Raw genomic sequence first — 57,089 nt, 5'->3', positions numbered from 1 at the left:
CGTTAACTATAAACGTCACCATTTCGGGGTCTTGTAGAAATGTCACTGGCTGCTTTAGTCATCCCTGTCTCCCTGGCATCCAGTGAGTGACAGGCAAACAATGGGACTGTGACTGGGGGCACTGTCACAGGGCGGCTGCTCTATGGTGAAGAGTTCCTCAGTCTCGCACTACTTCCCTTCCTTAGCTAACTGCACCGATTTAAAATAACTACAAGTGGACATGGCCTCCTTTGGACGATGGCTAGAAACCCCGCCCCTTACTCCAGCAAAGCACTCTTGCACGCATCTCTAGCTCCCCTACAGGTCACACTGGACTACTAGTCAGTTACAAACCCCCTAGTCCACCTAAGAAGCTGGCATGAACCACATCCCTTTACCTTTTGGGGCCATTTTTTACTAGTGCTAGTGTCCTGGCCACTACCAACTTTCTGTTGGTGGCTTCAGAAACCCATTAAGACTCTTGAAGGCCGGGCATGGTGGCACACGTCTTTAATTCCAGCACTTAGGAGACAGAGGCAGGTGGATCTCTTGAGTTCAAGGCCAGCCTGGACTACAGAGTGAGATCCAGGACAGCCAGAACTTTACAGGAAAACCCTTTCTCGAAAAAGGCTCTTGGAAAACCACAGCTTTCCTTTCTGTCACGAAATGACTTAGACAAAACAACAGACCCCAATAAAACAGGGTGACAGGCACTGGAGGATCCTACACCCAAGTAGGTTCACAAGACCCTCTTCACTAACCCAACGCCCTCTGCTACCGTTCTAGGCAGGTTCCACCCAACTTTCTCTGCCATGCAACAATCCATTTTCCTTATCCAAAGCTCATGGATAGGTTTGTTGTTGTGTGTGTCTTTTGGGAGTGGGGTGGAGAGGTCGTTTCTCCGCCCCCAAGACAGGGCTTACTCTGAGTAAGAGTCCTGGCTGTCCTGGCACTCACTTTTGTAGACCAGGCTGGCCCCAAACTCAAGAGATCCGCCTGCCTCTGCTTCCCAAGCACTGGCATCAAAGGCGTGCACCACCACCACCCAGCAACAATTACTTTTTGACAGAGTCTTATATAGCCCAGGCTGCCCTAAACTTGCTATAAAAATGAGGCTAGCCTTGAACTCGTGATCCTTTTGCCTGCACCTTAGAGGTGGCAGCTATCAGATTACTTCTGCTGAGACAGTGAGTTTATGGACAGAAACCTTATTCTTTTTTGCCACACCAGTTTCAAAGGGACAAACCACAGGCTTCACCCTCAACATCAACAGGAGTATGCTGGGGTCAGGAAGAGGGCAGCATTGAAAACACTCAGATGACTCTTAGAAACTACACATGAAACACCTCTGCGTGATTCTTCAGCAGAGACGAGCAGCCACACTCCTTTACTGACCAGGCCTTAACATGGGGTTGAACACCGCTTTTGTCAATACGAAAGGCCAAGCCCCAAGCCCTGGCTCATGGGGCTGGAAAAAGAGTTTTCAAGAAAGAGGACAGTCACCATCTAAACACGGCTGCACCGTCCTCAGGCATCCTGAGAGCCTACCTGGGTGCCCATGGTCATCCTCGGTTCACTTGGCCCTTGGCACAGTGAAGAGCGTGAGCCGGAGAGGACCAGGGCAGTCATCCTGTCACCAGGATGATTCCGATTCATGTCCCAGAGCTCCTTGCGGGTTTAAAATAGTTTGCTACACAGTTCTCCCAAGCGCCTTCTATTTTCTGTACGCTGACAAAATGACTTCCCTTCTATCTTTACCACGCTTAACAGGATGCCCTCATGTACTGTTTTCAGAAGCAACCCTCCAATCCAAAAAGAAATGAAAACCAAACCACACAGTTGGAAATCAAGTTTTGTTTTTATATGAACAGAAGTAGACCATCTAGAAATATTTCAGTTTATTTAAATTGTTAAGTATGAAACCGAATTTGTAGCTAGTACCAGAGAATGGACTGAACTGTTGGTGTTTGATGAGAACAGCGTCTACACAAGATCCCAAGAGACTTACAGAAAGGGGACAAAGCCCTAAGAGTAAGCAAAGAAAACTCAGGTTTCAAACAGATTATACAAAAGTTGATTTATACTCCATTTCCCTTTTTTTTTTTTTTGATATTCAGAAAGTGCAGATTTAACAAAAGGTAGCCATATCCTTTCTCTGTACAATGCCGATTATAATTATGCAAACAAAACTGTCAGTCTGTTAGCCAAAATCCCAGTGTGTAGCTCCAAACCTTAAGTCACTGAATCAAGAATTAAAGAGGTTTAAAGTGAAGCGGCAACTGCCACATTCCAGAGAGAGGGAAGAACACAAACAGCGAGGACCAAAGACAGCAGGTTTAACCTACAACTTCAAAAGCGTAGACATTGCATTCTTCAGAGTGGAAAATCCGGGATTATTTGGCAATGTTGCTTTTTACTAGTAAACAATGATAAAGTCAAGTGAGGGAGGAAAAAAAACTAAGAGCCACCAGTGAGGCATATAAAATTGTCTTTAGGGCACTATCTGAAAAATGCATGGGTTCTCTTAGCAGATATGTCCCTATATTGTTTGTGTGAGCCAAGAGGTCATTAAAATGCGTGTCACAGAAATCTTTTCAATGGAAGCTGCTGTCCTAAACTCAGCCTCTGCTCGAAATGAATCATGCTATTCACAATTATTTCCACAAAGGTATCATCTTAGGATGCCAGCAGCATAGGGGACTTACTTAGCCTACCCTGTCCTAATGAGAAGCAATGAAGCCGGACTAGAAAGAGGAAGAGGGGCGAGGGTCAGAACGCCAGAGATCTCAGCTTTACAGGAGAAGTCTTTCGCTGTCCTTTGTATTCTTTAAAAATCCAGGGTAATACAAGTTTTCCAAGAGGATGTAAAGATGGGACATTAATAATATTATAATGTATTTCTAAATCTTACAGTAAAGACAACTTAACGCTGAAGTGTTCTTCAGAGGCCAAATCTCAATACATTTGGCAAACGTCACTAAGATCCACTCCTCCTTCGTGTTCTTTACGTTTATTTCAGAACCAGTCTTTCCTGGGCTACCAAACTGCCTGCCGGAGGAGTTGTCAGAGTGGAGACTACTCAAATTCAGGTTAAGAAGTTTATTCTAGGAAAGTGAATAGGATATATACCTAATTAGAAAGACAAACCACAACACCCTCCAAACACTAGTGCATGCAATTAACTCTTCCATTTCATAAACTCAATGGACAGACAGGGAGGGCAAGGGGGAGGGGAGGAACAGAAGGCAGACAGCGGGACAGGTTTCAGGAGGGTAAATGAGGGCCGACACCGATTAACTGACATCTGATAGTAGGCAGTTAGAATTTATCTTTCCGTTTACTTAGCAAGGTAAATCAGTGCTGTATGTTCAACTCGACAAACCTTTCATCTTTAAATAACTCAGACCAGGAGCAGTGGGCAAACAAAGCAGCATGCAGAAAGATGAGACGCAGGGACAGAGTGGCCGAGGGACCTGGTGGCAGGAATCGGTTTCAATGTCAAGGCCACTGGAAACGAGACTGCAAATCAAGTATCACTTCTGCCTCACCCTTTGTCCTCAGTTAACTACTGTGAAAGTTACAGCCGAGCAAACCGCGAGCATCTGAACGGGCTGATGTTGGATGAAATGTCTCCTGCACATGCTTCCAAACAAAAAAAGAAGAACCGAAGAAGTTCCTTTCCACATAAGGCACAGGACAAAATTAACCCCACGGACAGATTCAAGGCGAAAATGAGTGCTTCCTGGCTTTTGTTTCTTTGCTATCACATCTTATAGATTATAGGGACTCAAGCACATTATTCATGACAGAAAATCCCACTGTTGTACAAAATAAAATTGTTAATTCTAACTTTTATTCTTATACAATTTTGCAGAATAGAGTTGAAATGATTGCTCTAGTTGAATGTTGATAAGAACTGGACTATAATACAACCGAAGTGCAGTGGTGAGCTGAGCAATACATCTGAAAAGGAAGTCACAGACATGATTTTCTATACATTTTTTTTTTGTTTGAAGAAAATTATAATAGTCCGCAAGCAGTCACAGATGAAAGAACAAATAAAATAGGTGGACTGAATAGTTAAGATGAGGAACAAAAAGATCTGTTTAGAGTTAAAAATGGACAGAGTGTTTTATTTTGCAGCAAGAGGAGAAACGGATGGTGGATGGCGACAGATGGACAGGAGAGAGCTCAGCAGCATTTGCTCTTCCAGCCCGTCACGCCTCCTCCACTGCTGATGTCTACGTTTTCACTGTTGGGTTCTTTTACAGGGGTCTGCAACAACACAAGGAGGCAACCGTGAGGAACCACTGGCATGGACGACAGACTCCACGGGAGAATCATCAATGTCAGCTATACAACAAAAGGCAGGCACGGTCACAGGAGGGGCTCGCCGCCCTCCCCCACCCACCCAGAGTCTCCACTTGGAAACTGTTTCTGGTTGTCCTTTAGGTGGCGTGTGACAGACATCTCCTGGCAACACTTACTAAAGCGTCTCAAACCATCCCTGCCTAACTCTTCTGAGCGGGTTTGTCACGGGAGTACTTAGTACTTAGCATCATTAAGCCAGGCGTGGTAGCACATGCTGGTAATCCCAGAAGACAGAAAATGAAGAATTCTAGGTCAGCCTGGACTACACAACAAGACCTGTGTTTTTGTTGTTGTTTTCTGAGACCGGGTTTCTCTGTGTAGCTTTCCTGGATCTCGCTCTGTACACCAGGCTGGCCTCAAACTCACAGAGATCCACTTGGCTCAGCCTCCCGAGTGCTGGGATTAAAGGCGTGCACCACTACCGCCTGGCCTGTGTTTTGTTTTGTCTTGGAAGGCAGGTGTTTCTAAGCCTGATGACTGAGTTTACTCTTTGGGACCATACAATAGGATAGAGCTGACTCCTACATGTTGTCTCTGAGCTCCACAATGCGCTGTAGATCTCATGCAAATCCTGTCCCCTCCATATAAAAAATATTTACAACTCACAAAAAGCAATGCTAGGTCATGTCTAACATTAGAGACACCAAGAGCCTTTTTCTGTTCAGTTGTTTGCCTTTTCAGACAGGTCTGCATTAACTGGTGCTTTAAAAGAGGTAACCTTTGTGGGCCGGTGGTGGTGCACATGCCTTTAATCCCAGCACTCAGGAGGCAGAGGCAGGTGGATCTTTGAGTTCGAAGCCAGCCTGGTCTTCAGAGCAAGTTCCAGGAAAGTCAGGGCTACACAGAGAAACCTGTTTCAAAAAGCAACCAAACAAAAAGGCAATCTCAATCCTGAGTAAGTGGAAGGGAGGGGACGAAATGCAGTTACACAGTTTGGGTGGACAAGACTTAGAAGAAGCTCCAAGGACACACCAAAATGTTAACGGTCTAACTCTTAGGGGTGGGCTTTCTCCTTTCTATTATTCTGCATTTCTCCAACATCCTGCACATGTTTCTTAGAGTATCACTATAGAACTTTAAAAGCTAAGGTGTGCCTGAGAACTCAGCTTCATGGAACAACTTAAAAGGGAGATAGACAGAAAGTAGAGAGGCGGCTCAGATAGGCCCACACCAAGGAAACACAGCTGAGTAGGAGTCCCTCCCTTTCTCTGGGGACTTGTGGCTCCCCGGGGTAAGTGGGACTGAGGTTTACTCACTACAGCTCACAGTCAGGCTTTCTCTAACTTAATGAGATTTGTGTAGATCTCGACAAAGGAGCGTCTCTTGGTAAAACGCTGGAGAGTCACAATATGAATTCAGTTTATGAAGCAGACTTTAACCTGGCACTAACCAAGAGAAGAGTTAACAAGAAATTCTTTAAACGTGGGGAGATGATGATGATTTTGAGACAGGGTCTCACTATGTGTGTAGTCCTGGCTTGCCCTGTAGACCAGGTTGGCCTTTCACTGATCCACCTGCCTCTGCCTCCCAAGTACTGGGATTAAAAGCGTGCGCCGTTATGCTCAGCACTTTTTTGATTTTTGTTTTTAGGAAAGGATCTCACTGTGATATACAGGCTAGATTTGAACTCACTATGAAATTCTGCCTCAGTTACCCAAATGCACTTGGCTTTCAAACATTCTCTTTCATCTTTTAAACAGATTAGCTTACAAAGTAGGTTTCCATGGCATTTCCATGTATGAAAGAGCTGTAATTTTCTTTCTCTTATGAGATAGGATATCTTACTGCCTATCTCTGGCTGGCCTGGACTATGCAAACTTAGACAGCACAGGACCCTGAGCCTCGAGCATGCCAAAGATGTGCTCTGACACTGAGCTGTTTTCCAGGCCAAACAATCAATGCTTAAGAAACAAAACAAAAGCAGCACTTTAAAACGTTTGCGTAATTTAAAGAATTTTCTTGGGGCTGGAGAGATGGCTCAGAGGTTAAGAACACTGACTGCTCTTCCAGAGGTCCTGAGTTCAATTCCCAGCAACCACATGGCTCACAACCATCATAATGAGATCTGGCGTCCTCTTCTGGTCATACATGCTATATACAAAATAAATAAATCTTTTTTTTTTTTTTTTTTAAAAAAAAAAAAGGATTTTCTTAAAAACCTACCTTTTCAGATCTTCCTTTGATATATGTAACCTTTGCTATATGAAATACATCTATCTGTTTGGTATCATATAATCTTTTTTTTTTAGTCTCATCTCATTTTTATCAAGTATTACACAACATGCTGCATAGAATATAATATACTGCATATTCTCCTAGCAGAAGTAGTGTATCATATAATCTTTTAAAATGAAACCATTATCTTTCATTTGATTTTTTTTTAAAAAAAATTTGAGACAGGATCCGTCTTTATAGCCCAGGCTGGCCTCAACATGTGATCAACTTGCTTCATCTTCCTGGGATTAGACAGGTGCCATTGCGCTTGGCTCTAACCTGCTTTCCACCACTCAATACACTATGAATAGCCTTCGTATACTTACCTACACTCATCTTCTCTCACTCTCTGAATACCAGAGACTGAACTTAGGGCCTCCCACATACTAGGCAATCAATCATTCTACAAATGATCTACACTCATGCTTCTCAATCTTCCTAACGCTGCGACCCTTTAAAACAGTTCCTCATGCTGTGGTGACCCCAACCATAAAATCCTTTTTTCTTATTTATTTATTTATTTATTTATTTGTTTGTTTGTTTATTTATTTATTTATTGCCGAATGCTGTTTATTGAAGGAGGGAAGAGGTCTTAAATACAGGCTTACTGCACAATGGGAGAACCCTGGAGGGCAGAGAAGTTCGCTACTGATGTTTTACAGTCTTGCATCTAAGCTGTTAACGCCCATTATGCAGGATACACAAACAAGGAACTTCCCTTAAGCATTCAGGAGGGTGGAACTGGCAGGGAATTATCATAGGGAGGATATCAAGGTCAAGGTCAGCAAGCAAGGCAACAGTTACCCAAAATGGGGGCCAGGGCCCTACAGGTCCCCCTTTTACTAAAAAATGAGCTTCTGACTTAGATCGCGTGGGACGTCAGCAGGTCACCTTACCCGTCATGGAGACGTCTGCCCAGGCCAAATTCTTTTCATTGCTACTTCACAACTGCAGTTTTGCTACTATTATGAATTGTAATGTAAATATTTTTGGACAGAGGGTTCCCAAAGGGGTCATGACCCACAGGTTGAGAACCACTGATCTACACCCTCAGCCCCAATTCCCCTTCTTTTTGCAGGGCTCATCACCAACATCACACACCAGACACAAGGAGTTTCAGGGGAGCAGACAGTGGACACCAACAGCTACCACTGACTACCTCCTTCAGGTTCCACGGGTTTTCTAGACATCTAGCTCCAAGTTCCTTCATTCTGGAGGATGAGATATTGATACTGGGTGATCTTTTAGGAATTACAGCACCCAAACCCACACCTTCTATGTGAACACAGTATGTAGGAGACAAAGAACAGGAGGTTGTGGAGTGACCCCAGCATCCAGAAGGCTAAGACAGGAGAAACAAGAGCCGCAGGATCCTGGCACAAACAAAAACAAGAACAAAAAAGACTCCTACCACCACCAAGACAAAATAATTCAAAAGTGTCACTGCATAAGGGAACTTACCTTTCGGAGGATGTCTTCAGCTAATGTAAGGAACGCCTTTTCGATGTTTATATTTGCTTTTGCACTAGTCTCAAAAAACCTAATACCATGCTCCCTTGCGATCTAAAATAGAAGCAAAATAATGTTATGCAACTGCCAAATATGGGCTGCCAACTGGTGGCACTAACATGTCAGAGGGAATAATCATTTCCTCTGAAGGTAGTGGTGTCAACTAGAACACACAACCCTGATCATTTTAACAGGTCAAGACCTTAACAAGAGAGGTAGATAATGAAACAACCCTCTCCACCGCAAGAGTTCATTTCAGATAGTCTGAATCAGGTACGGTGTCCTTACATTAAGAGCTCGGTGTGATATACCCAATTTCTGCCTGCCATGGTCTTTTAGTTATCAAACCCAGAATCTTAATAACTGACACGTTTCGTTACGTTCTCAGATGCAAACAACAACCCAGTCACTGATGTGCTCTTCCTTCCGGACAGCTCTCGGAGCTGAGACACTGGAGGCACGGATGGGGCTCTGCCCCCATGTTACCCGTGCAGTGGAAAGGATGCTCACGGGGTAAGTGACCGCTGCTTCCAAAGAGCCCTTTCTGGAAGACCCGGGGGAGCCACCCAGTGCACGGCGGCACCACAACCACGGCAGAGGAGCGCCATCCCCTCCACAGTTCCTCTTACCTGCTCTCCTTTGCCTTTAGGTACAACTCTCTTATCGTCCATGTCACACTTGTTTCCTAGTAACATTCTCTCCACATCTTCGTTGGCATGCTGAAACGGGATAAAATTGTGACGTGAATTATGACTTACTATTCTCTGAACATGACTGTATGTTTCTTAAACTCATGTCCTTTTCCACGTGTCTGTGCGTGTGGCATGCATGTAAGTGCAAGGACACAGATCCATGCATGGGAAAGAGAGAGCCTGTGCCTGCTGTGCGCTTGTATGCTACAGAAATGAACAACAGTGGCAATACCTAGCAGGGACACACTGCTTAGTTAGTAAACATATTCCTATCGGTGTGGGAAACCTTTGCAGTTATTGACCTCAGCTCAGGCCTCCTTCCTTCCTAACTACCATCCCTCTTAGAAGAAGAATTATCTATAGCAAAGCTAAGAAGAAAAGTACCTAAAAAATTGCTGACACTCACTTCTCAGCAATACCCCCCCCCATTTTTACAAATCAAATGGTATAAAAAATTCTTCATTCAGGCTGGAGAGATGGCTCAGAGGTTAAGAGCACTGACTGCTCTTCCAGAGGTTCTGAGTTCAATTCTCAGCACCCACAGGGTGGCTCACAACCACCTATAATGAGATCTGGTGCCCTCTTCTGGCATGCAGGCAGGACACTGCATACTTAAAAAATTTTAAAAATTCTTCACTCATTAAATTAAATCTAAGTCAGGGTAGGAGAGCTGGCTCAGCAGTCAAGAGCACTGTTGCTCTTGCGGAGGAGCCAGGTTGATTCCCAGCATTCACATGGTGGCACACACACACACACACACACACACACACACACACACACACACACCTGTAACTCTAGGGCCAGGATACCTGAGGGCCTCTGTTGACTTCCACGGCACCAGGCACGCAAACGGCACACATACAAATGTGTAGGCAAAACATGCATACACCTAAGTCTAAAAAAAAAGAATGGTGGAGTATGCCTGTAATCCTAGCACTTGGGAGGCAGAGATGAAAGAATCAAGGATTTAAGGTCACAGAGTTGAGGCTAGCCTAGGCTATGTGAGACCCTGACTTAAAAACTCAAATCAAAACCAAACAATCAAAAACCTAAACCAAAACTTTCGTGCAACCAAGTGGCAGCATTAATTTCACTGCGGTAAAGAATTTCAGCATAACCTGGCAAAAGAGCTTCTCTCATCTTTGGGCTGGAGAGGGGGTTCAGCAGCTAAGAGCACTTGATGTTCTTCCTGAGAACACAAGTTCCGTTCCCAGCACCCACACCAGCTCAGTCACAACAACCACCTGTAACTCTAGCTTCAGGGTATCTGATAATCTCTTCTGGAGTCAGTGGGTACCCACACATGGTATTTACTCATACAGGTGCATTCCTATAAGTAAAAATCATTGTTTAAAAATAGAGAATCCCAGGACAAGTCAGTGTGAAACAGCTGAAGTTACTAAGAGATTGTGAGCATACACTGAGGCACAGAAGTTAGTAGAAAATGAGGCACTTGGGGAAGGAACTGTGCATAGCCAACTGTGGACATGATTTCAAGAGTCACATCTAACAACCACTAGACATTTGATTTGTGGCTTAAAAAAAAACAAAGTCTCACTGTGTAGCTTTGGGAGCCTCAAACTCACAGATCTGCCTGCTTCTGCTTCCCAAGTGCTGGGATTAAAGGCATGCATCACCATGCCTGGGGTTTTTTGATGGTTTTTAAATTACTTTGTTCTAAGGGACCTGCCACCTGTTTCCACCCCCTTTTTCTGTAAATGGCATCACAGGGTGACTTCTGAGACACACTGGATAGGAGGATTACAGACTGGTAAGGTAAAACCACAGCACTAACAGGGAACTAAGACACATTTTCATTGTAAAGGAAGTTTAAGTCATAAAATTTCCAGAAAATGACAAGCTAGTATCTAGGAAAGGAGGAAGGCCATACTTGACATCTCACATATGCCAAGACTTTAAGCACAGGTCACTACCATTTTAAAACCCTTATTGGAATGTCTTTATACAGAAGAGTCTCTCTCTGTAGGGAACCCACACAGTAAACTATGTTGGCAGTCACTTGGCAGAACTTCAACCAGACTGGGATATGGGGCAGCTTTCTCAAACCATGTCCCATTAGGTGACCTCACTTTTCTTTCCTGCCTTACAAGGATGCAGAAGAGTGAAAAGGACTGGGTAGCTCAGTTGGTAGACTGCTTGCCTGCCACACAGGAAGCTGCAAGAGGCAGGAGGATTAAAAGTTCGAGACCAGTCTGAGATGAGTCAAAAGACACTGACAAGACCATCCACAAAACAGACAATACTCGTAAATCACACACAGAGCTTCAAGCCAATGAGATGATTCAATGAATCAAGATGCTTGCTGTGAGCTGGGCAGTGGTGGCGCACGCCTTTAATCCCAGTACTTGGGAAGTAGAGGCAAGTGGATCTTTGAGTTCCAGGACAGCCAAGGTTACACAGAGATAGCCAGTCTCGAAAAACTAAAAAAAGACAAAAGACAAAAGAAAAGAATCGAAGCTTGCTGTGTCAGCCTGTTACCATGAACCGGGTCCCTGAGAGCCGTGTAAAGGTGAAGAAGGTTGTCTTCTGACCCTACCTGTGTGCCCTGACAAGCATAGCCCCGTCTATACCAAACATTCATCTACACACCTCACACAAATATCTCCGTGTTTTAGAGAAGTAACATGAGATCAAGCCTCCAAGAACTGGGCTAAGGGTAACTAACATCTTTAGTCTAAAGCGCCCTTCCCTGAGTATTTTTATAGCCAAGTAGTTACTCTGCTTCATGTATCCCTCCAAAGTCCTAGTAAAATGTAAATGTTAGAGGACAGCAATATGGCATGAATAACAATTCCAACAGGAAGTCTCAAAGCTGTAGCAATGAAATAGATGAGCTTTGATATATAAGTTCAGCTTACAAAAAACTGTTAACTTCACATGCATTTAGTACTACTTCCTTTTGGCTAGATTTACTGTCTTTATATGTAAACATGTCAAAATGTCAAGAACCAATATAACGTTTCCATAACTTAAAATTTTTAAATCATTCAATTCAATTTAGTGAAAAACAATTACCACCGGTAGTTCTTATTATCTACAGAACTACTGAACGAAGTTTGAAGATCAACTACTCAGCTGGCGAAGGAGGGAAGGTTTAGCACTTCCCAGGTCTTACCTCATCTATGTTTCTAAGCCACTTGCTGATGTTCTCAAAACTTTTGCCATTGGTGATGTCATACACTAGCATGATGCCCATTGCTCCTCTGTAGTAGGAGGTTGTGATGGTGTGAAATCGCTCTTGGCCTGCTGTGTCCCTGAAACAAACAGTCAAGAATTGATTGAAGCATCTTAATATCACTACACTTCAAATAAAGGACAAACCTGAATAGTAGCAAAAGTACAGATTGAAATTCACTATTGACCACAAAGGGGGAAACAGAACAAGCACTCATTGAACTCTTTGAGACAGACCGGCCTCAGCCTCCAACGTGCTGGCAGCCTGGGAATGGCCAGCTCCACACTTCATAGTTGGAGGTAATTTGTGGTGGTATTGTGTTCCCCAAAATATTGTGCACGCTAATAAACTTATCTGGGGTCAGAGAACAGAGCAGCCACAATATTAAACATAGAGGATAGGCAGTGGTAGTACATGCCTTTAATCCTAGCATTCCAAGAGGCAGAGATCTACCTGGATCTCTGTGTGTTCAAGGATACAGCCAAGCATGGTGACTCATGCCTTTAATCCCAGAAAGTGAACCTTTAATCCCAGGGAGTGGTGGCAGAAAGCAGAAAGATATATAAGGTGTGAAGACTAGAAACTAGAAGCATTTGGCTAGTTAAGTTCTTAGGCTTTGGAGCAGCACAGTTCATCTGAAAGGCATCCAGTCTGAGGAAACAGGATCAGCTGAGGAATTGGCAAAGTGAGGAAGCTGTGGCTTGTTCTGCCTTTCTGATCTTCCAGCATTCACCCCAATAACTGGCCTCAGGTTTGATTTTATTAATAAGGACTTTTGAGATTCGTGCTACAGTAATTAATGACCTACTCATACTGAGCTGAAAGGAAGAAAACAGTAGCAAGTGACAAAAAATGTTTTGAAATTCTTTAAATACCCACCAGCCATATAAAAACTCCTGGATCCATTGTACTCAGTATCTTACTCCCATAATAAACACGAAAGCATGTGAAATTCTTAGATCATTAAAGACCACTGTTTGTTAGTTTACTCACTCACTCACTGCAGCCTGGCCAGGGTCTTGCACACGCTAGTAATCCACCACTATACTACATCCCCACCTCCACGTTTTTCCACCTCATTGTATGAATTTTTAAAAATTATTTCTATTTCTCTGTGTGTGAGTGTTTTGCCTGCATGTATGTCTGTGTACCACATATGTGCCTTGTGCCCATGGAAGCCAGAAGAGGGCATCAGATCTCCTTGGCCTAGAGTTACAGTTAGTTGTGAGCTGCCACAAGGATGCTGGGACTTGAACCTGGGTCCTCCAAAGAGCAGCCAGTGTTCTCCATCACTGAGCCATCTCTCCAGCCCCCTCTCTTTAACTGTGCATCTTAATTTCTTATGTAAATGTTTAAGGGTTTTGCTTGCATGAGTGCATACTCATTACATGCTTGCCTGGTGCCTTTCAGAAACCAGAAGAGGGCATCAGATCCAAAGACTACCTTTGTTTTTGGGTTTTTTTTTTTTTTTGTTTTTTTGAGACAGGGTTTCCCTGTGTAGCTTTGCACCTTTCCTGGAGCTCACTTGGTAGCCCAGGCTGGCCTCAAACTCACAGAGATCCGCCTGGCTCTGCCTCCCGAGTGCTGGGATTAAAGGCATGCGCCACCACCGCCCGGCTTTTGTTTGTTTTTTAAGACAGGGTTTCTCTGTGTAGTTTTGCACCTTTCCTGGAACTCACTCTGTAGCCCAGGTTGGCCTTGAACTCACAGAGATCCTCCTGCCTCTGCCTCCTGAGTGCTGGGATTAAAGGTGTGCACAGCCACCAACACCACCACCGCCCAGCAAGTTTTTTTGTAAAAGTAATTTTAAAAATTAGTTTTATCTTATGCATTTGAATGTTTTGTTGGCCTGCATGTATATGCAACGTGTGCATGCCTGGCACGTGTAGAAGCCAGAAGAGGGAACCAGATCCCCTGGAACTGGAATTGAGGACAGTTGTAAGCCATGTGGGTGCTAAGAATTGAACCTGGGTCGTCCTCTGGAAGAGCAGCCAGTGCTCTTAAACAGCAGAGCTGTCTGCCTGCTATTACCTCATCCCTCTCTAAAACAAGGCTTCACTACTTAGCCCTGGCTGGCCTTGACCTTGCTACATAGACTAGGTTGGCCTCAAACTCAAGAGATTCTCCGGCCTCTGCCTTCCAATTACTGGGATTAAAGGTATGCACCACCATGCCTTGCCCATAAAGTAACCCAAAGGTATCTGTAGTGTAGTAGCAAAACTATAACTTGACATTAGTATTATCTAAGACAGAATTCAGATTTCATTCTTGCCTTTCACTTACTTGTATATGTATAAATACTTCTCTGCACACTAACTACATGTCGGGGCTGGTGATATGGGTCAGCAGTTAAGAGGACTTGTTCCTCTTGCAGGACACAGGTTCTGTTCCCAGCCCACATCAGATGGCTCACAACCACTTGTAACTCCAGTTCTAGGAGATCTGACACCTTCTTCTACAGGCACCAGGCATGCACATGGTATACATATATACATGAGGACAAAAAAAATTAAATTATATTTACTTATTGGACATATATATATATAGAAGGGCATGTGTACACCATGGTATATGTGTAGAGGTCACAGGACAACTTTCAGGGCAGGATACTCTCTTTCCACCCTGTGGGTCATGGGATCAAACTCAGTTGTAATTGATGGCAAGTACCTTTATTCACTGAACCAGCTTCCTGGCTCCCTTTATTCTGTTTTAATAGTCTATGTGTCTATGTCTTCCCTTTTTACCATACTGTCTTGCTCTACTGCTGCTAAATAAAATACTTTAAAAATCATTGGGCAAGCCAGGTGTGGTGGCCCATGCTTTTAATCCTAGCATTCAGGAGGCGGGGCAGGCTAGCCTGGTCTACAGAGTGAGTTCCAGGACAGCCAGAGCTGCTACACAGAGAAACCCTGTGTGTGTGTGTGTGGGGGGCGACCTTTAAAAATCATATGACTGATTCTTCTTAGTGCACTTTGTTAAAACTGTTTAGCTATACTAGTCTATGTAATTTTAGAAGATGCTTGTCTATGTTTAAAACAAAACAAAACCTCCTAGCAAACTTTTTTTTTAGTGTTAAAAACCGAACTCATGGCTTAAGTATGTCTAACAAGAGATCCACCATTGAGACACATCCCACCCACTCCTCTCCTCAGCAAGCATCTATAGAGACTATCTGCAGTTGCTGTGCTCTTCCATATACCTTTGTCAGTTAATTCATGGGAGGGGGCAGGGTATGTTTGCTGGTGTGACATGCAAGCAGACAAAGCACCATATACATAAAATACACAAATAAATTTAAAAAATAAGCAAAATATATAAATGCATTTTTACACAAATATAAGCTTACATGGTCAATAAATATTTAAGAGGTCCAACATCATCATCATCAAGCAGAAATGAAAAGTAAACCAAAACCACAATGATACCACTTCAACTTCTCTAGGATGATTATAACAAAAAAGGCATGTTGGCAAGGACCTACAGAAACTGGAACCCTCACCTGTTACTGGTAAATTATCCAGATATTTTAGCTAAGCCTGGCCTTTGCTCCAAGCATGAAACACGGGACTGGAGAACTGCTTCGGCAGTTAAGAGTTTGTGCTGCTCTTTCAAAGGACTCAAGTTCAGTTCCCAGCACCTACATCAGGTGACTCTCAAGTGGTGGTCTATAACTCCACCTCCAGAGGATCCGATGCCTTCTTCTCCCTCCTTGGGCAACACAGACACACACAGACTGATACACACACACACGCACACGCACACGCACACAGAGTCACAAACCTAAGGTCAGTTCCTGTGGTGTGGCTCGAAACCACCTGCAACTCCAGGTACGGGGACTGATGCCTTTTACCTCTGCCAGCACAGCACATACCCACACACAGACATACACCTAGTTTAAAATGTAAACCACAAGACATGCTAGAGAATGACTGGAAAAAAAAAAAAAAAAAAAAAAGAAGGGCCAGGGAGACTGGGGCTCTCCCAAGGGAGGAGTCAGCAGCAGTGACTGGCTACAGAACTTACAGAGATAAGACCAAGACCAAGGCTATCAAGGCCCTGGAGGAGATGGATCCCTTCTCCTTATCCCTCAAGAAGCCCCTTCAGTTCTTCCTGAGGGCATGGGGATGTCTTCAAGAGTCAGGGGTTCTTGTTTTCTTTTTTTTTTTTTTTTTTCTTTCTTTCTTTTCCCATTTCCGTGTGTCTATGGTGTGCATGTATGTGTGTGGAGGCCCAGGGTTGATATCAGGTATCAGTCTTGATTGTTATTCCATATGATTCATCAAGACAGGGTCACTCAAGCAACCCCAGAGCTTGCCAATATGGCTAGTCTCCAGAGCCAGCTTGCTGAAGACCTCTTCTCTACCTTTCCAGACTGGAATGGCAGGCCAGTGCTGCCACCCACTCAGTAGGTAAGTGGGTTCTGGGATCTGAACTCTGGTCCTCCTATCTGTACAGTAAAATCTTAACCATTGAGCCAGCTCCTCGGCGCCTAGGTTTGCCAGTGCAGGAACAGACTCGTGATGGCAAGCAGACCAGGTTCAAGGCTTTTTTTCCCACGAGGGCTGCAACAATGATGTTGTTCAGGGTGTTGAATGCTCCATCAGCCACTGTCAGCCATACAAACATTGTCCTGATCAACATTTCCATCATCCTGAGGACTCTAGAGTCCTTTGCAAGGTATTTGGTCACTGCAACTCTGCTCTGGCCCGGCCTCATCTCAGCCTGTTAATTTCCTGTATTTAGTTATAAAGTCCTTCTAATCACGTCTAACACACACAGTAGGGAAAAGGAAGCAGTGCTGAAATGAGGCCACTCACTGTCTCTGGGTAAAGGATAAAGTCATCAGTACAGAGTACACAGAAGACTTTAGGATCCTCAGGATGATAGAGTTGCTGGCCAGGAAAATGACTAGTGGCTAACAGTTGTCTGTCTGTCTGTCTGTCTGTGTTTGTTTGTTTGTTTGTTTGTTTGTTTGTTTGTTTGAGACAGAGTTCCTCTGTGCAGCCCTGGCTGTCCTGGAGCTTGATCTGTAGACCAGATTGGCCTCGAATTTACAGAAATTTGCCTGCTTCTGCCTCCTGAGCGAGTGCTGGGATTAAGGGCATGTGCCACCATGCCTGGCTGATTTGTTTAAAACATTTATTTTCCTATTTTTTGAGGAGAGGCAAATCTATGCCAACACATACATGTGGAGACGAGAGGACAACTTGGGGGGGGGGGCAGGTGTTGCCTTCCACCGTGCGGGTTCTGAGGGTCAAATGCGGGTTTTAAGTTTGGTGGGCCACCTTTCCCTATGGAGCCATCTCACTGAGCCTGTTTGTTTGATTTTTTTAAATTTATATTATTTTTATTTTATGTACATTGGTGTTTCATCTGCATGTATATCTGGGTGAAGGTGTCGGGTCCTCTGGAACTCGAGTTACAGACAGCTGTGAGCTGTCACATGGGTGCTGGGAATTGAACCTGGGTCCTTTGGAAGGGCAGTCAATGCTCTTAAACACTGAACCATCTCTCCAGCCCCCACTGTGCCTGTTTTTAAAAAGTTGTCTTCATTTTTCAGAAACACAACACTTAATTATTACCTCCCATTTCTGTTAGAATAACCCAAGTTATTAATCTTTTAAAGTTTTCTGTGTCCCATTAATTTGCATACTTCATACATTTACACTTTTCAATGACTGTACCTTAACCAAATGACCTTGTTTGTTTTTTAAATGTGGTAGCATGTAGCCAGGGCTCTCCTGGAACCTAGTATGTAGCCTTGAGTGCCTAACCCTCCTGTCTCCACTTCTCCCAAACTGGGACTACAGACACCATGCTGGGCTCAATCTGGTTTTCTCCACCCATCCTTTCCTGAGTTTCACACATGGATTCTCATTACAATGCCCAGCCTCTGCAGACTGACAATGAGCGGTGTATTTTTATTTTACTTTATTTTCATTAGTGTGTGTGTGTGTGTGTGTGTATGTGCGAGTGTGTGTGTGTGTGTGTGTGTGTGTGTGTGTGTGTGTGTATGTGCGCGCACGTACCTGCAGAGGCCAAAGGTATCAAAATTCCCCAGAGCTGGAGTTATAGGTAGTCTGTGAACTGCCTGATGTAGCTGCTGGGAATTGAACTTGAGTCCTCTGCAGAAGTTCATGTTTTAACCACTGAGCCATCTCTCAAACAACACACTTCAAACCAAGAGAAAAGGCTTCTTGTTCTTGCCTCACTACCTCTGGACTAACTGGCAACTAACAACCCCTTTGCTCAGGGCTAGAGCTGCCTATTTGCTGGTGAAGTTATTTTTAAAACTTCTCACACAAGTCCAAGTCTAATCCAGTGCTCTAGAATAATAAACATATCTTTGTTCCTGCAATGCTGTAAGACGGCACTTCCCAAAGATGCTCTGTGTACAGAGTGGCGGCTGTCAGCAGAACCACGGCTCCACCCAACACACTTAAACCCAGTAAGCAAAACTGATGTTAAACATCTGAATTGTCATCTTTACCAGTCTAGTTAGTATAGTATGGTCAGGTTTCTAAAATTATGAGCCAGTAGCAGAACTTTCCGACATTAAATAAAAGATGCACAGTGGAGAGAATGTTGTAAACACTATTATTCCCAGTGACACGCCATAAAAGGAGTGCTACAAGGCAGCTTCTTCCCTCTCGGCCTCTCACGTGGGGTTGGCGGAGCTGTGTGCTCAGGGCACTATGGAGTCACACGGTCCAGGCACAGACACTGTGGAGTCACACAGTCCAGGCACAGGCATTGTGGAGTCACACAGTCCAGGCACAGACACTGTGGAGTCACACAGTCCAGACACAGACACTGTGGAGTCACACAGTCCAGGCACAGACACTGTGGAGTCACACAGTCCAGGCACAGACACTGTGGAGTCACACAGTTCAGGCACAGACACTATGGAGTCACACAGTCCAGCACAGACACTGTGGAGCACACAGTCCAGCACAGACACTGTGGAGTCACACAGTCCAGGCACAGACACTGTGGAGTCACACAGTCCAGGCACAGACACTGTGGAGTCACACAGTCCAGGCACAGACACTGTGGAGTCACACAGTCCAGGCACAGACACTGTGGAGTCACACAGTCCAGGCACAGACACTGTGGAGTCACACAGTCCAGGCACAGACACTGTGGAGTCACACAGTCCAGCACAGACACTGTGGAGTCACACAGTCCAGGCACAGACACTGTGGAGTCACACAGTCCAGGCACAGACACTATGGAGTCACACAGTCCAGCACAGACACTGTGGAGTCACACAGTCCAGGCACAGACACTGTGGAGTCACACAGTCCAGACACAGACACTATGGAGTCATACAGTCCAGGCACAGACACTGTGGAGTCACACAGTCCAGGCACAGACACTGTGGAGTCACACAGTCCAGGCACAGACACTGTGGAGTCACACAGTCCAGACACAGACACTGTGGAGTCACACAGTCCAGGCACAGACACTGTGGAGTCACACAGTCCAGACACAGACACTATGGAGTCATACAGTCCAGGCACAGACACTGTGGAGTCACACACCAGTCCCAGGCACAGACACTATGGAGTCATACAGTCCAGACACAGACACTATGGAGTCACACAGTCCAGGCACAGGCATTGTGGAGTCACACAGTCCAGGCACAGGCACTGTGGAGTCATACAGTCCAGGCACAGACACTGTGGAGTCACACAGTCCAGGCACAGACACTGTGGAGTCACACAGTCCAGGCACAGACACTGTGGAGTCACACAGTCCAGACACAGACACTATGGAGTCACACAGTCCAGGCACAGGCATTGTGGAGTCACACAGTCCAGGCACAGGCATTGTGGAGTCACACAGTCCAGACACAGACACTGTGGAGTCACACAGTCCAGGCACAGACAGTGCATGGGTCTCAAGTCAACAGCAGTGTTTTCCTTCCTGGAAGCCACTGTTGCTTGCTTCAGGAGGGCAGTCTAGAAGACGCTAGACAAACGGCAAAGGGGAGTCTCACCACAAACTTTAAACAGCGGTGACCAACATGTGAAGTCAGTAAACCTGTCACTTACCATATCTGTAGCTTGATCTTCTTTCCTTGTAGTTCAACTGTTTTGATCTTAAAGTCTATTCCTGTAACACAGAGAAGGTAAATTACAATTGTTGCTTTATTCTTGGCAATAATAAAATTTTCTGAAGTCAAATGCTTATACCATTGAAACCTGCTTGCTTTTTTTTTTTTTTGGTTTTTCGAGACAGGGTTTCTCTGTGTAACTTTGCGCCTTTCCTGGAACTCACTTGGTAGCCCAGGCTGGCCTCGAACTCACAGAGATCCGCCTGCCTCTGCCTCCCGAGTGCTGGGATTAAAGGCGTGTGCCACCACCGACCGGCGAAACCTGCTTGCTTATACATATACACTAACAGAAATGCCACACATGAATATACGTGTCCACAACCTGAATCGAGTATGACAAGACCAAGCCTGATAGGAACAACAACTATATAGAAAGAGCTTCTGCAAGTGAGGAAATAGAAAATTTTAAATACTAATATTTTAGTTGGAAAATTTAATGCCTATTTACTTAAAAATTATTTTTAATATATAGACAGAAAAATTCCTACTCACCGGCACCCCCACGCACTTTTTTTTTTTTTTTTTTTTTTTTGAGTCAGAGTCTGACTATGTAGCCTTCACTGGCCTGGAACTCACTATATAGACCAGGCTAGCCTCCAACTCATAGAGCTGTCTCCCTTTGCCTTCCAAGTGCTGGGATTCCACACTCTTACTTACAGCACACAATGAACATCTACCACATAAAATATGTTTACATGTATTGAAATCATACAATGTATGCATTCTGATCCCAAAAAATTAAACTGAAAATCACTAACAAAAAGGCATCTGGGAAATTTATAAAACATTCAGAAATTCATGAGTCAAATTGGTCAAGATAAAAACATCACCCTAGGGACTGAGGAGAAGGCACGGCAGTTAAGAGTATGGCTGTCACTTCAGAAGACTCAGTTCAATTCCGAGCACCCATATGGTGGCTCACAACGGCCTCTAACTCCAGTCACAGGGGATCTGGTGCCCTCTTCTGGCCTCCTCAGGTATTGCACAGATATGGTGTGGGTGGGTGGGGGGTACAAAGGGTAGGCAAAAAAAAACCCATACACACAAAATAAAAATAAATTTTAGAAAAATTAAAAAGAAACATCATCCTAAACGCCTTGAATTTCTTTCAGGACCACATTCAGTCAACGTTCACCACTCGCTCTCTAAAACTTAAAACCAAAAAGATCTACTTTTGAACTGAAAGACTCATCAAGTACTGCATGAATAAAGGATGACTTACACCAAGACACGTCACAGAAAACACCGGGGGAAGGCTTACAAGGGCTTTTTGAGTACTGGAATCTGAACTCAGGAGCTCATGCTTGCACAAATGTGATGGTTAGCTTTAACTGTCAACTTGACACAACCTAGAATCAACCGGGAAGAGAGTTTTAATGAGGGATTGTCCACATTGGACTGCCCTGTTAGCATGTCATTAAGTTTATTGACATGGGCAGACCACCCCTGTGGGAAGCACCATTCTCTAGGCAGAGGATTCTGGACTGTGTCAAACTGGAGAAGTGGAGCTGAGCACAGGCGAGCAAGTGGTGTGTGTCCATCCTCGTCTCTCTGCTTGGGATGTGATGTGATGTGACAGCTGCTTTAAGCTCCTACCACTGGGACTGCTCTTCTGGTGACTTAGCCCAGAACTGTGGCTAAAGGAAGCCTTTCTTTCCCTGTTGGTCGGCAGCTATTTGTCACCACGGCAGGAAGGGAGAGTAGCACAGCAAGCCGTAGGCGCACTCTCTTTCTCAAAAGGACAGTTAAGCTTCAACCATCTGACTCTTTTTTGAATTTCATGCTTCTATGTGGCTCCTGCATACATGTGCACATCAACCTTTACACCCTTTCTCCTATTTCTCTTTGGGTTTCCTTCTACCAAGTGAAAGCATTCTGAGGCACAGTGTGAATTTCTCTACACACGCATCCTGTAGACAGCCACAGGAGATAGTTTTAGCAAACCGAGAGAGGGACATAGAATTCGCTGTCAGTGATGAAAAAGGTCAAACTGGCCTGGAGAGCAACAGAAGTAAATTATTTTCCAGAGGGGCGCTTCACACTATCAACCCTGCACTCAGGAGGCAGTTGAGCCTCGGCTACATAGCCAGTTCAAGGTCAGTCTGAGCTACATGAGACCCGGTTTTTAAAAAAAAAAAGGGGGGGGGGGGAGAAGAGGAGGGGTGTCTACTGGGCCCAGGGGTAGATTATGGAAGAAGAAATAGCAATACAATCTACAAAAAAAAAAAGGTCTACTGATTCTGTTTGAGTTGAAGGAGAGTACCTGAAAATCTGGGTGACTGTGAAAAGAAGGGACTATAAACTAAAGAAGAAAAAGAAGGAAAACGTAACTACAGTGTACTACTTGGTTAAGCAGTGACCAAATGTCTGTTATTATTTGAGAAGAGGACAATGGAGTACCAGGAACGTCCTGTGGTACTGAATTCCTATGTTCCACAACAGTAAGAATGGGAACCTAAAAACTTTTGCTTTTTGGGTTTTTTTTTTTTTGTTTTTGTTTTTTTTTTTTTTGTTTTTTGTTTTTTTTTTTTGGTGTTTTGTTTTGTTTCGGTTACAGAAATACAGCCTACTAACAGAAAGAGCCAAAACTGTCTGAGAAAGGCAAAACAAGGTGGGCACAGGGTAATGATTTCAGGGTAAGGATTTGTTGTACCTACTATATCAACAGAAATCAACATTAGGTCAACCAAGGAGCCATATTTGCAAATACACCCTCTCTACCACACGGAAAATGTTGACTGGATCATCACTGTGTAAAACAAAGATACTCATGTTTCTTAGCATGGCCACTCCAATTTTCCTCCTGCAGTCCCAATCTATTTGTTTTGAGATAGGGTCTGGCTATGTAAAGCTCACAATGCTCTCAAACTCTCTATCCTCTTGCAAGTGGCTAGGATTATGGGAATGTACCACCACGCACAGCTTACAAAGACAACTTTACAGCTCTTAACTTTTTCCTAAGTAAATACTTTTGCTATACCAGCATTTAGTTTTTATACTCCCATATATGCCCAGTATATAACTAAATGTGGAAAATTAACCAGAAAGGTTTAGGATAAAAGTTAGGGATCAAGACTACAGAATTGGCTCAGCAGTTAAGAGCACTTGCTCTTTTAGAAGACAGGGGTTTAATTCCTAGCAACTCACATGGCAGCTCATGACAGTCTGTAACTCCAGTTCCAGAGGGCCCAATGCCCTCTTCTGACCTCTGTGGACACTAGGCACACATGTGATGACATACAAGCATGCAGGAAAACACCCATGCATATAAAATAATAAATCATCTTTTTAAAATTTAGGGACCAGAGCAAAAATAACTAACTAGCTCAGCTGCCTGAGAAGACAGGAGAGCATAACAATAACCCTCTAAGATGTGCCAAGGGGAATAATCAGATTCTGCTGCAATCCTGTCATCTGCTGAAACAGACAAATACAGGATTTGATCCAATGAGCAATGTCCCCCAAACAGGTTATGCTTATGTAAAACACACTCACAGAATTTTTACTTGCTATTGATTCCTGAGATTCAGCTTAAAAGAGTACTTCATTTACTACAGTACACATATGTATCAATATTCAGCTGCTCAAGAGAGAAACCACATCAGAAAACACACCGAGCCATATGGTGGCACATGCCTATGAGAGCATTGCTGGGGAGTCACAGGCATGAGGAGCAGGGCACATTCAAGGCCAGCTAACCTAGCCAACTTCAGTGTTACACAAGCACCATCCAGTGGCAAGAAGACGAAGCGCACCGTCCAGCCACTGCGCTGTCAATGATCAGCGTAGGCAGCCATGCACTGAGCTCCAGAGAGCTGAAGTTCACCAGTTCACAAACTGTCAACACTTACGGTTTTTATCAAGTAAAACCAAGTGTCTCTGAGAGGGATTAAAAATCAAACACAGTCACCTTTGAATGTCTCCTGGTCTAGGATTTAAGAAACCAGGTTCCAACCTCAGTTCTTTCACAAACAGCACACTAACAGTATTTCAAAACAGCCATTTTCTAATATGGACATTCTTTTTTTTACCCTGTATGTGCATGCAAACGAGTGTCTTGAGAGTATATCGAAGGATAAGGGTCTTTTCCTACAGTAATAATAGCTTAATCAACATTGCACAGTGTGCTTAGCACTGCTCCAAGATGCTCTTTGCCTGGATAACCACTAAATGCTTTCAACAACCCTACTCCACATTATTATTCCCACACAATAAATGAGGTCAGAGTTGGGGGGCATAACTCAGTTGTAGAGTACATGTGCAATGTACAACCCTTGTTTCAATTAAAGGGGGGGGGGTGTCAGGGAGCAGAGGCGTACGCCTTTAATCCAGCACTTGGGAGACAGAGGTAGGTGGAGCTCTGTGAGTTCAAGGCCAGCCTGGTCTACAGAGCGAGTTTTAGGACAGCCAAGGCTACACAAAGCCCTGTCTACAAACAAACAAAAAGTGGAAGGGGGATGCTTATGCACGCTGCTCAAGCTTGATTCTTCTTACTGCTATCCTTGCCCAGACTCCCAGCTTCTTCTATCTTTATGGGTATATCACACCAGTGACTTGGAACTTCTAAGGCTTCAAGTCTCAAACTAGGATGGCATCATTGATCCTTTTGGCTTTGACATGCTCAGCTTTCTGAACCAAGTAGCTACTGGCTTCCCAAGATCTCCAGACAGCAACTGTGATATTATGCAGCCTCTAATATAAATTAATCCAATAACCCATTTTATAATTATATACACATTCTATTGGTGCTGTTCTAAATCCTACAACTGTTTTGTTATTCATTTGTACTGCAATTTAGGATTTCCTGAGTTTATGTTATTTTTGATTAAAAGAAATCAATAGATGTTCCTATCTTAATCCCTCAACACATCATTCTGTTCCCACCCTACCTCACCCCACTCCATCCCACCCCACTTTAATAAGTTTTGTTTTTAAGGCTGGGTCTTGTTACCTAGCCCAGTCTGGTCTTGAACTTGAAACACTCTACCTCAGTGTCCTGAGTGCTGGGACTATAGGTATCTACCATCACATGTGGCTTATATTATGCCTATTTATTCTTAAATGTATCAGTGTTTTGCCTCCATGTAGGTATGAACACCATGTTCATGCCTGATACCCATCAAGGTTAGAAGAGAGTAACAGATCCCCTGGAACTGGGATTAAGATGGCTGTAAGCACCCATGTGGATGCTAGAGATAGAAGCAGGATCCTCTGCAAGTACAACAGGTGGTCTAAAACACAGAACAGCCTTTCCAGCTCCATACCGCTCCTTTTTAACTCCGGTTTCAGTAACTTGAGTAGGATGGGTCTTGGTGCTCTTTTCTTTGTAGTCATCCTACCAAGGTTCATTAGCCTATAGGCTCACAGCTTTTAGGGTATTTGAAAATTCTTCAGCCATTAGTTATCAAATACTTTTCCTGCAAACCACCTTTTCCCAGACTCCAATGACATGTGTGTGTTAGACCAGGTGATACTGTCCCAGACATCACTGCCATGGTGTCTGTTTGCTGGCCTGTGCTTCAGTGTAAATAGTTTCTACTAACTTTTCTTTCCTTTTCTTCTAGAGTGTGTAACTTGTAGAGATCCCTGACTGAACTTTTCATTTCAGATCCTGAATCCTTCAGTTCTAGAAGCTTCACTGGGTCTTTTGTTCTTACCCTGTCATGATGTCCTGATCATGTTTTCCTTTAAGTGTTTCATGGCAACTGTCTTCTAAACCTGCCATCTTTCCATTTCTGGACCTACAAACTAACTCTTCTCTAGGTAAAGGTTATATTTTCCCATTTATTTATCTATTAATATGAATTGGGAACTTATTTTATATACTTGTTGATGAATATGCAGTCCTTTAATTTTAGAAAGGACCTCACAGTGCAGGCTGGCCTTGAACTTACTATGTAGAGAAGTCCAGGTTAGTTTTAACCCGCAAGATTCTTCTGTCTCAGTTTGTCATGTAGCCAAAGCTGACCTTGAACTCTCTAACAAAGCCATGGCTGGCTTTGAATTCTTGATCTTTCTGCACCTCCCAAATACTGGAGTTACAGGTGCGAATCACCACACTTGGTTATAATGGTATAAGGACTATTTTCAATGTTGGGTTTTTGCCCTTGTGGCAGATAATTGAGAACTGGCTTAATCTCTTTTGCTTACTTTGTGACACTGGCAATAGAAGCCAGTGCCTCCTGCATGGTCTGCAAGCTCTTTACCACTAAACTACACCTCAACCCTGGCTTAATTGGTCGAAGGCTTATCAACCTCTTTTTCTTTTCTCTATCCTTCCCACTTCCCCTTTAGGGAGGGGCTAAAACGGTCTTTCTCGGGTTACTTTATCCTTAATGATAAGGATCTGCTCCGCACATTACAAACTAGACTGTCTCCCAACCTGTGAGTGGCAATAACATCTACCAAGTTCTTCATAGTTGTTACCTGCCCAGCCTGTGAGCCTCACCCAAAGTCAGCCAAAGACAAAAAGGGGCTCTTCTGAAGATTTCTGTATCTCACGCTTTAATCTACAAATTCCTGCCTTCCATCCAGCCTGTACATTTTATCCCCTTTGGCCTGAGAAGACTGCCTTTCTCTGTTTGAACTGTGCGCTGGAATCCAGTTTCAGACAGAAACCTGAGCAGATTACAGGGTTCTATTTTTTTTTTCCTTTTCACAGGGAGCAGTTGTTTCATATGCTTTGTCCTGTTTCCTAGCTACTTAGGCTAGAACGCTGGTTGTGTACCAGTTACTTTGTAGTGATCAGATCTGGAAGTGCTCAAACCTTTTTGCTTTTAAAAGTTAAGTAGTTGGGGGGCGGGGTGAGACAGCTCAGTGATTAAGGTTGACCTGGGTTCGACTCCCTGCACCCACCTGGCAGCTCATAACTATCTATAACTCCAGTCCCAGGAGATTCTTTCCTGCCTTCCCATCATCCCATGCTCAGACCACCAGCCTCCAAAGCAGTCCCGATAGCCTCTTCTGTTTCATGCTCCACCATTCTGTCTTCCAACGCTGTATACTGTTCCTTTCATTATGTCATTCTTGCTCTTAAACTTCTACCAGGTGGGGCTGGAGAGGTGGCTCAGCGGTTAAGAGCACTGACTGCTCTTCCAGAGGTCCTGAGTTCAATTCCCAGCAACCACATGGTGGCTCACAACCATCTGTAATGAGATCTGGTGTCCTCTTCTGACCTGTAGTCATACATGCTATATACAAAATAAATAAATAAAATAAAATAAAACTTCTACCAGGTAAAGTTCAAATTCTGATGCCACTGTTTATAGCTCTCTCTTAAAATTCAGTATAACGATGCCGGTGAGATGGCTCACAGAAACTGGTGTTTGACACTCAGGCCTGGAAGCCTGGGTTTCATGATCCCTTGAACCCAGGCAACAACTGTCCTCTACCTTACATATGCACACTGTCATACAAGTGCCCCCACATACCATCCGCACATAAATAATAATAAACTGAATTTTTAAAGTGCAATATTACCTTCTCTTATAATCATTTCCTCTACTCTAACCTCATTTCATTCATATTCACCCACCACTTGAAAAGCTCTCTCCAACTCTTTCTATTAAATCAAACCTTGGGGTTCTGACCATAATCTACTACCATTTTAGCTTCCTTCATAAGACTCTAGAGCTCTAGTCTGTTCCTTCTGCCCTTTGCCTCAGTGAAATACAGCAACCAGGCTGCAATGGCGCTGTGTTTCATTGGCTCCAGCTCCTCACTCACCACTGTTTACTCCCAACAGGAAGTTTCTGGTGGTGTGTGCTGACTTGGTCAGAGGGGTGAAGGGAAAGATTTGAAAGTCAAAGGACCGGTTCCCATACCCTTTGAGAATCACTACAGCAAAAACACCCTGTGGTGAAGGTTCTAGACATGGATGAGATGAGCATCCTCAAGTGACTGGTTGACTTCAACAGTCCTAAGACTGTTAAGATAATTTCCATCTGTACTGAGTCAGGAGAAGAGCTTGAAGCCACCACTGAAGAAGCCTAGACAGCTATTATACTAAACTGATTTCATTAGCTGGTTCTTGTAAAAAACATCTTTGTGTTTTCTTTTAATTAGATATAGGTATGTATATCTACATGTGGATATGTGCATGTGTGGGTAGAGGCGCAGGAGGAAACTGGAGGCATCAGATCCCCTGGAGTTTAGAGTTACAGATAGTTGTGAACTGTCCCACATGGGTTCTGGGAACAGAACTCAGTCAGGTCCCTCTGGAAGAGCAACAAGTGCTCTTAACCACTAACGCATTACTTCAGCCCCTTCATCAACTGCTTAAAAAACTGTAGAGCTGGGGAGATGGGGAAATGGATAAGAGCACTTGCTGTACAAGCATGGGGACCTGAGACTGGATTCCTAACATCCACATAGAAGCCGGCTGTAGCTGCATGTACCTGTAAACGCCTCACTGAGCGGGGAGGGACAAGGGAAGCCCCAGAACTTACTGGACAGCCTGTTTAGTTGAAAAATGGCAAGCTCCAGGTGCAGTGAGAGACTCTAACTCAAGGGAATAAAAGAGAGAGAGAGAGAGAGAGAGAGAGAGAGAGAGAGACACAGAGAGAGAGAGAGAGAGATATCTGACCTCTTCCTCAGGCCTCCATGTATATGCACATGGGCATGTGTGCCTGAATACACATGTGCCTGCATGCACACACACATATGCACATGTGCATGCACACACAAATAAATTAAAAAAAAAAACCTGAAAACCCACTTTACCTGTTAACTATATGAAGCTTTTAGTATCCTATTCTGATTCTCATCTATAGTACAAGTTCTGAAAGCCTGGCTCTGGACAGAATCTGCTAATTAAACATCCTAGCAGGAAATGAAATGGAAGAAGACAGCAAGCCACCTGATTCTGGTAGCAGCTCCAACAGACCCAGCGGCTCTGCCTCTACTCACAGGCAACAGTAGTGGGCAGTCCAGCACAGGGCATTAGTTCAACAGCACATCAGTCACAGCAATGAAAACAAAAACAATGTTTTAAGATGAGTCTTGTCCAGGTTGGTCTTGAACTCACAAGCTCAAGTGATCCTCCCACTTCAGTCTACAGGTATGGACCTCCATGCCTCGCTGAGCAGAAAGGCTACCTCCAACATTCAACAAGAAATTAAGTACATGCTTAAGAACTGCAGCCCACAGAAGGCGGCGGCTCCTTCTTTGTATAATAACCCCTTCTCCCGTCTGTTCTTCCAAACCGGGCCTTCCACCACTTTTGAAACAACTCCACTATTAATCCCTCTTTTCCTTTTCCTTTTCCGCAGTCTGGCTAGTCTGGAACCTGCTGTATAGCAGACTTGCAAGCGTCATCCTACTTCTACCCCCAGAGTTCTGGGATAGCAGACCCGTGCTGCCACGCCCAACCTTCTCTTTCCCTTTAAAACAAACAGCAATACTCTAAATTAAACCTAGAGTGGAATCTGTTTTCTGATGGGACACACACAGCACGAACCTGTCTCTCAGGCACATTTCATGACCTCAACATGTACACAGAAGAAAAGAGGCATGTCAACGGTTCCTCATAATTTTTCTTCTGTCCTTTACGTCCCCAAATTACTGAGGACCCAATTAAGCTTTTGCCATATGGTTTATGCCAATTTGTATTTATCATACTAGAAACTAAAACTAAGAAAAATTTAAGCAGATGACTAGCATGTTTGAAAATAATAAACATACTGCATGTTAACATAAATAACATTTTCATTAAAAAATAACATTACCCGAAATAAAATAAGCCTAGTGAGAAAAGTGGCATGATGTTAAGGTTTTGTAACTGGTGTTTACCCTGACAGACAGCAGTGAGTTTTAGGTGCTTCCGCATTCAGTTTGCTACAGTATACTTGGCTGACACATGTAAAGAATATAAAGTCACAGAGAAAAATCGAGTTGCATACAGATATGTATCTGGAAAAGGGGGAGCTCTGCATTTAGATTTTCTTAGCACTACAAAACAGATCAGTTTGGCTTCCAGGCTTCTAATTCTTCTGAGCACTGCACCGCCAAAGCCCAGTGGTCATTTCTTTCTTTTCTTTATTATTTCTGTTTGTTCATTTTTAAAAACAGGGTTTCTCTGTATAACAACCCTGGCTGTCCAGGAACTTGCTCTGTAGACCTGGCTTAGAACTCACAGAGATCCACCTGCCTCTGCCTCCAAAGTGCTGGGATCAAAGGTGTGTGCCACCACTAAATGGCTCAGCAGTCATTTCTTAAAGATAGCTGCAATCTGGAATCTGAAGCCCTATTGCTGAAGTTTTCATATATTACTACACTAAAACCCATTAGTCACTTCATACTTTCAATGGATCTTCCTCATGTATGATTTCTTTTTTTCTTTTTTTTGGTTTTTTCTGTCAAACAGTCCTGGCTGTCCTGGAACTCACTCTGTAGACCAGGCTGGCCTCAAACTCACAGAGATCCTCCTGGTTCTGTCTCCCAGGTGCTGGGATTAAAGGTGTGCGCCACCAACACCTGGAGCCATGGATGATTTTTAATGTCATGTTTTGGCCATTTGGAATTTCAAGTTTATTGACTTACAAGTTCCTTAATAAAATGCTGACACATTTCATTACAGTATGGGGAGAAAAGGCCATGTTTATTATCACTGTGGAACTTACCAGATTTTTAATTGTTTTGTTTTGTGTTAGAAAGTGTCTCACTCTGTAGTCTAAGCTGGCCTTTAACTTACAGAGTTCCTCCTGCTCCCACTTCACCAAGTGCTAGATTACAGGCATGAGCCACCATGCATGGAAGGAGAAAATTCAATTACCGGGAAAACATGCCACAGAGGATCACACAACGTTTCCAGAACTGTAAAGCATGCATTTTTATCAGCAGCAGCAAATACTGTCACTTGGTTCATTTGACAAAGTATTAGCCAAGTCCTCAAGTCTGAACAACCATTGTTATTACCAAAAAAAAAAAAAAAAGGTTAATTCCAACTACCTCAAAGGTGTTTTTCCTTGGAAGAAGTCTCACAATGAGGCGGCTGTTTCAGAGTGACTCCCCATGTAGTCACACAAAGGTCAGGGCTTACCACAAACTCACTGTTTCTGGGGTTTGTTTTGAGGGACAGCACGTTTTGCTTCTTAGCAATGGCTGACCTGGTACTTGCTATGTACGACAGGTCGGTTGGTGGTTGGCCTTGAACTCCCAGTGGTCTCCCTGCCTCATACGCCCAAGTGCTGGAATTACAGGCATGTGCCACCAAGTCCATCATATGGACATTATTTGGGGTGCAGAGCAGTACAGATAATGAAATTTAGGTGGAGCCAAACTAAACCTGTAAGTTTCTAGTCCCACATTCAAGGCCTGGCCATGATACACCTGTCACATTATCAGTGCCTGTCACCAAGCTGCCTCCTACACCTGTACAATGGCAATGCTCTCCTCACTACTATTCGAAAGGACCACAAGAAGGGAGGAAAAAGCAATCCAGAAAGTTCTAAGTATTCCTAAACAACAACAACAACAAAAAAAAAAAAACTCAAGAAGAAATAATCCTTGAGGCTCAACATAATACAGACTTTATTACATGATTATAAAAGTTTACATGCCTGTTTAAGAAGAAGCGAAATGAAATGAAATTTCTCTTGCCCCACCGTTCTCTACTGCACGGGAAAACCTAGCATCCTGCAGCAAGCTCTCATTGCAGGAAAGCAAAGGTGCATCTTCCATAAACTGTAACAAAACCAGGGGACCATGACAGCTGGATCCTATGATAAAGCCAAGGATGCATCATTTCAAGTCCAAAGAGTTCGAAAATAAAAATATATAGCTGTCCAGTATAGCTCAATGTAACAGACAATGAAAAGATAAATCTAAGACTGACATACAGCTTTCCCAAACCAAGACTATTATCAAAAATATCTGACCATGCTAAGTGTTGTGGTTCATGCCTGTAATTTGTAATCCCAGCACTCACTCAGGAAGCCAAGACCTAAGCCACATAGGAGTTCCAGGCTAAAGAGATCTTGTCTCGAAACCCCAAAATAAAGTCAGGCACAGTGGTACAAGCCTGTGAGGCCAGCACTTGAGAGACGGAAGTAGAAGGATGAGCTAGCTACACAGCTTTATTTGAGGCCAGCCTGGGCTACATGAAACCGTCTCAAAAACTGAAAAACAGAAATTACTGTTGTTGGCAGACTGGAAAGTGGCCCCAGAGCTGTACACATGCTAGACTGGTGCTCTATCAGCCCTATCTCCAGCCTGTTTTTATTACTTTCCTTTTGAGACAGATCTCCCTGAGTTGCTCAGACAGGCATTGAACTGATAACAGCCCAGACAGAACTTGGACCTGGAACCATCCAGTCTCAACTCTCCAAGTAGCTGGGATTAAAGGTATCTATAACCATGACTGGATAGTTAAGATTTTTTGAATGCCTTGCTATTAGTCTCTAGCCCTACTCAAAAGTCTGAATTTTTACTTTTTAGTTCTGTAGGGCTGGGGAGATGGCTCAGAGGTTAAACTCCATGCATACTGTTCTTACAGTCAAGTGAACTTGAATTCAGTTCCCAGCACCCACATCAGGCAATTACACTGGGCAGTTCACAACCTTCTCCTCCAATTCTAGCCCCAAAGGATCCAATGCCTCTGGCCTCCACATATTCATACCCGGGCACACATGCACCCCTGGCACACACATACAATTAAAAATACAATTAGGGCTAGAGACATGGCTCAAACATTTGGCACATGTACTGTACTTTTTGTTGTTGTTGTTGTTTGGTTTTTCAAGACAGGGTTTCCCTGTGTAGCTTTGGAGCCTGTCCTGGATCTCACTCTGTAGCCCAGGCTGACCTCGAACTCACAGAAATCCACCTGGCTCTGCCTCCCAAGTGCTGGGATTAAAGGCAGGTGTCACTACCACCCAGCCTATATGTACTGCAGAGAACTAACTGTTCAGTTCAGTTCCCTGGACTCAGGTCATCAAGTCAGGTGGCTCAGAACTGCTTGTAAATCCAGCTCCAGGGGCTCTCAGCCACACCTCCCCCCTACATACACATAATTAAAACTAATAAATCTTGTCTATTTTTTTTTTTTTTTTTTTTTTTTTTTTTGGTTTTTCGAGACAGGGTTTCTCTGTGTAGCTTTGCACCTTTCCTGGAACTCACTTGGTAGCCCAGGCTGGCCTCAAACTCACAGAGATCCGCCTGGCTCTGCCTCCCGAGTGCTGGGATTAAAGGCGTGCGCCACCACCGCCCGGCTTCTTGTCTATTTTTTAAAAAGCTTGAATTAAAAAAAAAAAAAAAATCAGCCTGGCATGGTGGTACATGCCTTTGATTCCAGCACTTGGAAGGCAGAGGCAGGTGGATTTCTCTGCGTTTGAGGCCAATATGGTCTACTATAGGGAGTTCCAGGTCATCCAGGGCTATATATATATCCAGATCTATATATGCAGCTCACAACCATCTGCAACTCTAGTTCCAGAGATTCCAAGACCCTCTTCCGGCCTCTGTGAGCATCAGGCATACATGTGGGACACAAACACACATGCAGGCAAAAAAATTCACACACAAAATAGTAACTAAAAAAATAGTGGAAAAGAAAGATTTGAAAACAAGTAACTACAAAGTCAAAGATGCAATTTTATAGATACGACTAGCTAGGGCCTGCTACTGTCGAAGAGACCACTACCTCAGATGGTTCAACTGCAGAAATTGTAACATTTGTAATCCTAGCACCCAGCAGGCTGAGGCACGAATACCTCATGTTCCAGGCCAGGGGACTATATATTGAGATTGCTTCTTAAAAAACTGGAGGTGGGGGCAGAGATACAATGACTGAAACATACATGAAATAAATAACACTTGTACAGAGAGGTATGGGGTATCATTAAGTTTTCTTAGTTGGTTTTAATTAAGCCTCACCCACACAGTCTAAGAAAATGACTCAGCAAGACTCAGCCCATATGGGAACTAGAGTTAAGCGATTAACACAATTAAGTTAAACACATGTTTCTTAAATTTACAGATAAGGAAGCTCAGAACTTAAAAGACTTGATCAAGTTTAAGAGCAAATTAACTATAAACAGAATCTGACCTCAGGTTCAATATTTTGCTAAATGTATTTAGCACTTAAAGGTCATTAAAAAAAACCACAATTGCCACAGTCACTGATATTACTGATAGTCATTTTCACATACATAGTAATCTGTGTACCTTAAAGGTTAAGCTATTCAATGTATCTCTAGAAGTTTAAAGACATCTTTGGCTAAGTCTAACCAGGAAATTCCAATGCTAACCTATTCTGCACCTGAACTCACAGTCATTTCTTCTGTAAATTGAACCTAACCATTTCACATCCCTGTTCAAATCCTTAACAGAATTAGCAGGCTCTCCAAGAGCTAGCCCACACCAGCTTCCTCAACATCTACTGACTCCCATTACTCCAGCCCAGTCAGGCCTGCAGCAGACAAGGAAGGGTCTTCACTCGGACCTGCACATAATTATGTCACTATTTCCTCTGTCTAGAATGTCCCCTCTCCTCTCTGTTTTCTCTTAATTGCTTAAAAAAGAAAGACTGGAGATATCATTTGTTAGCCGGGCAGTGGTGGTCACACCTTTAATCCCAGCACTTGGAAGACAAGAGTTCGAGGCCAGCCTGGTCTATAGAGCGAGTTCCAGAACAGGCTCCAAAGCTACAACAGGGAAACCCTGTCTCAAAAAAAAAAACAAAAACAAACAAAAAGATTTTTTAGAGTAAGTTATAAAAACAAAACAAACTTATGAGGAAAATCAAGATGGCTCAGCAGGCAGACACCTGTCAACAAGGCTGACAACTGAGTGAAGAGAACTCACTCCAGAGAGCTGTCCTCTGACCACCACACACACACACACACACACACACACACACACACACACGCACGCACACGCACACGCACACGCACACGCACACGCACACGCACACGCACACGCGCGCACACACACATTAAGTAACTAAAAAGGTTAACTAGGCCAGGAAGATGACTGAGGGTAAAGGTGCTTGTCACCCAAGTGTGGCAGATTCACTGTCACTCACTGTGTTGCTGGGATAGGTGCTGGTCTCCCATTTTACAGATGAAGAATGGGACCCACACGAGAGTATTCCTGAACACCCTTGTAGTAATTGGTTGTACTGAAGGTCCAAATTCTATCCACATGTCAAGGACTTTTAAGATGCCAAAAGGAGGGACTTACAGGACATTCATGTTAGATCATTAGAATATATTAGTATCACAGGTGGTCAGGAAAAGTTCCAGTGTAAGAAATACAACAGGAGCTTGTAGCATGCTAGGACAGGTTCTATGCTAGTACCTAGTCATGTGTCCAGCAGGCAAGATGTTACTAACCTGTATGTCAGTAACATATAACAAGTTTCCAAGATCTTAAAGTTTTTCCTGTGTCCATTTTAAAAAAAGAGAGAGAGAAAGAAAAAGGCCAAGAATGGTAGCTCATGCTTGTAATTCCAACACTCAGTAGGCTGAGTACCACAAAAAGATTTTCAGGCCAACCTGGGTTGAACAGAGAGACCATGTCTAACAGATAGTGAGGCATGCTGGCTCACCCAGCACTGGAAATGCTCGGGCAGGCACATCCTCATGGCTTTGAGGACAGCTGGAGCTACTGAGTGAGACCCTGTCTGGAAAAGAGGAAGAGGGACAGAGAAGAGAGGGGCTGTTTAAAATTAGCTGGGCTAGATGGCTCAAGAGGGTCTGAGGATAATTTGCATTTCCCACACATCTACAAAATGCTGCTGTGTTGGTAAAGGCACCATCTTGTTTTGTTTTTGCTTTTAAGATCCATTGCACCAATTCACTCCGAATTTTAAAAAAAAAAAAATGTATTCTTTTTCACACTTAATAAACAAGATTGGGACTAGAGATGTAGCTCAATGGAAGAGTGCTTGTCTCTCATGTACAGGGTGGTCCTGGGTTTGATGGCAGGGGAACATGGAAAGAAGGGTTGTAAAAATAGGTGGTGTTACATGCTATAATCCCAGGTCTGGGGAAAAGGAGGCAGGACTATCAAGAATCCCAGGCCAACCAAGCTACAGGAGATTGCTTCAAGGAAAAAAAAAAATTGAATGAATGAATGAAATCAACCAATCAAGACTAAATGGGTTGGGAAGGACAAATATTGCCTAAAAGCAAATCATCAACTAACCCAGATTACAGCAAGCTGTGCAATAAAAATTAGCTGACAAAATTCAAGGATATGCGTCAACCTATAATACTATTTCTGGGAGGATTTTAAATTCTACAAACACCACCAATCAGGCACACCACACCACTGCTTTCAGGAAAACGTTTTCTAAAGAGTCAAGGTTCCAGCATCCATGCCTTCTCACGAAAAAAATAGAACACATTAACATTGTTTTAATTGTTTACTCCTATAGTTAGCTTTAATGCTTTTTTCAAAGCCAGTGTTGAAGGCCAGTCTCTCAAAGCTTAACAATTTAGATTTTCTACTGTCCCTCTCCCCCAATGCCTATGTTTACATCAATGATAAAACCTTCTCATATTGAGTGTGTGGCTCCTGTAAACTTGTAATCCCAGCACCAAAGAGGCTGAGACAGAGGATCACTGTGAGTTCAAAGGCTGTCAAGAGTTAGACTGGGGCTGGAGGGATGGCTCAGAGGTTAGGAGCACTGGCTGCTCTTCCAGAAGTCCTGAGTTCAATTCCCAGCAACCACATGGTGGCTCACAACCATCTGTAAGGAGATATGGCTCCCTCTTCTGACCTGCAGACATACATGCAGGCAGAACACTATACATAATAAATAAATAAATCTTTAAAAAAGAGTTAGACTGAGTTCATGGCCAACCTGGGTTACACGGCAAGGCACTGTCTTAATAAACAAAACTAAACTCAGCTTGGTGGCCAGATGAAGGCAGGTGGATCTGGAGTTCAAGGTCATCCTAGGTTATAAATCCAGTTCAAGACTAGCTGGACCATATGAAATTCTCAAAAACTACAAAAAGATGCAATACCTCTTTTGTTGTTTGAGACAGGATTCTCTATGTAGCCCTGTCTGTCCTGGAAGTTGCCATGTAGACCACCTGGTCTTGAACTCAAACAGATCTGCCTGCCACTGGCTCCCACGTGTTGGGGAAAAATACATTTTCTTAATAAACTCCAACTGTATGCACCATTAAAAGAAAAATAATTAATGTTTAAGTTCCAACAATTCCACTTCACGTATATCCAAAGAACTGGCCCATTCGCTAAGAATGGCTCGGTCTCCCCAAGTCCCCTGCAGCATTACTGGTAATAGTCAAGATACGTAAGCAACCTAAGTATCTGCCGATAGATGAATAAGAGAAAATGTGATGTATTCACAACAGAACATACATCAGTGGTTCTCAATCTATGGGTCATGACCACTGGGGGTCAAACGACCCTTTCACAGGGGTTGTCTAAGACCATTGGAAAATAGAGATATTTACATTACAATTCATAACAGTAGCAAAATTACAGTAATGAAGTACTAATGAGAATAATTTTATGGTTGGGGTCACCATAACATAAAGGATATTAAAGAGTTTCAGCGTTTGGGAAGGTTTAGAACCACTGCCATACACCATTTAAATATATATATTTTCTGTCACGTGTGGCAATGTGGACAGAACTGGGAGAGAAGACATCAGACTCCACAAAGCCAGGCACAGAAAAAGGAATACTAAGAGCCAGGCAGTGGGGGCACACGCCTCTAATCTCAGCACTAGGAGGCAGAGGCAGGAGGATCTCTGTGAGTTCAAGGCCAGTCTAGTGTACAGAGCAAGTTCCAGGAGAGCCAGGGATATACAGAGAAACCATATCTTGAAAAGAATAATTTTAAAGGTCAATCTCACAGAATTTCAAGAGCAGAAAAGTGGTTAGTATTAATGAGTGGAAGAAATGGATTTAAAAAAAGATATTGTTGAAAGAACATTAAGTTTTGTATAGCCTGGATGTAATAAAATTTAGTAATCTGCATGGTGGCAGCAGAAATACTCTATTATGTATAGCAGAATTGCTGCAAATCTTGTGTATGTTCTACACACAGCTGCTCAGGGAACAGATGCTAGCACATACTATTCAACCACTTAACAAAGTGTCCATAAAAAAATATCACAATAAATCCTTATATCTTTTTTAAAAGGAATAGAATTTTAATGTTTAAGACTCCCTAAACCAGTAATTTTTTACCAATTATTCTTTTCTGCTCACTGATTCTCAGCAATCTACAAATAAATTCACCTAAAAGCAAATGATAAAGCAAACTGCACTTAGATTATAGTTCCCTTAAATATTCCTGCTCAACTCAGCAATTTATTTTTCCCTTTTCTTGAGACAGATTTTTCACCCTATAGGCCAGGCTGGCCTAGAGCTCACAGCAATCTTCCTGTTTCAACCTCTGGAATGCTAGGATTCCATCCAGCTGTGTGCCAAAACACGAAAGGGTTCAACTTAGCAATTTAAAAAAATTTAAGTTTTAACTTTATGTGCATGAATATTCTGCCTGCATGTATATATGTGAACCACATGTGTGCTGAAAGGTCAGAGTGTCGGATCCCCTGGAACTAGAGTTAACAGATGTCTGTGAGCCACCAAGTGGGTGCTAGAAACTTACCTTCTATTGTCTGCAAGAGCAACAAGGGCTCCTAACCACTCAAGCCCCAATCTTTACAATTTTAAACTGATTAACATTCAATAGACGGTAAGGATAAAAATCTTTATCTGAATAGCCCACTAAACAGGAAACTTTTTATAGGGAAATATAAACTAACCTGAGAGTGGATGTGATACCTAGAGCCAAATTAAGTGTTAAAAGGGCAACCTATGTTTAAATAAATCACAAATGGAATTGTAAATAGTAATTAAATGATTGCAATGGAGGGCAAAAGGTAAGGGCATGCATTTCTTCATCATCAATGACCTACAGCAGTATCTGCTAAAATAAAACACAGCCTAACTCAAAAAAATAAAATAGAATAATTAAAAAAAAAAAAAACAGCCTAGGAAAAATCCAAAGCCAGTACAACAAAGCCCACAAGGACAAATTTTAAATTTTCTGCTCAAAACTAAAAAATAGCCTTTAATCACAGCATTCTGGAGGCAGAAGCAGGTGAATCTCTGTGAGTTTGAGGCGAGTCTGGTCTACAACATGAGTTTCATAACAGCCAGAGCTGTTTTACAGAGAAACTGTCTGAAAAATCCGGTGACGGATGGATGGATGGATAGATGGATGGATGGATGGATGGATGGATGGATGGACGGACGGACGGACGGACGGACGGACGAATGGATGATAGCAAAAGAATGCCAGCACTCAGGCAGACACAAGGAAACCAGGAGTTCAAAAGCTGCTTGGGCTTTTGAGAAAGGAAAAGGGAGGAGGGAAGGAAAAAGTTCTAGGGCTAGCAAGATGGCTCAGCAGGTAAAGGTACTTGACCACCAAACTGATGACCTGGATTCAATAGCCAGAACCTACTTGATGGAAGGAGAAAACCAACTCGCCAAATTGTCCTCTGACCTTCACACTCTCACACTGTGGCATCAAACCTCTATCAAAACATTCAGAAATGCCACTGTGCTTGAAAAGAAACTTTTGGAGCCAATGAGATGACTCAACAGGCTAAGAGTACCTGCCATCAAGCCCAACCACCCAGTGGGATCCCTAAAACCCACACGGTAGAAAGAACACACTCGGAAAGTTTGTCCTCCAACACACACACTGTAACATACACACCCATACCCAAACAAACAAACAAACAAAAAGATGCCTAAATAAATAAATATTTAAGTCAAAAAGCAAGGCCAGCCATGGCAGCTCAAGCGTGTGATCCCAGGGCTGTGAAGACTAAGACATGAATTCAAGGACCACAATGTGAGCTCCAAACCTACTTGGGCTACAGAGTGAGACTGAGTCAAGCAGAGTGGTCTGTGTCTGTAATTCTAACACTTTGGTAAGTGGCAGAAGATCAGGAGTTCAAGGTCATCCTCAACTACTCACCTACGCAGTAAATTCTGGCCAGCCCAGACATGTATTTTGTTCAAAACAAAATACAACACTCGGGGATGGAGGAAGGGAGGGAGCGAAGGAGGAAAGAAGGAGGGATGGAGGGAGGGAAAAAATGGGAAGATGATACAGGATTTTCAAAAATCTACACTATTATAGAATATTATTTTAAGGTGTGTTACTTTTGTTCATGTTGCATTTGTTTAACTCTGTGAAGCTGTGTTACTGTGATTAACACACCTGATGGTCTAATAAAGAACTGAATGGCCAATAGCAAGGCAGGAGAAAGGATAGGTGGGGCTGGCAGGCAAAGATAACAAATAGAAGAAATCTGGGAGGAGGACTCCAGGGGCCAGCCACTCAGTTACTTACACAGCAAGCCACGGAGTAAGAGTAAGATTTACAGAAGTAAGAGAACAGGAAAAGCCCAAAAGGTAGATGGGATAAGTTAAGGAAAGCTGACTAGAAACAAGCCAAGCTAAGGACAGGCATTCACAATTATGAATAAGACTCTATGCCAGGCAGCAGTGGCTCGTGCCTTTAATCCCAGCACTCTGGAGGAAGAACAAGGCAGATCTCTGTGAGTTCAAGGCCAGCCTGGCCTACAGAGTAAGATCCAGGGCAGACACCAAAACTAGAGAGAAACCCTGTCTCGGAAAATCAAAAAAATAATTAAGTATATAAGGCTCCATGTGTGATTTACTTGGAAGCTGGGTGGCAGGCCCCCCAAAAGAGCAAAAAACAACAACACTACACCTAGTGCCTCACTTAAGAGAGGTAAAATTATTACTATTATGATTGCATAAAGGTAAATTAACTTAACACTTGCCTTTTATAAGCAAATATTTACTAGGTTTTGAATCAGCCAAGATCAAGAATTAGTTGTCTTACCATTTAAAGCCAAATGATATAATATAGAGGTTCTACTGTAATCCTGATAGATTATGAAGTTACTGAGCCATTTGTTGTTGGGTGTCTTATAAAAATAATGTATCAAAGGGGCTGGAGAGATGGCTCAGTGGTTAAGAGCACTGGCTGCCCTTCCAGAGAACCCGGGTTCAATTCCCAGCACTCAATGACAGTTCACAGCTGTCTGTAACTCCAGTCCCCAGGGATCTGACACCTTCACACCAATGCACATAAAATAATTTTTTTTTTTTTTTTTTGGTTTTTTGAGACAGGGTTTCTCTGTGTAGTTTTGCACCTTTCCTGGAACTCACTTGGTAGCCCAGGCTGGCCTCGAACTCACAGAGCTCCACCTGGCTCTGCCTCCTGAGTGCTGGGATTAAAGGTGTGTGCCACCACCGCCCAGCAAAATAAAATAAATTTTTAAAAATGTACCAAGAGCTTAAGACTGAAATTTAAGACTATAGTCACACTCTGTTCAAAAAGCAAAAATATCCTACAAGTACCAAGTAACTAGGCATTTAAATGAATGTTTCCTTAAATGTCACAGTTATAGACAGCAGTGGAAACTTCTGATTCCCTACGACATTCATCTGATTATCCTAAATAACATTATTATTATTATCTTGAGAGTAAACTGGGTGTTAACAAAATCAATAGTGAAATATTATCCCTGGCTGGGAATGTAGTTCAGGTGGCAGAATTCCTCTTTCTTTCTTTTTTTAAATCATTTATTTATTTTTATCTTATGTGTATTGGTGTTTTCACTATATGTATGTCTGGGTGAGGGTATCAGATCTCTGGGAACTGGAGTTACAGACAGTTGTGAGCTGCCTTGTGGGTGCTGGGAACTGAACTCGGGTCCTCTGGAAGAGCAGCCAGTGCTCTCAACCACCATCTCTCCAGGCCAGGCAGAGTACTTCTTGCCTAACAAGTAGGAATCCCTGGGTTCAACCCCCAATGACGCACAAACTGAGCATTGTGGTGCATGTGAGGTGGAAGCAGGAATATGAGGAATTCGTTGATATCAATAAAAGGCTGACATGTGACAAAACCTGTCTCAAAAAATAACATAAAATCTAACACAATAGATGCTCTAAGTCCAAAAGTAGAGTCATGGGCTAAGGAAATGGCTCTGTCTGGAAAGGATTTACCTCAAAATCTTGAGGACCTGAGTTTAGTCCCTAGAACCACTGAAGACTACCAGGCATGGTGGCACTGTAATCCCAGCACTGGGGTGCAGAAACAAGATTCCTGGAACTTGTGGGCCCACCCATTTAGCCAAATCAGTGAGCTCCAGGCCAATGAGGGACTCTTGTCTAAAAGGAGATAGATGGTGTTTCTGAGGATGTCACCACACTGCCCTCTGGTACACTCTCTCTCTCTCTCTCTCTCTCTCTCTCTCTCTCTCTCTCTCTCTCTGCTTCAAAAAAATAAAAGGAATCATTTAATTTAAAATTATCTCAAATTCCAATTGACTGAAAAGCTGATTTCATACTCCCTTCTCTCCAAACACTAAAACAAAATAAGAATTATAAATTCCATCTTCATTTCAATAGCTAGATACTGCACGATCATCTTCATTTCAATAACTAGATACTAAAGGATCAGGGCCAACTGAAGATAGCAGGTAGGAACATACCAATTCATGCCTTAGAACCCTAGAAAGGTTTAACACCAGAACAGGTCTCGGATGCACAGAGGGGCTTGATTAAAGGTCTATACAAAGACATCGTAGCAGCCTCCGCTCTCGTAGCCAGATGCCATCAGTGCTCAAGATTCAGGGGGAATCTCAGTGACTGTTCACTAGGACAGCAAACACACACACACTATCAATTAGGACAACAGGTGCAGTGCAATGTGGAGATAAGACTAAAACAGGGAAGTTTTCTTTCTGCTTTAAATTTACTTGTTTTTAATAATGTGTGTGTGGGAGGAGAGGTCTGTGCACATGAGTGTGAATGCTCAAGAAAGTGGGAGGTTTCAGATCCCTTCTGAGCAGGAGTTACAGGAGACTGTGAGCTGCCCTGCATGGGTGCTGGGAACCAAACATGGGTTCTCTAAAAGTGGGATAAGCATGCTTACCCACTGAGCCATCTCTCCAGCTGACTTAAAAAAAGACTAAATATCCTAAAATTTAAGCTAACCTTACACCCATTTCCCAACTGTCTTTAAATGCTCCATCAATTTAGACCTTCCTCTCCATGCCACAGACAGGTGATTTGAGGGTCATTCTCGGGAAAAATGCAATTGCTCCATCAACCAGGCCCACAAAGCTGGAGCATGGTGGCAGGTACATGCCTGTAATCCTAGCACTTAGGAGTAAGAGGCAGGAGGATCAACACCAATTCAAGACAAACAGGGACTGCATAGTGAGACTGTCTCAAAAAACAAGCAAGCAAAAAAAAGGAAAGCCCTATAGATTTAAGTCCTAGACGCACTCCCAGACTTTGGAATATATTCACTGTTCATCCTGTGAACGTCTCAGCATCCATGATTAAAGACTAAAGATTAAAGGGACTGCAAGTATCTCCCCGCTCCACCTTTTTTTTTTGAACACCCTCTCACTATATCTCCTTGGCTGGCCTTGAATTCACCTGCCTCCTGAGTGCTGAAATCAAAGGTGTTCAATACCATGTCCCGTCAGCAAAAACTTTTGCTGGGGGTGAAGAGAGGAAGTTAACCTGGTGCCGAACATGCTAAGCAAGTTCTCCTATCATCCAAAGACATTACTTTTTATCTTGAGGCAGAGTCCCACTAAGCTGTCTGAGTTGGCCTTAAACTTCCTGAATAGCTGAGATTACATTACAGACCTGCACCACCAGCTGCAAATTATCTTTTAAACAATACATTCTTTTTAAATGCTTCAACCTTAGGATGTGCATATGCACACACACCTGTGGGAATCACATCTCTCCTTCCACAATGTGGGCCCCAGAGATGAACTTGGGAATCAGGCTTGGCAGCAAGTACCTACTGACTTGTGACCCCATCGCTGGGAGGCAGAGGCAGGACAGTCAGTGCAAGGCCAGCTTCCAAGCAAGTTCAAGGCCATTCTAGCCTTCCTAAGACCCTGTTAAGGAAAGAAGGGAAGGAAGAACGGAGAGAGAGAAGGAAAGAAACAAAAAGGAAAGGCCAGGCGAGGAGTTACTGAAGCTGAAAACAGAAGCTGGACATAACGGGGCGTGACTGTAATGCTACTAGCACGTGGGAGTTCAAAGCCATCCTCGGGCTTCATAGCCAGTTTAAGACCAGTCTGGGCTACAGAGAGAAAAAGAGAGAAATCAAGTGAGCAAGAGACAACATGACAGACCCAGACCCAGATCTATTCAATAGAAAAAAGTTTAAAGACAGCCAAGTATAATAGCACAAGTCTGTAATCTGGAGGCTGAGGTTTAAGCAAAGAGGAAAGAGAGAGAGAAAAAAAAAATAAGGTTGAGGAAATTTCCCAGGCAGTAGAACAAATCAACAATATTGGAAAATAAAAACTAAGACAATCCATAGAGTCAATATCCAGTTAAAAAGACAACAGAAAATAAAGAGAAGAAAAAAATGCAACAAGATATCCAGTGAAGAACCCAAAAAGACACCCATGTACCTAGAACAATAGATTTTAAAAAGAAACAGTGTCCACCAAGCTAGAACTGAAACTTCTAACTAGGAACTTGAAGGACTCATAAATCCCAAGACTTTGAGAAACAAGCTCTACCACTAACAAAGAAGGAATCAGAAAGGTGCTGAAACTATAGCAGCACCATCCAAAGCTAGAAAACAGACACCGTCTCAACCTAGAGCCCCCCAAACACTCAGGTGAACCAAAGGGGAGGATGAAAACACTGCCATGGAACTAGAGGCGCGTCTCCATGGTAGAAACCTGGGCAGCGCACTATACAAGGCCAGCAGCACTTAAAAACCCTGTCTGCCAGGAGCTGTCTCACGAACTTCCCTTTAGATGCAGCCTTTCTACAAGAAGCTGCTTGAGGACGACAGGCTTCACGGTAGAACATTCAGCAAAAACAAGACCGCCTGTCACACACAGGAGAAGGCCTAGGGTGCCAGCCTAATTGATAACCAGCCTGTGACGAGAAAAGGTCTAGGCTGGAGATAGCCAGGAATCAAAAGATTATTTCTCTGCTGGCTTGACTGTGAGGAAACCCAGAGGTTACTGAAGATATAGGAAGCCTAGAAACAGATGAAAAGTAATTAGTCCAATAAAGAGAATTTTTAACTAGGAAGAAAGGGGGGGGGGCACAAGATAGCTCAGTGGATGAACATGCTTGCTGAGCAAGCCTGACAAGCTAAATTCAATTCCTGGAACCTACCTGAAAGTCGGAGGAAAAAACTGGCTCCACAAAGCTGTCCTCTGGCCTCCATATGCATGCCATCACACTCCCAACACACATACACACAGAGACAGAGAAAGAGAAACTGTGTGTGTCCATATAATAAATTAAAAAAAAAATTACAATGAAAGACAAAGAAGAGTGTGAAGATTGTAGGAAGCCGAGGGAGTCCATTTCTGTCGAGAAGAGCATCTGCCGGACATGATGGACAGGACAGCACAGCTGCACACATGCTGGACTACATGTACAAAACCAAACCTTGCTCCAATTCCAGGCAGACAGAAACCCCAGCATGGAGGGGAGTGGGAGGAGGTGGGCACTCAGAAGCAGGTCATGGCCGCTGGGGGAAGGAAACTCGGTTTTCTTTAGGGATGGATGGTCCAGTGGTCCTACACCCAGCACGTACAGACAACACTTAATGAACTCAGGAGAATTAAAAAAGGAGGTAACACATGAAGTTGAGAGGGGAAAGTTGGAAGAGGGCTGGGGAGGAACTGAAGGGAGGAATATGGAGGATGGATGTGATTCAAACACATATGCATATATGAATAATAAACACTGTAAACAATCAAAGGAGCTGGAAACATTGCTAACTCAGCAGTTAAAAGCACTTGTCACCTTGAAGAGGACCCAGGTTCAGTTCCCAGTACCTACACGGTAGATCACAAACTGCCTATAACTCCAGTTCTCAGGATCTGACACCCTCTTCAGGTTTATGTAGACACCATGCACACATGTGGTACCCACACATGCAGGCACTCACACATACACATGAAATAAATAAATCTTTTTTTTTTTTAATTAAAATTAAGCCGGTGTAGTGGCTCATGCCTTTAATCCCAGCACTTGGGAGGCAGAGGCAGGTGGATCTTTGGGAGTTGGAGGCTAGCCTGGTCTACAGAGTGAGTTCCAGGATAGGCTCCAAAGTTACACAGAGAAACTCTGTCTCGAGAGAAAATAAAATAAAATAAAATAAAAAAGACTACACGTGAAGCCACAGTATCTTAATAAAATTTTCAATGAAAACCGTGGGTAAGCATTGCTACTGATATGAAAGAAAAAAAATCAACAGTATCTTCTGTTCTGAGTCTGATACATTGTACCTCTTCTAATCTTTTAATGTTTTGTAACCTTGGGTGCTCTGTTCTGCATCATACTGGAAACACAGCACTCCATCACCAATACCTCTTTTCATTAAAAACATAATTTTTCATTACTGTAAAGGATAAATACCAGTTATTCATGCTCACAACCCAAAATATATGACAATGTCCTCAAATAAAACTTTTTTCTCATTCTTAATTTCCCTTTAGGTTTTATTTTCATTTTCAACAGGTCTCATATGGACTCTCCTGCTTTCACTTTCCAAGTGTTGGAACACACACGCACCGCCATGCCCTTCTGAGTTCCCTGAACAGTAGACCAGCACGCTATCTGCCAAAGGAACACAGCCATTACCAGCTCCACTTCATTTTTTTCTCCTCTACCTTTATTCTCCTTTCAAATTCCTTTCCTCACCAACTCCAACTTGAGAAATTTTGTTTAACTTACTTTGGTTTTTGAAACAAGGTCTTGTCCTGTAGTCCTGGCTGGCCTCAAACCTATGAATTACATAGAGCAAGCTGACCTAAAACTCCAGCATTTCTCCTGCCTCTGCCTCCCTGGTACTGGGGTTACAGGCGTACAGACAGGCACGGCTTCCTCCATATTTGCAAGACTTGTTCTTACCAGTCAGACAGGTTCAAACATACTGCCCCAACCTCAGTGTCCCTTCTCACTCTTTCAAACTCCTCCTTCACGACTTAACCATCTTGCTGAGTAGTTCCCTCATGTACATCTATGGCTAAGACCACAATTTGTATTTTGTGCTCAATGAACAGTCTCCTTTGTAAATCAAGACTCAGCAGCTCTACCACGGCACTGCCTGGGCAACCTTGTACTGTTTCAAGTTGACACAGATCACCAATATTTCTCCGCCGTTTCTTCCCCGCCTCCAAGTCACATGAGAATATCAGTAGTTTCATTCAAGCATTCTATCCCATAATCCTTGAAGAGAACAACTCTTTGACGTTATCACCTCTATCAAGCCCTACTCTATCACACAAAGGACAAATAATCCAAATGGAAACTTTGCCCCTCCTAAGTAACCTCACTCTTTAAATTGAAACTACTGAGTGGAAGTACCCTACCCCACCAATAGTCGGGGGTGGGTACAATGTAACAATGAAACTCTCAGAATGAGCAGCACAGCCATCAACAGAGCCCTGGCATTACTGAAGGTTCCTCTTTTCTCTCCAGCCACTGCTAGCATTAGCTGTCATCTGGAACAGAAGGGGCTTTCTATGACCAAACGCTCTTTTACAGCACACGGTCAAATGTCTCAACAGTCTTGTAGGTTGTTTGGGAGTGAGTGTCACATGTCACAAAGTTTACCATTTTCGTCCCTTTTAAAAACTGGTGTTGCAATCCTGCGGTCTCGGCCGAAAGGGAGGCAGAGACTGGAGGATCGCAGGGCCCCTTTCACCTCCAACACTTACTCAACATTTCAAACGAAAAAGTCTATGGCCATTAACCATTAACTCTACATACGTCTGCCACTGCCATCCTGGGAATCCCCATTCCATCTTCTCTGTATGTCTGTCTGCTCTAAGGACCTGATGTCCTCTTACAGCTGACTTATTTTATGTTGTTTTGTTTTATTGAGGCAGGGTCTCTCTTCCATGGCCCTGGCTGTCCTGGAACTCTCTATGTAGGCCAGGTTGGCCATACACTCACGGAGTTCTACCTGCCTCTGCCTCTGGAGAGCTGGGATTAAAGGTGTGAACCACCACACTGACTATTTTTATGTTTTTGAGGCCTATCTATGGTATAGTACTTAGCAGAATTTCATTATTTTTCAAGGATGATTATTAATCCATGGCATGCATACACATTTTATTTATTAATCATCCATCCATCAATGGGCTTTGAGTTATTTATGCTTTTTGGCTACTGTAGATAATGCTCCTACAAACACTGGCATACAACCACCTGTGAGTCCCTACTTTAAACTCTGAATAGGACTCGCCTAGCATGCACAATGGGGGGGGGTGGTGTCAGAGTTCCAGCACAATTTTTAAAAATTGCTTTGAACTGTATTGGGTATAACTTAGAAGCAGATTTACTAGATCATATTCTTCTTGTTGTCCTTTAAAAAATAAAAATAGGGGGTTGGAGAGATGGCTCAGAGATTAAGAGCACTGGCTGCTCTTCCAAAGAGTTCCAATTGAGCCCCAGGTTCAATTCATATCACCCACATGGCAGCTAACAACTGTCTGTAGCTCCAGTTCTAGGGGATCTGGCACCCTCATACAAGCATACATGTAGACAAAACACCAATTCACATAAAATAAAAATAAATAAATTTTAAAAACAAAAGTAAAAAATAAAAACATGTTCTATAGTCTAGGCTAGTTTCAAACTCCCTATATAACCAAGGATGACCTTGAACTTCTGATCCCTTTGCCTCTTCCTTCTTTTGAGCACTGGGTCTAGAGGTGCGCCTCACCACCCTCAGTTTATGAGGTGCTGAGGGTTAAACCAAGGGCCTATGAGCTAGGGGAGCATTCTACCAACTGAGCCAGGTTTGCAAGTCCCTTTTCTGCTGTATTTTCTTCAGAGTATCGCTGTAGCCTAGGTTAGCAAAGAACTCACTATGTAGCCCAGGCTGACCTTGAACACAGCAATCCTCCTGCTGCAGCCTCATGAGTCTGGGGTTACAGTCATGAGCCATAACACCAGGCTCACTTATTCAATTTTGGAAAAACTCCTATGCTATTTCCGACAGTGGCCATACTATTTGAAGTCCCAGCAACATGCCCGAGTTCCAAATGCTTCACATCTTCAATACTTGCTTTTGTTTCTGTGGGGTACTGTAAGAATGGTCATTTATTCTCTCATATATCCCCACATGTGTGTACTACATTCCTGAGCCTCACACATGCTAAGCACCCTACATTCCCGGCCCTCCTTTTTAAAATTTTAAACAAGTTCTCACTAACTTGCTCAGGATGGTCTTGCTCTGTAGACTAGACAGGCCTTGAACCTGAAATTCTCCTGCCTCGGCCTCCCATGTAGCTGGGATTACAGGCCTGTGCCACCATGGTCTAATAGAGAATAGCCATCCAATGACTGTAAAACAACATCTCACTGTTGCTTTGACTTGTGTCTCTTTAATTATGAATGACGCTGAGCATCTTTTCACGTGCCAGTTTCATAAGTCAGTTGTGCATTTTTTACATAGTTTTAAGCCATCCTAAAAGCACATGCTTCAATGAGAAAAATTCCTTAGGCATTCTGGCATTCCTGCAGCATGCGTCTGAGTATCATCACTGCACAGCTCTTACATGTTTTTTATGACAAAGATTTGGCTCATTTCTCTAAAAAGCAGACACTGTATAAAATGGGGTCAGCTGAATTTCATTAACTCTTTTGTTGTTTGCCTTTTGTTTGGGAAGGCGGTGTCTTATTTTGTAGTACGGGCTAGCCTGGAACATGCTACATAAACCAAGCTGGTTTTAATTTGCAGTAATTCTCTTGCCTCTGTCCTGAGCAATACAGGATTGTGCCAACATGTCCAATTTATCTCTGGACAGCCTGGAATCATCCATGTAGATCAGGATGGCCTCAAACTTATTTACATCCTCTGCCTTCTGAGGATGTACTGGGATTACAAGCATATGCCACCACATCCAGTTAAATCAACTGATTCTTAGAGGTTAATAATTTATATTTATTGACCTGACTCTGTGTGTCTCTGTGTGTTCAGGCACACACTCAAGTGTCAAAGCACACATGCAGAGGTCAGAGGAAGACTTAGAGATCTGAACTCTCCTTCTACCAAGTGGGTCACAGGGATCAAACTCAGGTCACCAGGCTTGGTTCAAGTACCCTTACCTGCTGAGCCCTCTTGCTGGCCCAATCAACAAGTCTTTAATCAGGTTAGTGGAATCAATTTACTCTTCCAAAGCTTAGCTAATGCACTCAGATAATAAAGAAACTACACCTCTCTCAGAGGCAAGGCGTATCAATTTAAATTCTTACATGGGGGCCAGGGACTACATTATTCAGTGAAGATACTGTCCTTGGGGGGGTGGGGGGTGGAGGGAGGATTAAGGACCAAGTGATAGCACAAGCAGTGGAAACGCACATTAAGAATGTGTGCTTTGCCAGGCAATGGTGGTACACACCTTTAATCCCAGTACTGGGAGGCAAAGAGAGGCAAATCTCTGAGTTCAAAGTCATCCTGGTCTACAGAGCGAGTTCCAGGACAGCCAGGGCTACAGAGAGACCCTATCTACAGAGAGACCCTATGTTGAAAACCAAAACAAGTTCATGCTACTATACTATCATAGAGTAATACTTTCCAGAGCTCATACTGCCAAGAAATTATGGTCAAATCAGCTTCTGAAATTTGCACTTCCAGAACCAGTAACTTCCTTAATTACTTTCCAAACAATCATTGAATTTCTAAGACCAGTTTTGGCCTAATGCTTGATGCACAAGCAGAAGGACCTTTGTGCAGATTCCCAGCATGCAGTACAAAGCCAGCCTGGCACAGGGGAAGCCCAGAAGCGGGGAAACTGACAGGAGGATCTTAGGGCTTGCTGGCCAGTCATTCTGACCAATCGGCGAGCTCAGGGTTCAATCAGAGAACCCATTTCAAAAAGTGAAAAGGTGAAACAAGCGCAACAGAGTCACACCTGACCTCATCCTCTGGCCTCCACCTTCACTACACACACACACACACACACACACACACACACACACACACACACACAACTCAATTATCCAAACAGCTAATATTTATTATTAAGTAAAATCTGATCCCAATTTACTTTGTAATACTCAGAAAGCAAATGAGAAGTGTGTTCTATATAAAGAGAGCTCATTGTACTACCTGTGTTCATTATGCATCCGCTACCTCCTTTAGGTGCTTAGCACTTACTGGCAAAAAAGCATAGACCCCTGCCCCATGTAGCTTATTATTCAAATGATCTTAGATTCACTTTTTTGCTGTTGTTTGTGAATGGTCTTGCTATTTGAACCTGTGGTCTTCCTGCCTCAGCCTCTCAGTTTTGGAATTAGAGGCATGAGCCACCACATCACACCCAACTGTGACTTGAGATTCACTTTGCAGTTGGCTAAATGTGAAACATACTAGTAATGTTTTTGCAACAGTTTCAATAAATCTAATCATAAAAACATACATACTCTCTAATATGAACATGTAAGAACTGAAAGTATACAGAACAGCACGAACAATGGTCCTGGTGAGCACTCTCACAACCATTAACCTATAAAATGCTTCTTCAGAGTCAGCCAGTAACAACCAGCCGGGCAGCGGTGGCACACTCCTTTAATCCCAGCACTCGGGAGACAGAGGCAGGCGGGTCTCTGTGAGTTCGAGGCCAACCTGGGCTACAGAGTGAGATCCAGGAAAGGCTCCAAAGCTACACAGAGAAACCCTGTCTCGGAGGGAAAAAAAAAAAAAAAAAAAAAACACAAAGAGCTAATGACCCTGCTTGGAACATGAAGGCTGCCTTACTTGTGGCCTGGTCCTTCAGAAGGCTTGTAAGGTGACTACTTCACAGTTGCAGGTGTGGAGGCTCACCTTGTATCACAGTGGTGAATGCCCACCCAGAGGAGGAGACAGGACTCTGGCCCACTGATAATACCTAATAGTTTAACTGTCCTAAAAGTGATAAACATTCAAAGTATCTCTAGCTATCTGTATATCAATTGGATACTTTTCTGTTGTCTAGACATACACTGTCACTATAGTGGCCAGTAGTCACATCTAGCAACCAAACAACTGAAATATGCTAATATAAATTGAGACGAGTGGCCCATACAGCTCCCACATTAGAGGAAAACAATGTAAAATATCTCTGTTTGAAACAGGCTGCATAAAAGTACATCTTTGATGAGTTAAAGCACATTATTAAATTTTTCCTTTGTGACTACCAAAGCTTAATTACATGGGTAGCTCACATTTCTTTCAGACAGCACTCTTTTAAGACAGTAGAAGAATTAGAAATCTCTGCACACATGAATGTGTTTGAGCTGGACTCTTGAATTGTCAGAATTGTGTTCATTTTCTCAGGCTACTTTATTCAACATCTCATATCAAAACATCAAATGTTTTTATATCAAGATGTGTAAAAGTCAGAGGTTACAGTAAAATTATTTAGCAGAGCACCAACAAATATTTAAGTGGCCATTATGTACAGGACACATTCAATCCATAAAGCAACACATTCTGCCACACACCAGTAGCACAAAGGCCATAAATTCTGCACAAATCTGTACTGTGCTCCTACAAAATACCTGGCCCTGTTGCTAAGTGCTTTGCTCTCCACGACCTACAAAATCCTCGCACCATACATGGTAGATACTTTGACACAGTTTAATACTATTTTAAGACATTGTAGCCGAAGTTGCAGTTAGTAACCTGTGGAGCCAGGATTCCGACACAACAGGTTACATTTGAAACAACAAAGATGGATGGATCAGGACTGGAGATGTAGCTCAGCAGCTTGCCAAGCATGGGGCTTCTTCAATCTCCAGTACCTGGAGGCAGGGAGCTGGAGAGCTGAGGATCACCTTTCACCTAAAAACTTGGCTTCCTACCTTCCACCTCACCCTTCCCAATGGCAGGTTTTCAAAACCTGACCACACATTAAATTCTCTCTCAGAAAGGCTGACCCCCCTCTGACCCAATTCATACTTGTCTTTCAGGCTTCGTTTTAAACTGTCCACGCAAAGCTACTCAGATTCCCCATAATTCCTTCCTCTCCTCACTGGAGAGCTTTGCACACTACTGTGATGGTCTTCATCAGAACAGTCAAGGGGTCTATTGTATCCACCACTTATTCCCAATACCTGTAACAGTGCCTAGCGTTGGGTGCTCAATAAATATTTGCTGATCGAACCACCTGACTCACCCAGGTACACCTCAAAGCAAACCCGGGGCCCTAAGCGCTAACCCACAAAGCAGAGGGCGAGTTTAAGCTTCCTGACATTTTGACAGTCCCTCCCACCAGTAAGGCAAAGCAACCTATTTTAAATAAAAACGTGTTCACTTTCGTGTCAGTATAACTGGTTTTATACGACAAAGTTTAAGTTACTGATAAACACCTGTCACAAGGAAATCCAAGCCGATTTCAGTAATAGTATAAATTGGTTAAAATCAGTTTGATTTTCACAATTCTTAAGAGCTGAAAAACCACTACAGCTGCTTCTCTAAGTAATCTCATCATGAAATTAGTTACATTTACCACAAGTTTTCCTGCACTGCCCTAATACTGAAGCTGAGGTCCAAACATGATAAAAGGCACAGGATACTTTAAAAAAAACTGGGGGCGGCAGTGGGGGGGGGGATGTTTCGTGTACAGTTATTTTGAGAAAATTAATACTGGTGCCAGAGTCAAGACGACTTTCTTGGAACCTTCCCTTTTCATTTCCGAAACAGGAAACCCATTTAAAAGGTCAACCTCCCCCTCTCAGCTCTTACTTCCACACCAAGTAATTCCTAAATATGTGGTAAAAGTACACCAGGAGTCCTTAGGGCCATGACCGGCGAAACATTTTCCTGTAAATTCTAGCGTCAAGTCAAACACCAGAACTCGACTTGATTCCATCGGATGGGAAGACAGAAACCGACCACCTCCCTCGGACTCCTGCTTCTGCTGAGGTCTTGAAAAAGCACTGTGAGCCAATCATGCCAGATTCCCACCCCAAGCACGAAGAGCCTCCAATTGTTTGACCCATCAATGGTTTAGTCAGGAGAGCCAACTCACTCCCCCCCACCCTCATTTTCCTTAATGATTCTGCAACTCGCAAGTTTACTCCAAGTTACGGCCAGATGGAATATTCTCAACGACCCCCACATATAAATCCAGGCCTTTACCACACAGCCAGTTAACGCTTCGCTCCCAACCACTAAAATATGCCTATTACAAATATCACATCCAGTAACTTCACTCGGTTATGGAAAGGCCAGGCAAGTTACTTAAAGAAACAGGATTCTGGAACGCTGCTAAATGCTGCCTATTTTGTGCCAGCAGGCAGCGAACGGAGAAGGAGACTTGAAAAGCAAAGACCGGATGGAAGGCATGGGAAGACCCCGCCCCAGTTAAGCGCTATTCCGATTCCAACAGTAACTTAGGTCTGTCGTCTGGAATCGGAATCACTGGAACAAAGGCGTAAATTCCGGGAAGCAAGATGTCTCGGATAAAAGAAAAAGGCTCGCGGCGGCAGAGCCCCCCCCTCCCCCCGACACCATCCTCCCACAGGTCTTACCTATGGTGGAAATAAAGGTGGTATTGAAGGCATCATCCGAAAAACGAAAAAGGACGCAGGTCTTGCCCACTCCCGAGTCCCCGATCAGGAGCAGCTTGAAAAGCAGGTCGTACGTCTTCTTCGCCATTGGGAGGAGCGGCTCGGGCGCTCGCCGCCGCCGCCGGTAGTAGCCCCAAGGGATCGGTGCTGCTCACCACGGCCAACTCCTCGCCCGGGCGTCCTGGGGCCGCAGCAGCGGGGAAGCGGATGCCAGGGAGAAAGCTGCTCTCGAGGCGGAGCGGGAGACCTTCCGAACGGCCTCGTCGAGGAAGCCCCGACGGTGGCGGCGCCCGTGCCTCCGAGGGGCGGCGCCCGCGGCTCCGCAGCCTCTCCCAGCCGCTCCGCCCGGTTCCGGGGAGTCGGTCGGGACAAAATGGCCTCCCCTCCCCCCCCTTCAGCGCGGCTCGGCCGGGACGCTCCCACGGGCGAGCGAGCGAGCTCTACGTCGAGGGAGCGCGGCGGGCTGGAACACGGCCTCCGCCCGGAGCACCAACCCCGCGCTTCGGACCCGGGCGAGGGCGGCCAAGGAGGTCTCGCGAGCCGGCGAGCCCCTGCTACATAACCCCAGGAAGCCGAGCCGCCCCGGCCAGAGCCACCTTTTTCCCCGTGCCCTCTCACGCCGGCGTGCGCGCTGCCTGAGACGCACGCAAGGACGTACAACCCGCCCTTCTCTCGCGCCCTCGCCCCTGCGGCCCGCTTCTGCGCACGCGCGCGCGAGGGCATGCAGGGCACGCGGAGGTGGGACCAGAGAGGGCGAGGCCGCGGGCGCGCTCCCTGCAGCCTTCTGATTGGGTCTGCCGCAGACGGACACGCCCCGCGGTGGGGAGGGGGGCGCGGCCTGGGAAAGGCGCAGGCGCACTTCGGCCGTGTACCCCCTGGCCGCCACCCCCTCACCCCCCGCCCCCGACGCACACACACCTTGCCTTTTCCGGGGCGCCCTGCTGATTGCTGGGATCCTCTGCTCCCCTTCAGTCTCTCCTTTTGGTGGAGCTAAGGATGTTGGCTCAGCGACGGGCGTGGGTGGCCACGCGTCCCTGTGTGTGTGTGTGTAGATCGTAGATGAGAGAAAGGAGTGTCCTGGGCCATTCAAGAACCTCCTTACTAAAACCCGTGGTGACATCGCGGCCTCCTTAAGGAGCTAGAGTTCGAGAGGAGCCGGAATTCCAAACGGAAAAATCGCAGCGCCCCTGGGATCGGAATGATGTCATCGGCCTGAGGAACCCCGGGTGCGGGGAGAACCTCCCTGCGAATGGAAGCTTCGCTGCTCCAGGCCTAAACAGCCCTTGGAATCCCCAGGAACCGGAGCGCTCTAGACAAGAGAAGGCGGGGGGCCCGGTCGCGGTTGCCAAAGTTGTAGCACTAAGTCGAAAATCCAAAAGCCTGCCCCATCCCAACCGGTCGCTTTCTTACTGTTCACTTGTTTGTGGGGTTGGTTATTTTGTTGCAAAGTCTGGCTATGCACCCCATGCTGACCTCCAATTCATGATTCTCCAGGCTCAGCCTCCAGAGTGCTTCTCTGGTGGGCTTGCACCACCAAACCCGTGCCGTGTTTTTTCATCTGCCTTCCTCCCTTCTTCCCTCTCTCCCTGTCTGTCATATTTACACTTCCCTTTTCTAGTCTTCCTTTTCTGTAGTCGAAATAGCCACGTTTCTAACCTACCTTTCTCAGTATGTTCCATCACTCCGGCACATGCAGGATGTGATGGTAGAATGGTCAAACCTGGTGAGCTGGTTCAACCTGGGACATCTACAAACCAAAAAAGAGACTTTCTTAAAGAGAAGTAAAAGCTACATGTTAACGCACATCTCAACCATCACCAAAATGTGCATTTCATGTGTAACCTAAATAAGCCTTTGATCATGTTCTTTTGTGACCATCTCATCTCAGTGGTGGTCATGTTCTTAAAAGATTTTTCGCTGGACAACGGTGGCACACGCCTTTAAATTTCAGCACTCCGGAGACAGAGCCAGGTGGATCTCTTGAGTTTGAGGCCAGCCTGGTCTACAGAGTGAGTTCCATGACAGGCACTAAAACTACACAGAGAAACCCTGTCTCGAAAAACCAAAGAAAAAAGATTTGTCTTCCTTCTAAATACCCCTAAAGCTTTGGACGTGTTTGCGTTCTCTAAACCATCTCCCTCCAGTTGATTCGCTGATTGGTCTTAGTTTTATCATTAAACTATACCCTGTGAATCATTCTTCCTCCAGTTGGGAATGTCTTAAGATAGCTTAAGTCAACAATTCTATGTAAATTGCAGGTAAGCGCTGGCCTTGGATTTGTCATTCAGTCATAATTCTGAGCACCCCAGAAAAAACCCCAAGGAGCTGGGCATATAGCTCACTGTGTAGAGAGACTGCTTAGTAGTATAAATGAAGCTCCAAGTTCAGCAATCTC

The 57,089-nt window shown here is 43.9% G+C and overlaps 1 protein-coding gene across 2 annotated transcripts; it reads right to left on the bottom strand.

The window, feature by feature from the left end:
• Nucleotides 1-1,818: 1,818 nt before the first annotated feature.
• Rab10 (RAB10, member RAS oncogene family) lies at nt 1,819-56,388 on the bottom strand. 2 transcript variants are annotated; one of them, XM_037198076.1, is made up of 6 exons: nt 56,355-56,388; nt 20,019-20,079; nt 11,902-12,040; nt 8,703-8,792; nt 8,026-8,127; nt 1,819-4,254 (listed from the first exon to the last, which is right to left on the bottom strand). In XM_037198076.1, exons 1-6 carry the CDS (start codon nt 56,371-56,373, stop codon nt 4,171-4,173), a joined length of 495 nt encoding a protein of 164 aa, XP_037053971.1. In that variant the 5' UTR covers nt 56,374-56,388; the 3' UTR covers nt 1,819-4,170. The 2 variants fall into 2 exon arrangements, with proteins under 2 accessions (XP_037053971.1, XP_028730037.1); XM_028874204.2 differs by lacking the exon at nt 56,355-56,388 and adding an exon at nt 54,656-55,343.
• Nucleotides 56,389-57,089: the final 701 nt, after the last annotated feature.

This window comes from Peromyscus leucopus, chromosome 22, assembly GCF_004664715.2.
Source record: "Peromyscus leucopus breed LL Stock chromosome 22, UCI_PerLeu_2.1, whole genome shotgun sequence".
NCBI classification, from domain to species: Eukaryota; Metazoa; Chordata; class Mammalia; order Rodentia; family Cricetidae; genus Peromyscus; species Peromyscus leucopus.
This window is presented reverse-complemented; position numbering and strand designations above follow the sequence as displayed.

What these genes read in the sequence shown, in the direction of transcription:
- Rab10 (XM_028874204.2), bottom strand. Translation starts at nt 54,782, where the DNA reads ATGGCGAAGAAGACGTACGACCTGCTTTTCAAGCTGCTCCTGATCGGG. An exon ending in GGCTTAGAAACATAGATGAG is followed by an intron (nt 8,793 to 11,901) that starts GTAAGACCTGGG and finishes ATCCCGTTTCAG; the next exon opens with CATGCCAACGAAGATGTGGA. An exon ending in CTAAAGGCAAAGGAGAGCAG is followed by an intron (nt 8,128 to 8,702) that starts GTAAGAGGAACT and finishes CTTCTATTTTAG; the next exon opens with ATCGCAAGGGAGCATGGTAT.